We start from the raw sequence: 72,089 nt of genomic DNA on the forward strand, positions 1-72,089 counted from the left end.
TACAAATGAACAATTGTCGGGTTTTGATCCATCACTTTTATTTCCACGGTGATCCAAATTGTTTTAATCTTCAATTCAGTTACCACAATTTGTGATAGTTATTTATAACCTCATATTTTCAAATATACCAGTGAAAGGTAAATTGCCAGAAATCTAGCAGCGGAGCTACAAACATTCATCCTATGATAGACAGTGAATATAAATCTAGATAATATAAAAGACTGATGCCAAATACTGCAAATATATCCATATGTTTTCACAAGTATCTGGGTAACAGTTTTTGCAGATAATCAACAACACGAAAACATTTATATAGGACGAACACTGTCATTTGAAAAGGAGTTCTTTCCAACAGGACGAGTTTCACATATAGCCATAACTGTTTGGTTTATAAGCAAAATATATAAACGAAATGTTGGGAAATAAAAGCGATTTCTTCTTAAAAAAAAATGCCGCAATCGGTAAAAAAACCAGCAGATGATAAGATTTCAAAGCGAGGTTGAAATATCTAATCAAATCAACACTAAAGAGATGCAATGCAGAACCACATTGATAGTTACGCATCAAAAAACGCTCGAAAAAATACTAAAATTAGCTTTTGATAAATAAAGAATTTAAGTAAATTAATTTGATATTTACTAATAAAGACGCCAATACCTCATTAACGACTCGCACGATATCAAAATAAATGGTCCACAAATTTAACAATTACGCACTTGCAACTTTATAATACGTATATTACGTTTATACAGAATTACATTAAAAAACAATTATTGGATCATTTAGGTTAAGTCTTCATCAATATAAAATTTACTGAATACTGAAATATGGTATGATTGCCAATTAGTCAAATAATAGTCCAACTGAATTTGTATGAGTAAGTAAAGGCAACCGTACGGGCTTCCACAAAGAGATAAACGCATATACCGTATACAAGACCCCGACGTGAAAAAATGTGAAACACTTTGAGAAATCTAACTACCTTATTATCAACATGTTTATGAAAAAAACATATAACAGACATGAACCAACAATGTAAATAAAATCATCAAGTATACCAGGATTTAAATTTTGTATAAAAATTTCTTAATCCCAATTTATTTTCTTAATTTGTATGTAAACCAAATTTGCGGACCCAACAGAGGACCCTTTTTGAATTACGCATTAGACAGTAATTTCAATATTGGTGTCTTGAACTTATCTCCATAGATTTTTTAAATTATTTGTCAAAATGAAGTTTTTACATTGCTTTTTTCAAAAATATAATACAAATTATGGGTCACGCAACTTTTTATCAAGCTACAGGTTGTGAAATATTGTCAGAATTTGAATAGATAAAGCATGGAAAAACTTCACCATAGAATTTTAAAATAAATGTGAGATGGATAATAGTTCTTATAGCATGCTTTCAGATAAGAAAAAAAAGGGTCACTTGTTTTCTTGTTACATATCAAACTATTTAAATTCATTACACTTTTTATCTTAAAATAACTATATCTGAGTTCTCTCCCATACGATCTGAGTTATCTTTTCTTATTTCGCAAAGTTAATAAAATGATACAAACACAAATATTATGGTTTTTTTTTAGAAAAAAAAAACAGTCGTAAAAATGTTTAAACACATAATTTCTATTATTAGCTTGAAAAAAGGTTGACAAATTATTTAATTCATTGTTTAAGACTATTCGTGTAAAAATAATAGTCTTAAACAATGAATTACATACTACTATACAAATTTGCTCATTACATTATAGATTGAGACCAATTGTAATCTGGTACCTCAAAATTTAAGATGAAGGAACACTACCATGTGGCGAGAGGATCTGGATGGAATTAACAGAGTGAAGAATAATGGTCAGAACAATCAGGAAAAGAGAAAAATTCCCTCCCCCAAGCCAAAATATAATTAGAGAATAGAAAGAAAAATGAGTGCTAAATCATACGGAATAGAAAGATCATGGTTAAAATAAATTAAGAAAACAAAAAATGGCATTTATAAATTAAAGAATACTGAAAGTATTAAAGGACCCCGTCAAGACCTTGTGTTATTTGCTTTTAATTTATCATATCTTCTCATCTCCAGGCTTGTTCTGATTTAATGGTTCATTTGATTTTTACACTCTCCTGATAATGAAACAAATGAATATTTCTTGACAGATGCATGAACAAAATTCAAACAGACAGTTAAACAATAATCGATCCAATTAATCAATTTTCTCTCATAATTAAAAAAAAAATGATGAAAGAGTTTCTTCCATACCTTGATTTACGAACAGTTATTATCAAATATGTGAAATCAAACAATCTACTTATTGTAATGAACACAAAAGAAACTAATCAAGTTTCAACAGAATTATTTTCTTTTTTTATTGAATTATGAAAACAAACAAACGGTTTAATTAGATTACTGCATCCATAAAGAAGTTCATGTAGGTGCTTCTGTGCAACAATGACGTCATATCACAATGGTACTTAGCTTTATCTTTTGGTAATTTGTTATTTATATGACATGTGTGTTAACGTTTTCTTGCGAGAAAAAAAATCTGATGTTGTTACTTTTCCGGACGTAAACAGAATATGAACGTTCAAACAAAAATGTAAATATAACTTAAGTGCAAAATGTATTACATTCAAACGCCCACAGTCGGTAATGTTTTAGAATCAATCCTCGAATGCGTGACCGCATGTTTTAAAAAAAATCTATTCACAACGTTTGTAGACTCAGAACACCCTAGACTTTCATATTTGTATACATTGTTAAAGCATACGTATTGCATTTTAAATGTCGTATGGTTATTACTGCGGTGTGTACTCCCAATGGTGAATAGCAAATATCTCTTTTTTCCCACAGTACGGTACCATTCAGTCTTGTTTTAGACAACATCGTACACCATATGCTTAAACAAAATATGTATTGAAATTGTGTAAGCATATGTTAACAGCAATACAAAAGTTCAATGTATTAACTCTAAAACAGTCCTAGTATATAATGTTACACAGTCGCAGTGTCTTTAAATATTTTCATTTTTGTCCATAAAAAAATGAGGTGTCTTCGATGTACAGCTTATGTGACATCGACATCGTGGCATGCACTGTGATAACAGTGAGAATAAATTCGTTAATTAGCAACAGGTGAAAATTAAACGTATATTCAGTCTGGAAAGTTTCCTTTTTGCCCGAACCAAACCAAGAAAAACAAATGGTTGTCCCCTTAAAACGTTAGATATTCAGCGCAACCTAGACTTCATGTCGAGTAGTAATGTGACAACTAAGCCGCAAAATATATACTTTATATAATCTTCGCCTTCTCAAATTTCAAATTTAAACTTAAAGGTAATAATCAAGTTTATTCCAGGAAGACGTGTATGTGTCTTCTGCGATCAAATTACATTTTAATTAGAGAGCAAGTGATATATCATTTGAGTTATAACGACCTAATGACTTAATATCAATTTTTTTATGAATAATATTTAATATAGCCTATTTTTATAAAAAGTGGAAAAAAAAGTATGAAAAGAAAGAAATAAGAATAAAAAAGCAAAAACTATCATTGTCATTTGACAAATAACTCGCGTACTTGTATCTCTTTGAGATCAAATTAAACGGAAGGAAGGTAGGCGGGACGAAATGAATGATATGTACCTATAGTGTGTTATACCGCAATTTCACTTATTTGAAACGGTAATGTTGTCTACGTTTATGAGACTGTAACCATCAATATATTTCAGCTCTGAATCATCCATGTTTAAAAGTAATAAAATTAAAAAAGTAATATTCACACAAATAACAGACAAACCGAAGCACATTCTATTTGCCCGAATTGTCCTACAGTAATGTATAAGTAGATAAAAAAAAACAATGATCACGTCCACAGACCTTCGCTCCACGTGTTTGTTATTAACCAATAAATAAACTCAACATACATGTCATAGATACCACGATTGACATTTTATATTTCAGAACAGAAGCGCGTTGCGTCTTCAAAAGACGCATCAGTGACGCTGGAATGAAAAGAGATAAGGGGAAAAAAGGGGAAAAAAGGGAAAAAAACAACAAGCGAGACCGATTATTTGAGGGAAGAAGACACATTCATAAAATATTTTTATTTATGCAGACAACATATATAGTATTAAATGTATTTTCACAATATAATAATAGAAATGAACAACGTTAACATTCAAAATACACAGGGTACGTATTCTATTACCGAAATGTCAAATTTGGGAACGAGGTTCAGACGTACTCCAATTGAGTTGCATGCCTGTAACTGTTTTAACTATCCAGAATATCTTTAAAAGTTTGATTACATGTTTCACAGAACTCGATATTTTCTAATTGTTTTGTTTGGATTAAAAATCAATCAATTGCTCATGGCCATTTGCATTAATGAAAGTACATAAAATTAAAGTTCGGAATCACATGCTTTTTTTGGTAAATCTGCAGATGCGGATACGTAGTCTATATCATACAGTTGATACTTCTTTAAATGACCGACCTCTATTATCAATTATCAAAAGTCAAACACGAATTTAACTCAATTGTAAACGTATTATCGTTTAGTTTTAAAAGTTTGATAATTAGATTATTGCTCGATTGTTGGTTACTTAATGTCAAATGGCAAATATTTCTTGTTAAGAAAGAACAGCTGAATAATTAATACAATAGGTCCTGTAAAAGGGGCCATCCAAGGATAAAGGTAAGATTTTTGGACTGTTACTGGAAAAAACATAATTTTATTTGGTAGGGACCGACATGTTGACTTGCAATAAGTCATCTTCGGATATTCTAGCAAGGGTTCTGAAAGTAAGGCGCTTTCTCTCTCTACACGACGAATCGGATTTAACGTCCACGCTATGACTGTAAGTTGTTGTGTATTGATACATCCGGGAAAGACAAATAGACTCCCCAATTTTGCAAGGGTTTTACTACCGGTCTCAGGAATACAAACAGTGACTATATTTATATTCCTCAGTAGCCGTGATTACATTTTATAATTAAAATCTTCGATTTGTACACAATAACTGAATCAGGTATACACACATATGAAAGTTTATCTAAACATAATTACATATCATGAATTTATACACACGATGTATTCGTACATGTCAATACCCTTATCCAGCTTCATAGATTCCCAGTATCTAAACAAAATACAATTCACTGAATTGGTTGTTTGGTTCGTTTGGTTGATGTTTAATTGACGTTTACAACACATATCATTTTATTGATAAGATTTTCATTGAAGTTACAATATTAATAACATGCATATGAATAAGGTGTTACTCTGACTAAGTATTATTATGAAATTAACTTTCTTATCAAATAATCCATAAGGATGTTAGACATAAGTCGAAATAAAAAGTGTTGTCGTTGGTTCTAAGAGTCTATTGTGCTATGTTATACCAACGTGTTTTGGCATAGATTATTCTTCTTTTGTAACATATCCTGAAGTTTTCTGAATAGGAAACTGTCTGTCGTTAGATTTTTTTTACCTAAGTCTGGCGCGATAAGGATTTTGTTCATGTTTTAAATAATAGGATGTCTGATTTAGTTGTGTTACGTTTAAATATTGTACGAGAGATTAGCAAATTTTTGACAATGCATACGTAACATCTAAGTATTCTTGCATAGCAATTCTTTTTCAGATGTATCAATTCTTTGTTCGAGTTATCACTATTTCAAGTTGATAGCAAAAGTCTTGACAGAAACTAATTTGGCTCGTATAATTGTCATACATTTTGACAAAATATTAACTTTGATCCTTTGAAAAATATTAAAATTTCAAAACAAATTAATCACACACTTTTTTTGAATTTTTGAATATGTATAGCAGTTTGACAAACACTTATTTTGTTCATTGAGAAGCATATATTTCATAAAACCAAAACCAACAGAACGTGGTTTAAACATGTAGCTGATTTTTAAAAAGTTATCATCATGTAGTGTCATGCAAAATCCTAGACAAAATCATTTACACATGCTTGAATATTGTGTCTACGCAAAACACCAAACATTTTACATTTCGAATTCAATAAAATTGAATGACTTTCAAAACGTAAGCATGCATTTTTAAAATACTTGTTCGTATTAATTAATCTAAATCAACTCGTCCAGAAAAAAATACAATGCGTATTTGCCACATACATTTACTTGTGGACTCATTCGTTTAAAGATTGAGACGTGTGGTTTAATAATCCTTATTATTGTATGTTTCAACATTTGTTGTCTCAGTAATGCAAGTCAGACAAAATATCATTGAGTTACCGAAACATAACAACACATATTATCAAGGCATCACATAAGACATCTAGGCGTTTGATATTCACCAATATTCGATTGTCAAACAAACAAATGAACGTTCTTGATTTGTGATTGATTTCTATCATCATTTTTATTGATTTGGATAGGTATTTTAAAAACTGCTTTATCTCTTATAAAATATGCATTGTATTTTTGTTTTTTTCATGCCTATATCGTATTGCGTGTATTTGAAGTTAATACAACAAGGGATTTTAACGTTGATAAAATGTTCCTATTTTCGACATTTTATATTTATTTGCACAGTTAATATGATAAAATTGAGAATGGAAATGGGGAATGTGTCAGAGAGACAACAACCCCAAAATAGAACAGACATCAGCAGAAGGTCACCAATAAATCTTCAATGCAGCGGGAAGCTCCCGCACCCGGAGGCGTCCTTCAACTGGCCCCATATCAAATATATATACTAGTTCAGTGATAATGGACGTCATACTGAACTCCAAATTATACACAAGAAACTAAAATAAAAACCATACAAGACTAACAAAGGCCAGAGGCTCCTGATTTGGGACATGTACAAAAGTGCGGCGGGGTTAAACATGTTTTCTGAGATCGCAAACCCTCCTCCTATACCCCTAGTCTATGTAAAACAATAAACGCATAACAATATAATTTTATGAGACTATCATAAAAGTAAGATGTTTAGATAGCTTTAACACTAGCGGTATTCTCCATTTTCTACCTAAGGAAATGCCTGTATCGAGTCAGAAGTGTGAAAGTTGTTTTGCATTTGCTTGATGTGTTAGTGATTTTGATTTTGTCATTTTGAATTTTCCTTGGAGTAAAGTTTTTTTGTTATTTTATTTTATATATACGAAATACCATTAACGTACTCCAAAAACATCATCTCAGTAACTATTCAAGTGAATGATTCTTCCTTCTTTTTCGTAGGTACCAAACATAATGGTTAAACTTAAGGTGACTTTTTAAATTTTCACAAAATTACCACAATATATGAACTAAGTTGGAGGATATGAGACAGTTGGTGGATAGTTGTCTCATTGACAATCATACCACATCAGTTGTCTTTCTATTAGGCCAATTGCCAAAAGTATAAAAACTATGAAAATCTTGCACCACACACTTTATCGGATAATTTTCATTGGAAACATAGCAGTTTGAGAAACACTATTCTTTTCATCGTCGAAAATCTAAATATTGCGTAACAGAAGAACGTGATATGTATAGAGTTATTTTGGTAGTGTTATGTACAAATTAATCAGACCAGGTGCTATTCATATCAGATTCGTTCATATTAATATATTTGAATTAATCCAATGCAGAAAAAAGTCAAATATACAACCTGCAAAAATTGGTTTTATTCCGTCACGTTAATTTGATATGAAGTTCATCGTTCAATAAATGTTTAAATAATACAAAACTATATATAAACAACGTTTAATGTATCAATATTTATCTTTAAGCTACGTCATTATATGTAGGTTCATACGAGACCAACAGTATCGGGTTTGGTCATAAAGTATTGTGTTTCATTTCATAGTCCGTATCCAGTCGTAAAAACTAAAAATAAAAAAAGACAACAACTAGCAACAAAATTCACAATGGCATTGAAAATTAATTTTGAATAGCGTTACATAATGATCATACAATACGTTCCAAAATATATGTTAATCCACAAAATTCTGTAATATTTCATACACTTTTAAAACCTGTACCAAACGTTTTAATTGTATCCTTCCGTCGTTAAATAATGTGTAGCCATTTATAAAAAGGTTATTTTAACAGATTCAGTTTTTCAAGCACAAAGCAAACTCATTTTATCATGTTTCATCTGTTTAATATGAAGTTTACATTAAAAGAAAGATAACTCATATCGTTCACAATGAAGTGTTACGAGATAAAAGTGTATACAAGTTCCAAATAAAACAAAATAATTCTGAGATAGAATTTCGACTAGTATAAATATTATAGTATATAATCCTTACAGAATGAATGTATAGAATACTTGTTCTTATACGAACAGATATTATGACATAGTTCATATATATTTTCCTAATATTTTCAGGAAGATTTAAAATGAAACACTTATCACTTGTTGGAGGACCTTTTGTGTTACTTCCGATTTTTTCATGTGGTGAGTAAACACAATCCTTATATAACAAATCATTTACCAAACAACTATTCAATGGTTTTATTAAATGGTGTTTTTCATATTAATCCTGAATCATATTACAGTTCAGTTGTATTGGGTCTTGGGTCGAGGTTAGACTATTGACTCGAGGTGTAGACGAAAACTAACAAGGATGATCCAGACCAAGATCATATATTCTTAAAGAATTGTTGTGTAGATATAAGAAGATTTGGAAAAAGTGCAAATGTGACAACTCTACACCCAAGTCACAATTTGTTAAAGTAAACAATTATAGGTCACTGAACTGTCTGCAAAAACGAGCCTTACCTCACACCGAACATCAAGATACAACGGGCCAGAAAAAACCATTGAACATCAATATACACATACAATGGATGTATAAAAAAGTACTATTGCAGGCATTCATGGTATAGTCTTTCAAATGAAAATCATTAAATATATTCTTGTCAGTTTGTTAAAACGATAAATGAAGAACGAGCTTTAAATATATTTTATCATTCATTAAAGTATTGACTTCTGAATGACTAAACACATTAATATAGAAAGTTTAAATGTATATTCGTCTACATTAGATGAAGAGTAAACAGATTAAGATTTTGTCATTATAAATATAAAGAAAACATGCTATAAATAGAATCTATTTTTCTTAAGACAAATGATGCTAATAATATACATTACAGTTCTGGAGGAACATGGAGTGGAAGCACAATCCCCAGTCAGTGTAAACGTACCTCATTGTAACTCATTATGCCGACTACCACTATCAACATCTGTGTGTGACACTTGTTGTAGAGGTACTATTCGAAGATACCACACCGGATAGTGCTATTCTAAAGCCTGTTATTGTTGGCATTTGGTACGTTAGATATGAGTATATATATGATAATGCAGACGTGACATCAATAAAACAAAATTGTTTTTTTTATATAGAATATATTTGTCAATGAATAAGTATCATCATATAACAAGATCAGTACCAGGTCTATACATGATATATAAAACAGTTTTTGTGTCGGGATGTATAAGTACCCGGCCACGTCTACTTGTATTTTTGTCCATCTGATGAGTTAAGCCTTTTTCAACTGATTTTTATAGTTCGTTCTTATATTGTACTGTTATACCACTGTCCCAGGTTAGGGGGAGGGTTGGGATCCCGCTAACATGTTTAACCCTGCCACATTATTTATGTATGTGCCTGTCCCAAGTCAGGAGCCTGTAATTCAGTGGTTGTCGTTTGTTTATGTGTTACATATTTGTTTTTCGTTCATTTTTTTACATAATTAAGGCCGTTAGTTTTCTCGTTTGAATTGTTTTACATTGTCTTATCGGGGCCTATTATAGCTGACTATGCGGTATGGGCTTTGCTCATTGTTGAAGGCCGTACGGTGATCTATAGTTGTTAATGTCTGTGTCATTTTGGTCTTTTGTGGATAGTTGTCTCATTGGCAATCATACCACATCTTCTTTTTTTATAAATCCTACATAACATGTTTAATGCAGGTAAAAAGATGCATTATAAAAACAACAGTAACCTTTTAAATGGCAACATTAAAAATTTCAAGCACAGCAAACGAATGGAAAAACAACTGTCATATGTCTGAATTGGTACCAGCATTTCGTTATATGGAAAACAGTGGATTAAACCTGGTTTTATAGCTAGCTTAACCGCTCACTTGTATGATAGTCGCTTTCAATTATATTGACAACAATGTAACATTAAGTACATTGGTTCCTTGATACACTAAATTTATTACACACATACGGTTTTATAACAAACACAGGACATTACACTATCCTCAAACGAAAAACATCATGTCCATAGAAGATAATGAACACTAGTCAAGAATATGCACATATAATACGAGTGTCTCATTACAGTTACGGCACGTTTAAGTTAAATTTCAATCCAAAAGTCAAAGAGTAAATACTTTTCAAAAACCAATGTGTTGCATAAGATAGATATGCCTACAATGAAATATAAATAGAAAACAACCCTTAATAAATGTCGAGCATCTGAAGTGCTTTCTTTTTTTCATCAGGAAATCTGAATTAAAACGTTTATTGAGTTTTTGATTTTATCAGCGGATTATAGCAGAAGAGTATTTTATAAATGATGACTGTACCGAAACTCCGACTAATTAAGGAATAACAGTACTGTAGTTGAAGAGTTGCCACCGTCAATTGTAGATTTGACGGTCGCAAATGCAGTTTTACTGGCAACGCGTAGTGGAGACAGTAAAACGGAGATTTGCGACCGTCAAATCAAAACTCTAAACGATTCTGATGCATTACAAAAAGAAAAAATACGATAAAACTGGAAATTTTTTCTAAATTTGACAAATACAAAAAAATCCGCGAAACTTCATAAATGATTTTGGCACAAAGACGTCACGGCTAAACTTGACGTCATACAAATGAAAACTTACAATCTGGAGGTTATTATGTTACCTTAACGCTTCAAATTGGATAAAATTACATTAAAACGGCGAGTTTGAGGTAGGTGTTGTTTTGTTTTCAATTATATAGTAGTAATCGAACATTTGTTGATTCAATCAATTCAAATTGGCGGGTCCCTCCTTAGTTACGCCTGGTCAACTGTGGATTTGACGGCAACTTTTCGCCAATGAAAAATAATGTTACATCCAAATTGCATTAGAATGATCTGATGTTACCCTCTGAATTTATAGTCAAGCTGTCGTAAAGACCTATTAATACATAATTCCCCGTTTCAAATCGGACTTTTGTGTTAATTTGCCTTGTTGATACAATTTGTAATGCTAGTTTGTTATGTAATATTTACTTATTTAGTGTTATATCTCGTCTCTTTATTCTTAATATATAACAGCTTTGATGAGTGTTTGGTATTACTATCAATCTTCACCTCTGTTCTCGTACTATGAACTACAAAATTATTTATTTTGTTAAACACATTTCCGTACTATATTACTATATACCTCACAGCAATTCTTTTTTGATTTACCTGTGTACATATTGTTTTTTTTTGGGAGGGGGACATTTTGTCCAAGGTTATGGTTGTCTTTCTGATATCATTTCAACATCTCACCCCTTATTTTAGTGATTTTGTATTTACATTGTGTCATTGATCATATTTATTCGTTCAGTGTATGCTAATGAAATATGTAAGACTCTGTGTTGATTCGACCTATGAATTCATCCCTTCCTCTCTTTCTCTCTCTCTGGATCCCTATAGATATATGTTGTGTTTATTAGCAGAACAAACATTTGAATCGATTTTTTATAGATTTGGGATTGCCAATATAAATAGTCCATTTCGCTTCTTACTGACGCTGTATTAAAAGTAAGGTGACAGGGATAACCAGTGTAGCAGGTACTTATTACTGTTCGGGTGCACCCGATTTGTACCCCTTACTTTTGGTGAGGTTAACTTTGATAAAAAAAATGGAAAATGTGTGTAGACTAGTTATTTGTCTTTTCCTCTTTGTTCTTTTGTCCATACTTTTGTCTGTCTTTCGACCTCAATGCATGTTGCCTTCCATGTTTTTGTACATAGATAAGACTTAGATGAATTTAAAGGACATAAGCCGATAACAGTCTATTCTGTAAAATATTGGAAAGAATTGACTACACATTTAGCTAGCGAAACTTGTGACTTGTAAGAAAGTCGCATGAAATTTCATTATATTGACAACGGACATAACCCGTATCATATATTTCATATAAACTTATGCTTCGAGCAGGTCTGGAGACTCAGGAAATGGTGCTATATGAAGCTTTCCCAATCAATGTATTTCAAAATTTGTCGAATCAGATATTCAGTAAATGTTTTTTTTTCAAAAGAACGTTAAATAGATTGATAATATTTGTTTTAACTTTAGTAGTTATGTCATCAAGGAACATCATAATCAATAAAAGTTTGAATTTGTCACATACTCTTGACACCTGCATGTTCTTTAGCCAGACATTCTGAGAACCACAGTGTGACATCTTTCACCAATTTATGAAGTGTACATTTATGAGTTTATCTATTTGCATGATATAAATCGTTTGGAAAACCTTTGCACTATGTCTTCACTTAGCTAAATATTGTTGTTTCGTTTATGTTTACGTTGTTTTCGCGTTGCTGTCTCTTTGGGGTATCCCTATATGCATGTCCGAAATCGTAACTTAATGTGTAGGAAATATAACCCTGGTTGTGTCATTTACTCTCTCCTACACAATTAAAATCCTTCTTTTATATTTTGATATTTATTTGTTTTATTACATATTTACCATGTGCATAAAATTGAGAATGGAAAAGGGGAATGTGTCAAAGAGACATCAACCCGATCATAGAGCAGACAACTACCGAAGTCCACCAACGGGTCTTCAATGCAGCGAGAAACTCCCGCAACCGGAGTCCTACAGCTGGCCCCTAAACAAATATGTATATTAGTTCAGTGATAATGGGCGTCATACTTAAGACCGAATTATACACAAGAAACTAAAATTAAAAATCATACAAGACTTACAAAGGTAAGATGCTCCTGACTTGGGACAGACGCAAAAGTGTATGTTTCAGAAACACAAATCATTTGTGAAAAAAGATTTGTTTTCGAATATTTTATGTTTTTCAACTTTTTCACTTGACATGTATCAGGATTATACTGGAACAGTTTTCTTGAATAAAAAAATTTGAATAAGATATAGATTAGTATTATGAAAAAAAATGTTTGCAGACAGTAATGATATTTAATATCCAGTGCTCACTTTTCATATAACATTTGAAAGCTACATGTTTTATTTGAAGATTCTGGTACGTGTCATACAAAATGGCAAACACTGGAATATATCCGTGTTCATTTGTGACAAAGTTATTCTTAATCCTTAAGACTTTCGGGATGACAACAACTTAATCATTTTAAACATGTTTTTACTACACAATGTAGCTTCCATGCAAGCAGAAATTATAATATCGTTTCAGTTTGGATAATTGATGGTTGCCATTTTATGGTTAACATCAAGCAAGTGCTAATTCGTGGCGACATTTTTTAAATTGAGGAATCAGGAATGCTGCGCGAGAACCACAGACCTTTAACAGAAAAAATGGCAATTCTAGTCAATGAAGATTTCATTCGAATGGACCGGCAACATGTGGTGTTCTAACTTACAACCCCAGTAGTGATACAACATTTAAACTACTAAGAGCACTACATTAACTGAGAGAAGTATATCAATGACAAAATATTATTCAAATCAAGACATGATACTCGTGTAATTATATGTTGTTAAAATGTAATACCTTCATTTTTTATGTATCATAAAAACCCACATAAATAGCATGTCGGTTAATAATTTATACTGATCTGGCCATGGAAATTTTGTACCCCTACACGGCTGACCAATTGCCTTTAAGTCGTGTGGTCCATCTTCACAATCACTTTGTGTGGATTCTTTACCCCGCACTTCAAGTACTGAAAATATCTTTTTTGAAAGATGTATCAGTTGCGTTAATAAAAAATCTTCAGGCAAATGTTTATTACAGTTAAAGTTCTACATTAATTTGATTCATTGTTCTATGAATGGATATCGGTAGAACCGTTGGAGGTAAAAGGTAAACAATAAACTGTGTTTTGTATAATCAATTTACTGTTAATCTGTGTAGGGATTTGTAAATGAAACAACATTGTCTGCGTATGTTTGTGATTATTTAAATATAGATAGGGGTAGTCATAACCTGTACAGAAGTTAATTTATAACAGTCCTATGACCACTATAAAAGTTAAAGTTAACTTTATAAACTGTTCAGCAGACCTGCAAGTTAATTTTATCCTTATCAGACCAGACTTGGGTTTTCTTTTCTACATTAAAATATACATTTTTTGTTTTTAAATTGATACTTGTTTATTACAAATATTTCCTGTTTACAATTTACTCAGTTGCACAGGATGAAAACTGTGGATTCCCGTTTACATTTAAACCAACTGTCCGGGAAGCAGGAGGCTGAAAAAGTGCACTGTATTACAAGAAATATTCTCTAATTCTATGGAAATGTATTCCCTTTCCGAACCCATTGTATAAAAAAATCTAATCAACGTCTGGTTGCCGGTGATCTCAGAAGATGATTGGCTGAGTTTGAGGGTCATAACCTTTCTCAGCTCACTGAAGGAATCAAAATGTTTTAACAGATGTTAATGAAATTGACAACTTTGTGGAAAGTGGAAGGCAGTCGAAAGGGGATTTTTGTTTAAAAAAAAAATAAAAAAATCTTCTAATCATTAGAGAAACAGATTATTACATAGTTACGCGTGGATTATCGGATTTGTCCAATCTCGATAGTTAAATTATAAAGGAGTAGGTCCGGTAAGGACCGATTTTGGCCTCAAATTTCAGGTTCATCTGACGAAATATTTTAACCACTTTTTAAAAACTTAAATGTCTATTTTATTTGAATTAATTAGTTTATGTGAAAGATTTTAACAGATTTAGTCATTAAAAACGATCCGATTCAAGCTCAAATATGAAAAATCTACCTAATATGCCGAAAAATGTCACTTTTCATATGGTTTTTGGTAAAAATGAAAGTGGCCGCATCCGTGTTCATCCTCAACCTTTATATATGTTATGTATTATATTTTGGGGCCAAAAAGGGGTCTTACTGAACCTACTCCTTTTATCAATGTAATAATCTATATGTACACGTGTAATAATACTTATATTCTTTTATATGACAATGAATGAAAAAAGGACATCTTTCTAGGATGTTATACTAGTAATAAATAATATAACATTATAACATAAACGAGTTCACCTATAACCCAGATTCACATAACCTTATAACATAATCGAGTGCATATCTTAACCATGGATTACTGTAATCAATATAAATTAAAGAGATATAAAAGGCAGACAACATAACATCGTGACTGTTATCTCCTGCAAGGTATGTACTCATAGTATAAAATTAATTAATGTGTTTACATGATATACATTAGATAAAGTAAATTTAAATGAATTAAACATCAAAAATGTTTTTGATCATTTTGACTATCTTTAGTGCTTTTTTAAATAGACTAGGTTTTTCAGAAGAGTCAAACAGAGATGGCATATATTGAGATACACTGCCTTATAAATGAAAGGGGATAAGGAGCGTCAATGAACCTTTAACCTGTCAATATAGTAAAAACAAACAAAATATTTTTGCTCTTTAACAAAATAATAACATAAGCTTGAATAGCATAATTTGTCATTGATATTTCTCTATTTCCAATTTATTTGACTCTCGTTTTTAGTTTTCGATATCCCCAAAAATATGTATTAATATGTACATTGCACGTAATGAAGGTTTAAATTGATGTTAAAGGCAGATCGTAAGTATATATTTTTTTAGATAGATTTTTCTTATATTTTGCAAAAATGAAGATTTAACTATGATGTTTTATAATATGTTTTAAGATAAACAAACAGAAAAAAATACGGTGAACACATGTTTGTATCGATCTTTTATTGATTTGAGAATGATTTGTGTCTACCCAGATAAATAGTCTAATTAGCTTCTTCCTGACGCTTTATTAAGAGTAACGCGACAGTGTTTACCAGTGCAACAGGAATTACTGACATTTCCTGAGCACCAGAGTTCACCCTTTCTCTTTTGTTAAATTTTTTCCTCTACAAAAATCGTAGATTGTATTCTAGTTTATTTGTTTGTTCGGCTTTGTTCTGAAGTCCATACTATATATTGTCAGTCTTTCAATCTAAATGTGTGTTGGCCTTCAATGTTTTGGTTTATAGTTGCTAAACTTTATAAACAAACAACAGTTTCTTATAGCTATACAAAAAAGGAGATGTGGTATGATTGCCAATGTGACAACTATCCACCCAAGTTCGAATGAAGCTAATTCAGTAATGTGTCATATTGTACGTTGATTTATATAATACTATAAACAGTGCATATTCAAGTTTTTATGTAGTAACTTACTAACCACAGGAAAAGAGTAGAAGTAGCATATATAAATGTTGCTCCAACCATACTTAATAGCTTCATTTTGAAATGATATACTGAAAATATTCACAAGATCTGTCATATAATTTGCATTAAATTATGTGTCACAATGTGCCAATGTTAAAATGTTGATTGGTGTATTTTGAAATGATAAACTGAAAACAATACTTGATAGATCTGTCATTTAATTTGCATTACATTATGTGTCACAATGTATCATAGTAGTATAATAGTCAAAAGAATAATGACGGGAAAAGTTAATATATATGATGGCAAACCTTCATGTACAATGTACCAATTATGGCAGCTTTGTGTTAAATTATCCCATATGAGTTGCAACACACAAGATAAACTATTACAATACTAGTACTCCAAAAAGTGTTTAAAATCGTGGGATTAAAATGTTGATATGATATAGCAAACTACACATTGTGGCAACCAGTCTTACATGTAGCATGGGTTATAGTAGTTGGCTGAACATTCTAAGTTAAGATATGTTCACCAAGCCAATAGGGCATAAGATTTCGAGCACGATTTTAGTACCCAGACTAAGAAATTAAACAATCAAAATACTGTATATGGTGTATCGAGCACAAGAAAGTACACCTCTGAGGAGCCAACAATTTCAGAACTATACTTTTTTTCTTTACCTGATTTATTGGTTTATATGACTGTAAAAAGAGTGGTGAAGAAAAATCATATGGTGGTGCATTTCTACTTTTGCTACGTCCCTTTGAAAGTATCTTCTTCTTCTATATGCCTTTATAATCTATTGTTTTTTTTACATATACAAATAGGCAACACAACATATAATTACAAAAGTATATCATGATTTAAAGGAATTTATAATTTCAATTGTAATGTACACCATTTAAGTATATAAAAGCAAACAACAGTTCAAAATAAATCTATTATCTATAATTTTGATACCGAGTTAGTTTTGTAAACGTAACTAATTTTAAAAAGGTAATTTTAAGTTAAATGTCCTTTACTCGTTGTTTCTGGAACGAAAACAACATAATTCTAGATATTTTACCATCTTTTGACACTGTTTCAAATATTGATGATTAAAAAGGCTAACGAAGCAACTTTTTTACAGAAATATTCAATACATTTAGTTGTTTTATTTCAATTACTAGAAACGTGAAAGACAATATTAGATATAATTTTTTTGGTCATACTTTTGATTTATACTTTTACATTATACTTCTGCTTTTATTTTGCTTAATTATAAACAGCTACATGCATATAGAAGGATACATTTTGACACTATTTATCATACTGCATTGTCTCTTATCAGGACGATGTGTCAGAAAACATAAACAATACAGATTTATCTTGAATATGTATTTATAAGACGCAAAATCTTAGTTATATAAGAACACGATCTACTATAAATTATTAATAAATACTTTGTACATTAATGCAGACTTTATTAGAGAAATATAACGAAGGTAAGTACGATTTAATCATTTTGTATTTATATATTTTTTAAACCAAGAATTTGATTCTGGTAGCTTCTATATATATATGGAATAATAAAACAAAATATCAGATAAATGTTAGTCTGTTTTATAGGATTCTTGTATCAACTTAACTTCAAACAGTTACAGACCTATACTAAGCATAGTTTTTTCCAACCAGAAATCAGACAATTTGATATTCACAAGGTCGATTTCTTTCCGAGGAAGCTCATATAATGTTTATAGTTCATTGGAAACAACTTTGATGGCAAAACTTAGAAATTTGATATTTAATAGTGAAACATTAAAATCTTCAACAAAAATACGTTCATCAAGTCACGCTAATATAATGCTTGTACAATCATTATAATATTTTCAGGACGATTAAAAATGAGACACTTATCAATTGTTGGGGGGTCTTTTGTGTTACTTTTGATCTTTGCATGTGGTGAGTAAACACAATCGTTATAAAACAAATTATTTACCAGAAAATTATTCAATAGTGGAATTAAATTTGTTTATTTGCATTTTAATCTTGTATCATATATCAGTACAGTCGTATTGAATATTGGGTCGAGGCTAGAATATTGGCTTGATGCGTAGCCGATAACTTACAAAGCTGATCGAGACCAACTACGGCTGTACAAGAACTTCTTATAGGATTAATATGACGACCATTCTATGACACCTTCTTTAACCAATGACTTAAAATAACTGCTTGTACCAACAGCTGACAGATGATAAACGCGACTGTAAAAAGACGCATACAAATTTGTAATGAACTATTTAGGTTAGTTATCATTTTATTACAAGAAATGTCGAAGTACCGTAAAAGTTAATAATGTGCAATGAATTATCCATTTATTCACCGTTAAATATCATAAACTTTGACAAACGACCTTTAAAGGGCAACCAATACTTACAGAAAGAGTATTCATATGTAGTACACATAAGGCTTTTTAAGTCACTAAAACTATTTTGTACAGTAGACAGTTCTGGATTTGCAAGGTCCTTAATTGTATTAAGTAGTTTTACATTTGAAAAAAGATAGAAAAACACTTTCATGTTGTCATACATTAACGTTCATGAATAACATGTAGTTTTATAAATCATTTTTTTTCAGAAGAATTTTTGTATAGATATAAGAAGATGTGGTATGAGTGTAAATGATAGGGACTCCAGGAGAAATTTATGTATGTGTGCCATACCACATATGATAACTGAATTAGATAGCTCTTGTAATCATGAACAAAACAAAAAAAACAGTTTGAAAATTGATCAAAAAATAAAAAAGTTACGCAAGTTTTAAGTTGCAGATTTTGGCTATTATTTTGGAAAATGTGAAAATTTTACAAAATTTTGCGTCCAATTGGTCAGGAAATGTAATTATGTATGGCTACTTACCACTTTAGTATTCAAATATGACTATATATAGTTGTTTTCTTGCATCAACTCACTGACTTTATGAAGACTTGTGTAAAAATCATACTTTTGCATGTACAACTTAGTTGAACATAAGTGGCAAAGTGGGCGTGACAGAGTGTGGACTTAGTCATTTTTGCAGTGGCACCGAAGAAATTTGTCAAAAATTGAACAAAACCCACTTTTCAAACCTAATTTAAAAACAAACCACAAAACCAATATCCATGAAATTTGTTGAAGTACATATATGTATAGAATTAAACAAAATTAAAAAATCTTGGAATCATTCTCTGGCTAAAAAAATCCAAAATGGCCATCCAAAATGGCCGACGAGGGCAATTTTTATTCCTCAAAATGATCATGTGTACTGAAAAAAAAAAATTCTCCTAAAATTGAAGATTTATTTACCAGAAAACATCAGGAACAGCACAAATGTGTGATTATAAGGAAATTTTAGGACAGCATTGATATAAATCATGATACAAGATCCAATATGGCCGTTCAAGATGGCTGCTGGTGGCAGTTTTCACTCAAAATGAATTTTTTTGCCTACAAAATGGTTTTTCACCAAAATAATTGATACATTTTCCACAACTCTTTATGAAAAGTTTATATCCATGTAATTATTGGGAAAGTTCAGAACAGTATTGATGTATACACTGATACAAAATGCAATATGGTCATCCAAGATGGATGCTGGTGGCAGTTTTCAATAGTCCAAATGAAAAAAAAATATTGAACTTATTCTTTAAAATTATGACGTCCAAATTTCTTTCTTGCATTGTGATAAGCATATGCATAGAGTAAATCAAAATCCATGGAAATCCAACATATTTTTTAAACAAAATGAACACAAAAAACAAAGTCTATAAACAATTTAATAAATAAATAAATATTTGATTGCAATTATATGTCATTATATTTAAAATCTTAAAAGATAACAACACATGTACATTCAATTTCAGGGATCATTAAAGATAATAAACAAAATACAGGTTTTATTCATTAAACATTTTATCAACCAGTTGTTGTTCTGGTACTACCCATAGCCTTCCATTTGATATAGGTTCAATGTTTATTTCACAAAGAACACCTGCTACATGTACTCTCTCATTATCTACCTTTGCAGGCCACTTGTAATTTTTGCCTGATGGGTGTAAAAATTCAAAAAAAGCAGTATCTTTATCTACCAATTCAGAACACCTGCCTGGGTACCAACGATCAGTGAAGGCCACAGCATAATATTTATTTACTTGAAATGCCAGTTCATTGTTTATTACAGAACTTTGTTTGTCAGCATTTGTGCGCTTTGATTTTTTGTTCTTTTTTGCTATATTTGCCTTCTTAACATGTACTGTATTTTCTGTAGCATTATTCAAAGTGACTACTTGTGGTGGTATATTTTCAGTGAAATTGCTTTGAATAATTTTTTTCAAGTTGTCAAATAGTTGGTCTGTGCACAACTGTTTTTTTTTGTCTTGAAACTTAATCAATCCTTTAGATGTAATTTTAGAGTTAATAACTTTGGAGTGAAACAAGATTTGATTTCTGATCAGTTGTCTTTTCTTGGTATTAGTTAAACCTGAGGTTTTTGCAGCTGCTTCTTCAACGCTTACCCATATTCCTTCTTTTTTTGCTTGTGTCTCAAGTTTGGTGCTATACAATTGTTTGCGTTCTTTTTTTCTTTGTTTTTGTTCTATCCTTTTGTGTTGTAAAGCCAATCTTTTTTGTCTAAGTTCTGTTTTTTTTCTTTTTTCGTTTTTACTTCTTCTGACTGCAACTTTTCTTGAAATTTCAAAATATTTCTCTCTTTTTTCTTTTGACAACTGTTTTAAAAAGTTGCTTGTTTTGTTATTAGAGTAATTAATTATACCAGATTTTGCTACTGTGCTTTTTTGAGGTGCCTGCTTGTCTAATCTGTCCAATGCTGAGAAGTCAGCTTCAGATATTCTGTTTGTTTTTGGAACAGATTGACATTTATCAATTAGATGTTGTTCAGGAATGTAATATACACCACCAGGTAACTGGTCTTTCAACTGACGTTTCAGCATTGGACAGATTTCTCTGCAAATTGCCTGTAAGGCCTGAAGTGTGAGGGCATCAAATTTGTCATAAGTTTCAAATAGACAATCATATATTACATCCTTTTTAAGGATGTCAGCACCAGCTACATGAAAAATTTGGTCACCTTTTAGAAGTTCACTAGCATCATTGGAAAGCTCGTCTATTTTTTCAATTAAAATTTGCCAATAAGCATTCATCTCAAAAAAACTAATTTTGTCATCTTCTAAAATTCTCCATAAAGGACCACAAATGAGCTTTCCAATGATGCCAAGAGCTCTGCACTCTGACAGTAGTGTTTCAGTTTCAATTCTAGTTGAAATTGAACTGATCAGTTTGTTTGTCTTGATACATCTCCCAGAGGTGAGATAATTATTGATGTGCCCTCTATGGTAAAAAACTGTGCCACCATCAACAAATAAAATATTGAATCGGTTATGTAAAAAGGTCACCAGGTAATTCTTTTCATTGATAGATGCAAGGTAATCATTAAAATCTAGAGCATCACCTGACTTTTGGCATCCAGACATTGATATAAAGGCCTTACAGATTTCATAAATCATGTTGTTTGCAATTGAATTGTTTTCAAATATACTGTTAGATGTTATGTTGTTCTCTGTTTCAAATTTCTGTAACCCTTTCAATGCTGCAGAGGCCATATTAGGCAGGACATGCAAGCCACAAAAGAGACCATTGACTGAAGCAGCAGATTCCCTTTCTTGTTCTGTAATATTTTCATCAATAACAGCACGTTTTTCAGCCTCAAGTAACTTTTTATAACTTTTATTCACAATATGACGGTCTGTCATAATGTTTTTAACACTTAGCAAAAGCTTTGCTTCATTTTTTTGCTTTTCTTCAATATTTTCAGAAAAGGATTCTGCTAGTTCTGAAAAAGTTTCTTTTGTGGCCTGTATATAGCTATCTGCATCACCTGATGGCATAACCTGGTGACTTAAAGAGTATGAGCCTTCCTCTGTAGAAATTTGAAAGCCAGCATACTCAGTGAATCTTTTTTTTTGTACCGTCAAGGTGTAAGCAGTTGTTTGTATGATTAAGCATAGCTTCAGCTGCTTGTGCCTGGGATAGAACATGTGCTTCAATAGCCATAATTGAGGCTAAACTTTTTTTTGGTAGTCTGTCAACTTCTATATTTAACAGATTATTAAGGACAGATCGCACAATACCTTCACACCTTTCAATGGCTACACCATTGCCCACTAGATCCATATAAACTTGCCTAATTTCATTTTTGTACCTCCCCCCGCTAAACATTTCTAATTTTTCTGTTTTATTATCATCTGCCATTGCTTGTAAACTTTCAACCTGTTTCTGTAAAATATTAATTTCTTTTTCATGTTTTTTACTGTCAGTTTTTGACTCCTCTGCTTTTTTATTCACTGACTTATACTTACCTTTAAAATAGCTTTTCATTTTCAATGCTTGTGTGTATTTTGTTTTTGAATGACAAATTTTACCCCTTAAATCTCCCAACTCCTTTTCCAACTCATTATTTTCATTTAACATAATTGTAATTCTGTCATTCAAAATTTCACCTTGAGTTTTAACCTGATTTTGTAAATTTTGAATTTGCTTTTTACACCTTTTAAACCTTTTGTTGACATTTCTTGGGTTTAAAGAGGCAATTTCTCTCTTTAAATCATTAATAGCATTACACTTACATTTATATCTAATTTCATTTTTCAGTTTCTGATAGTCTCCCATCTGGCCCTCTAAGGTTGCATTGGTCAATGTCAGCTGCTCCACTTCATCAGTAGCGTTTATTAGGGAGGCATAAGTTTGAACAAGCTCTACTCTCATTTTTCTCATTTTCTGCTGTTGAGAAATTACCACTGTTTTCAAATTTGGTTTTGTTGATTTACCATGAGTAGTTGGGTGATGGTACTGGTCACTCATAAAAGTGGACAGATCATCACCAGCACCTGGAGAACCACTTGTTCTATAATGATGGAACTTCTGGTGAATGTTGTTCCATTGGAGACGAACAGATTTGACGGAAACAGATGTGTGTAAAAGGGTATTCACCCAGTATTCTGCATGTGTCCATGGCAGGTTCTTGTAATGCAATAATCTCCTCAAGAAGAGGACATCTTGCACAGACAATGAAAGTGGATGATCAATCGGCAATATATTTTTATCCACAAGACATTCAGTAGTAATGCCATATTTTGGGAATATCAAGGGCAATTCCAGACCAGGATCCTTCTGCAAATCTTTGAGGGTTGCTAATTTATCACCACCACTTTCTAAATATTTTTTCACTTTCCTAGTTAGGTTGCTAATTTTTTTTGGGATAATTAAAGTATCATCAATTTTGTTTAGTATAAACGGCAAATTTTGTTGGACATTTTCCCCCTTAGCTACAAGTCCATCAACGAGTAAACTGTATGTATGGTATGTTACATCAAGAGCTGGTAAAGGCGAATCACAGTGTAAGTTGTCAAGTATATGGAGAACTGCTGACTCCCTATCGTCCACTAAAAAAAAAAACACACAAAGTACTACATTGTCAAACTTTAATTTGGGATAGTTGTGTTGATATGAATTTCGGTCAACTCATTTAAAGGATAAATTGGCTTGGAAGTCGGAATATAAAAAAAAAATAATACCCCAAATTGTTTATCTTTTTTTTCCTCACACATACATGTACATTAAACTAAATTAACTAGAAATTAAAATTTGTTGGAGCAAATTAAGTTATAACATTTAGAATGGAAATTGAGCATGTGCCAAAATGGACAACTCAGCTAAATAACAGACAATAAAAGAAGGCCGCCAATAAATCTTCAACGCAGTGAGAAAATCCTGAATCCAGAGGGGGCTGTATCTGGCCCCTAAATAAAATTGTGTACTGTAGTAGTTCAGAGTATGCTTTTACATTTTTACATATATTAATGAAACTGAAAACCTTTACTTTATTCACATACATGTAGTATTGTTATTCTCATGTTAAAACTTTATTATTAGTGTAATTTATATCTTCTACATATCTCTGTAATCACATAAAAAATTTAAAAAAATCATATAAAAAATTAGATATAAAAATATACTTCCCTGATATAACAACTGAACAAACTTCAAATAACCAGCCACTGAAATATTAAATTAGATAAAATACATATATGTCAACTTATAAATGCATAAATAAAGATCAATAAATATTAGGCTTAATAAAATAAATATATGTGTCAAGTGTTTCAATGTTGAAGCAAGTAATATTAGGTACCCTATGCTACCCCCTCCCATTATAGTAGCCACTTCAATTAATATTTAGGGTGGTCATATAAAATAGAAAAGAAAAAAAAAATAAACAAGTAAACCCCAAAGGACACATATATATTTTTTTATTTTGACCTACATAAAAAATGGACAATCAATATTGAATAACGAAGTAAAGAAGATGAAATCATTCTGGCACTCAACTGTTACAACTAAAGGTGATGCTCTTTATTTTTATCTCATGAATCCTTTAAATTATTTGGTAATATGAGAAAATGTAATCCCGAATTGATTTCACAATCACTTTACTTTACTTTACATTGCATTGCGTTTCTATAAATATCTCAGATTTTCCGTAATTACCTGTGAAGTTGAGATAAACAAAGTCAAAGGTCACGTTACTTCCAAAAGAATATGTTATACTTACATATTACTAAAAATTAAATTACCTATGAACAAGTTTTGAATAAGAATCAGAAGTCTGGAAAATCAGTGTACTGGAAATATAACGTAATACCGAGATGTATCAACGTAAAGAATCGCTATCACATTCACTGAATGACGTTGTTGATTTGGGCCGCCATTACGCTGTTTGATAAAAATAGACAACGAGGTCAATCAACTTGTTGGACAAAAAAACAGTGAGCCAGGCGGTATTTCTTCTTTAAACTTTACCGGAACAACAAAAAACATTGAAAGTTTATGCAGATTGGATTTTCAAATTTTTAACTTACTGTTTACATATTTTTTTCAAAGTTGTTATCAGGAAAATTATTTTTCCGGTTCCTTCTTGAACCCTGGTTGGAAAGAAAATTATATTTTTAGAACCAGGGGAAGATCCGCCGTTCATTGGTTGTTATTTTAAAGTCGTAATTTGATTGGCTCACCGTTTCTTTTCATTGCGATCACGCGTGTACTAAATTATTTCGGTACCGTTGCACTTCCACGGGAAGTGCAGCATCACGAACGCTAGAGTTTAGCGACGACGTTCACAATAATTAAACAGAATAAATCAGCAAATGGACACAAAATAGAACAGTAGGGAATAACAAATTTAAGGCTGTAATTTTTATTTTATTTAAGCACACAATCAGATAGAAATTAAGACATGAAAGTCAAGTGTCAGCTCGTAAAAACGGCTGTTCCAATGCATAACGTCGTGACGTTGGAGTCCCTATAAATGAGTCAAAATTTGTTAAAGTAAACCATTATAGGTCAAAGAACTGTCTGCAAACCGGAGCCTTACCTCACACCGAACAGTAAGCTATAAAGGGCCAGAAAAATGACTAGTTTTCAAACAAGAAAACCAACGTATAATATATGTAAAAAACAGACCAACACTTATGAACCACATCAACAAACGACAACCATTGAACATCAATATACACATACAATGAATGTATCAAAAACTAATATTGTTGCCATTCATGGTATTGTCTTTTAAATGATAATAATCAAATATATTCTTGTCAGCATGTTAAAATGATAAAAAAGAACGAGCTTTAAATATATTCCACCGTTCATTATATTATTGACTTCTGAATGACTAAACAAACCAAATAAAATGTTAAAATGTTTTTTTCGTCCATATTAGATGAACAGTGAACAGATTAAGGTTTTGCCACCATAAAGATAGAGAAAAAATACACAAATAAAAAAAAATCAGAAGCAAATGATGTTTAAAATATACATTACAGTTCTGGAAGAACATGGAGTGCAAGCACAACCCCGACACAGTGTAAAGGTACCCCATTGTCAATTATTCTGCCGACTACCACTATCAATGTGGCACTTGCTGTAGAAGTACTGTTCCAGGATACGACATCGGCGAGTGTCATTCTAATGCCTGTCATTGTTGGGTTTGGCTACCCTAGATATCAGTATATATAATATCATGACATCAATAAAAAATCAATGTTTTTCATAAGAATGTATTTGTCAATGAATTGGTAACATCATATAACAAAAGGCCAGTACCAGGTCTATTTTATTCATCAGATCCTACATAACATTTTAATTCAGATACAAAGCAACATTTTAAAACAACAGTAACAGTTACAAATGTAAGTCAAGGAAACAAAAATACTAAACTCCAAAGAAAGTTCAAGTCGAATAGTCCCTCTTAAATGACAACATTGAAATTTCGAACACATTAAACGAATGGAAAAACAACTGTCATATTCCTGACTTAGTAGAAACATTTTCTTATGTAGAGAACGGTGGATTAAACCTCTCACTTGTATGACAGTCGCATAACATTATATTATAGTGACAACAATACAATTCAAAGTGCAGCGATTTCTTGAATCATTATATATCTATTACACACATACGATTTTATATCAAACAATGAACATCACACAATCCTCACATGAAAAACGTATTGTCCATAAAAGTAAACTAAACATAGTCAAGAATTTGAACATACATACAATCTGTTTAGACATATTTCGTATCGGTTCACGAAATGCTGATGACACCTTTAGGTAAAATAATACGAGTGTCTCATTACTGTTATCTCATATTTCAGTTGAATTTTGATACAAAGGTCAAAATGTATATAATTTTCAAAAAATGATGTGTTGCATAAGAAACCTATGCCTACAAGAAAAATACAAATAGAAAATTAACCCTTTATAAATATTGAGCATCTAAAGTGCTTTTTACTCTCATCAGGAAATTAGGTAGATTAAAATGTAAGTGCTCTTAAAAACATTTTCTAACAAGAACCATTTAAAAAAATGGTTACAAAGACGAAAACAATATAAAGGAAATGAAGAAAGAAAAGGCACGAAAAATGATGACAAAACAATACCACAAAATGAAAACTAATTTTAAAATAATACACACCACAAGACTCTAAAATAGTTATCATAACGCCCTCCCCAGAATCAGATGCGTTTGGTTTATATCATTATAATTGGTAATATTTCAATTTTAATATTTGTGGCCGCTATTAAAATTTCTTCGCCGCTGAAACATTCAATATCACATTAAGTTGAAGGTCAATGTGTTCTACAGCCTAATAGGAAACAACTAGATTTAAAGGAATTCATTGTTCAATCGCGTTTTGAGAGTGAAACTCTCATGTATTCATTCGTTGGTGAAATAATATAAGCACAAACTTGATCTAATTGTTTATGGCTTATTTTTACAAATGGTGGCTTGGATGTAGGGTTGTCTTATTAACACGCATACCACATCTGTGAAACATTTGATAAAAGCTTTGACAATAGTTGGTGTCTTGATATTCCTTTACGGAATAGCCTTAGGAAAGCGTGGATGTACACAAGGTTCTAAATAGATTCACATTTTCTGTCTTGGTCTTTTGTTAAGGTTCAACGCGGTCAATTAGTACTCTGATGAAAGGTTCTTCAAAAGCTGGAATTTGCAGTATTTTGTGACATTATTTCTAAGTCTGGGCCAGTAGAAATGTTGCAAGATATTAAGGCAAGTCTTCATTATACCTAAATATCCGACCAAGGGTGTGTCGTGGGCAAAACCAATAATGTCTTGCCTATAGACGTTAGGCACTACCACTTAGTATATCACTCTCTATTCCTCCTCTGCGATATATATCATCGGGGGGCCTCCACTTCCACATTAAAATGCCGTCTTGATTGTGATAGCATTCGGTCACTTTGTCTGCTTCCTCCTGTGGTTGTGCACTCTAGCGCAGTTTAAGAACCCCAATGTCTGTCTTTTGTTCTTCAACAAATGTCTTTTGGTCTAATGAATGGCTTTTCACCTCTGGCCATAGCATAATTATATTCGTGTTAATATATGGTGGTCTTACTATGTCTTTTCTGAGCTACCGGGACGTTCAATGTCAGTCAGAAAGGTCCATGTAATAAAACTGGTCTTCTTGTAAATCCTCATTTTGTTGTTTGCTGGCAATCGCCCTAGTCATAACACAAGTTCGATACAGTTCAGCATTATCTTCAGGTGATTTCACATCCACCACCGGTTCAGTGATAACAATTGGTTTAGCAACCACTTTGTTCCTAGCTAGATTATCTCCTATCAATAATGAAACACCCGCAACAGGGAGATTAGGACGAGCCCCCAATTTCTGTTACGGCTAGAAATCATTTTTAAAGTGTAGCCAACAACATTTAAAACAAAATTAAAATTTAACAATATTTACAAGTATACAAGAAGCATTACACAAATAGAAATAAATGTCTTCTTAACTGCCAAAATTATGTCCGATCTTTTTGTCTTTTCGTCTGTCTATCTTCTTCTTCATTGTCCAATTGTTTAAATTTAAATTAATTTTCCTTTCTAACTGTTTTGATTCAAGTTCGTTTTCTTATTCAAGCTGTTTTAATTTGAAAGCATTTCTACCTTGAGTTCAAGAGACTCTTCACCAAAAATTTCTAAGTCAACTAAATTGTCTATTACCAATTCTTTTTTAAATTTGTTTCTCATAGATCCTATTAAATCTTTCTTTAGTTTATCAAACCCTTTTAGGTCTGGAGTTTTAAAAGAAATAACCAGCACCAAACGCAATTTTGTAGAATTTTGTTGGCTAATTCTAATTCCATAAAATATAAAATTTCATATGTTTCGAGATCACTTAACTTTAAAATCCGATTACCATAATGGCCAGTTGTTGACAATAAAAAAATAGTTTTTGCATGTCATTTCTTTATTTCTATGACGATCTATGGCATGCTTCAGTGCCAATAACCTTTCATCTCAGTACCACATAATAACAACAACTGATAAGTCCTTCACATTAACTCGACAAGACAAACAATAAAATATATAAATACACTTGAAAGGTACATATGTACAATGATTGCTACAAGTCATAAAATTATTCGCAAAACTAGAAAAGTCAAATGAGAGCAACCCCTATTATATATCAAAGTCCTAGATGTGCTTACAGTGGCACAATTATAAAGGATTTCATTTACAGCATATTTGTTGTACAAAATGTCAAAGTACACTGGTTTGAAATGAACGCGTTGTAAATGCAATGTAAAAGAACATGCGTGGTTGGTTTCAACGACAAATGCATTTGACGAGGGATTACATTCATGTTTTGACTTTGTAACGATATTTTTCTAACTAAAATGACAAATATCTTGGAACGCCATCGAACAATTGTACAATCCAAATCAACATTTTAATAGGTATTATCATTTTATGTAAAAATGCAATTAATGTTGGCAAAATTATTCTGTAATGTATTGTGCTATAAAAAGGCGAAGAATCAATATGGAAAACAAAACAAACCTACTAAACGGAATGCATTGATGTTATTTGATATTTGCGGAAACTAGGTCTATACCTTGGATAAGACATTAAACTTACGATTACAGGTGACAAAAACAAGGGGTCATCTCAAAATACAAAATAAGATTTCTGGTTAAAATTGCAGGTTTCCGAAGCGCTTTTACGAATTGACGAATTGACCATCAGGACCGCTCTAAGCCAAATATTTGAAGACACGGATTTATAATGACCGAAAACGTTGAAGGTGTAGATAGTTGTATGCTCAAATATATTATCAGCAGGAGCTGTATACTTTTCGCGCGAAACAGGATTCTTATTATGTAATGGTAAGTATACGAAAACCACCATAGATATTGTTCAAATGATACTCTACAAACTGTGACTTTGAAAATTAAAATTTTAGGAAATTCGATGAGCAAGGGACATAAACTAACTATTACACTCGTAGCAGTGCAGTACATTTGAAATAGCAATGTTGGTGTCGTTTTTTGTTATGCCCGATTGCAACTTTGTATCCCCAACTGTCGCCTCGATGACTTAAATAGATTGTGATCTTTTTGATAAATTCTTCTCGCCTGCTACACTTTTGCATTTTTTATCCATATCAATTAATTAAACATATTTGCGTATAAACTATGTGTTGAAATGAACAACGCCGCAGTGAGAGATCCCGGGCTGTTCTGATGGTTGGAACAACCCTTTTTTGGCGATCAATGCTTTTGAATTGGGACAAATGGTCGGACCTCACCATTTTATCCTGAGTTGGAATACCCTTTTGAAATGTCTGGATCTACAGCTAGGTCTTCAGTGCACTTTATATTACAATTTCATGAAAATAGTTCACGTCTCGGAACAGGTGCTAATACTCTTATCTTTCAACTGAGTAAGGCGAATAGTCTAAATTATATTTCCGACATAAAGACGTTCGTTAAAACAAACCAATTTTAAAGTGTTTTGTTTTTGTTGTTGTTTTTTTTCGTCGAAAAGTTGTGATTTGTTTTTCTATTGAAACCAAAAACGTAGACAAAAGTGCTTTTCCACTTCATGAAAAATGAAAGATTAAAAAAATATACCGAACGGCAAGTGAAAGTTCTTGAAGAATAAATTACTCAAAAAACACCCGTCCGCTGTATTTTGTCATTCTCTTTAAAACAAAATAAAAGAGAAAATGCATGCCTTAATCTAACACACCAACATGCTACATGGTTGATTGCACCTTTCCTAACACAAAGTCTTGTTGACCTTTTTTTAGCAACTGTCTTAATCTAAATACTGCAACGTCAATTGCGATATTATTGTATGTCTCCTGTTAAATTTATTTTAAATTTGTTTTTTTATAAAAAAAGAAGATGTGGTATTTTTGCCAATTAGACAACTCTCCAATATATAGGTCACAGAACGGCCTTCAATAATGAGCAAAGCCCATACCGTATAGTCAGCTATAAAAGACCCGGAAATGACAAATGTAAAACAATTCATACAAGAAAAGGAACGACCTTAGAACCACTAAATTACAGGCTCAAACATACAGTAAATGACAGGGTTAAGCATGTCAGCAGGATCCCAACACTCCTCCAACCTGGGGCAGTGGTGTAACAGTACAACATACTAAAAACCATAAAAACTAGTTGAAAAAGGCTCAACTCATTAGAGGGATACATTTAGAAATACATCCAATAAAAATACAGTATACGAGGTCTGATACTAATAAATCCAAACAATAGTTCATTCTATCACACCAGCTTTGGCTTCGTCTCAGTGGTTGGAAATAAACTCATCATATACCAGGATGCAGTTTTGTATTTACGTCAGACGCAAGTTTCGTGTATAAAAGACTCATTAGTGATGCTTGAATCCCAAAAAGTTCAAAAGGCCAAATAAAGTATTTTCAAACGACAACCACTGAATTACAGGCTCCTGACTTAGAACAGGCACATACATACAGAATGTGGCGGGGTTAAACATGTTTGCTAGATTCTTACCCCACTCCTAACCTGGGACAGTGGTGTAACAGTACAACAGAAAAACAAACTATAAAAATTAGTCGAAACAGGCTTAACTCATTAGAGGTATACATTTGGAAATACATCTTACAAAAACACAGAGTGTACTAGGCCTGGTTCTTGTAAATCCTAACAATAGTTTATTCTATCATACGTAAAGTTACAGCATTTTCAATCTGTATAACACCGTATGCAATTATCAATGTTTACACATTGATGCAAATATATTAGCAAACAAACCGTTGTTCAACTACAGAAAAACATCACTATCGTTACATTGTTTTGAATTGACTGTTTATATTTACACGTTGAGAAAGCCCAAGATTTAAATGCTACCTGTAAGTGAAATTGTATGTGTATGACAGTTTTCACAAATGACTATTGGTGTTGCAAAATTGAAATCACAGTACACCGACAATGCGAAGGCAGATATATTTCATACAGTCGGAAACTATATTCGGTTTTATAAGTTGGAATGCAAAATACGCAACGTCCTAAATAAATCGCTAAATAAAAACTAGTAAATTTTATTTTTATTTTCAATTAATGTAAAAAAAATTTAGTATGTTGATTTGAACCTGAATATCAAAATTGTCCAATACATATTGCGCTCAAAGAAGCATCGAAGACTCATTTTTCTTAAGGAAGCGACAGTTGAAATAAATATTACGACAGATGTTAATCTTACAGAGCTGCTACTTACGGGTTTGCCGCAGATATAACATTTTTGATATTTCAATTCAAAGAAGCGTAAGATGTTATTCAAGCTTTTTTGAAATCAGAACTAAAACCTTTCAAAACGTTGATAAACCATTGTTCACAAAAAATAAATAAAAAAAAAGTATACATACTGCCTTTCGTTACGTTTACCTCGACAAGTCAATCAAATATTACCAAGATCTGCGCCTGAATTAATACGATTATTCTCTTTAATGATCAGGATTTAACTTTCTGAGAAATTTGTCTCCGGGACAATTTCTTTTTCTTTTTTTCAACACGATATTATCATGTTATGATGCAGAACAGGATGTTCAATCTTGTGACAGTCACTTCAAACCATTATAGTATGAAATGGCCTATATCTTTACTCGTCTGTACTGATTTTTACTCGACCAGTCTGAATTTGTCTGACTTTTACTTGACATTACTCGACCCCAGTCTGAACAATACTTGACTGTACTGAATCGTACTTGACCCTTATCTTTGCCGTTGAAAATAGTCTGAACTATTACTCGACCAGTCTGAAACAGTCTTAACCCATTCTCGACATGTACTCGACCTATTTTTCTAGTCTTAACCATACTTAACCAAAGGTCTGAACAATACTCGACCAGTCTGAACCATACTAGACCAAAAAACCTCTACTTTTTTAACTGTTAAAATAAATTTCTTTTTAACTGACATATACAACAACAGCCAACAAAATTTATAAAAAATATATATTATATTTAGGATAAAAAAAAATATTATATATATAAAAGGGATACATTTAAATAAATAAATAAAATTGTTTTTCTGATTAGTGGTGAAATATAAAGTATAACCTCTGCATGGGACCAAACTCATAAATAAGATCACACCTGGTAAGAGGTAATAAATTCTAAATAACATTGATTCAAAATTGCAACATCCTGTTTAAATTAAATAACAAGGCCTTTCGAATATACATGTATGTACTAGATACGTTATACACGAATTTAAGAAAATAGGGCTTTCTTTTTACCTGTAAAACACACATGTACTGAGGTAATTAGAACATATTAAAGTGCATGTTTATTTGACAAAAAAATACTTAAATTAATTGGGTTTTTTTTAACTGTTACTTTGGAATACATTTCCTTTTTTAAAAAGGTTATCAAGGATTGCTATGGAAATTCTATTATCTTGATTATATTAAATTCTTGGTTTAATAAAACAAAACAATTTAAAAGCTCTCATTTTTAAGTTGTTTTATATACGACTTTATATATATCTTAATAAAAAAAACATTCACTGTATTATTACCTGAACTCAACTGACACCATAAATCGATACCAGGCTTAAGTGAATGGTAAAAATAGTCCAGTTACCATAAAATACTTCCAAAATATTCATAACATTTTGAATAATATTGAAAATGTTAGTCACAATTCATTTTTTTAGATTATTTGATCAGCTTGTTTTATTTACATTTTAAAAGCTGATACATGTTATTATGTAAGTGTTGATTAATATTGAGTTGAAGTTATATCATGATTGATTATTGTGAAATTTTAATTTCAATACTGTATTGAATACATTTTTAATTTCAAGTTGTTGTTCAAATTTCATTTTTATTAAAAAAAAATCCTAAATTGATAAAATCCAGTTGATAGATACAAATAATAGGTCTAGTTTGGTTAAGACTTGGTCGAGTATGGTTCAGACTAGGTCGAGTATGGTTCAAACTATGTCGAGTACGGTTCAGACTAGGTCGAGTACGGTTCAGACTAGGTCGAGTACGTTTCAGACTCGTATAAAATGGTTAAGTACTGGTCAAGTACACATTCAGACTGTTAAGTATGGTTCAGACTACAGTCGAGTATTATCAAGTAAATCTCAGACGAATTCAGACTGGTCGAGTAAAAATCAGTACAGTAGAGTACAGATATAGGCCATTTCAGACTTTTAATGATTTGTAGTGAGTGTTTTCTTCAATTTGTAAGTTTTTGTTTATACACAGAAAAGACCACACTGATATGAAGGTATCTTATGACAAGATTGTAATGACAACTTCATTTTTTTCATTTTCCATTGTCTACCAATCAATTGCAAGTGGATGAACACAATTTGAACTAAGTCTAGGATCTATAATTTGGTTTTAGAAAACAATCTACTAAGTTAGTTTTGTTTAAGTTAACAACATTTCGGAAAAGTAATGACCGTCCAGTTTCAATATAGAACCAGCAAGGGTACCTACATTGTATATCTGTAATATTAGTATCTTTATGTATTAAATGTAATCCAAGTTTCATTTCTCGTGGGCTGTTAATCGATTGTAGATATAAGCTTGCTTGCTCCTATTTTTTTTCTTTTTCTGTGTGTGTGATGGTTGATTGCATACGCCTGTTTTCGACAGCACGTATTATTTTGTTTTGTATATGTCTTTTTGATTTATCAAAATCTTAATATATAGGATTCCCTTTTTCAATGTAAGTTCGATTTAGTTTAGTATCCTCTACTCAATGTTTTTGAAAGTAAAATATAATCACTCTACATACCTGACTCCATTCTGACACTGTTTCGAGATTAAAAGCTTGTGTGTGTTTTTTTCTGAAATTTCAAATGCAGCAGAATTTATACTGAACTAGTTCATTTAGTTGTTTAATTTTAATTTATAGTAGATTATGTCTGTAGCTAATCACCGACCGTGCAAGGGCTGTATAGCCAGTCAAGGTCGTTAAAAACGTCCATTGGTTGTAGCTAATCAGGATTTTCCTTCTGAGAAATTGATGTTCAGGATGAATTTTTTTTGCACGTCATTATTGCACGAGATTATATGATTCAGACTAGGATGTTAAATGTTTTGACAATGTTTCTTTCTATATGCCTTTATCTATTGATACATATACAAATAGGCAACGCTACATATAATGACAAAAGCATATCATGATTAAAAAGAAATTACAGTTTCAATTGTGAAGTACACCATTTAAGTATATAAAGCAAATCACATTTCAAAATAAATCTATTATCTATAATTTTGCTACCAAGTTAGTTTTGTAAACTTAGATAATTTAGAAAGATAATTGTAAGTTCTGACAGGAAAAACAACTATCATTCTAGGTACTTTAATGTCTTTTGTAACTTTTTTCAAAAATTGAAGATATGTTAATTTTCTCCTTTAAAAATGATAACGAAGCAGAATTATAACTAAAATATTCATTTAGTTGTTAAATTTCAATTACTGGAAAAGTGAAAGATAATATTAGATATAATATTTTTTGTTAAACTTTTGATTTATACTTTTACATCATACTTCTGCTTTTTTGCTTAATTATAAACAGCTTCATGCATATAGAAGGATACATTTTGACACTATTTATCAAAATGCATTGTGTCTTATCACAACATAGTGTCATGAAACATCCTGAACATGTATTTATAAGACGCAAATTCTAGTCATATAAAAACACGATCTACTATAAATTATGAATAAATACTTTGTACATTAATGCTAACTTCATTAGAGAAATATAACGAAGGTAAGTACGGTTTAATCATTTTGTATTTTATAGACTGTATTTTATATAGTTTTAACCAAGAGTTTAATTATGGTAGCTTATATATACATATACGGAATGATAAAACGAAATGCAAGAAAAATGTTGGTTTGTTTCTAAGGGTTCTTCTATCAAATTAAATTTCAAACAGTTACAGATTAATGTTTATCCATCTGATGAGTTAAGCCTTTTTCGTTCTTATGTTGTACTGTTATATACCACTGTCCCAGGTTAGGGGAAGGGTTGGCATCCCGCTAACATGTTAAAGCCCGTCACATTCTTTATTTTTGTGCCAATTTAGGTGCCTGTATTTCAGTGGTTGTCTTTTTTTAAGTGTTACATATTTGTTTTTTCGTTCATTTTTTATACAGAAATTAGGCCTTTAGTTTTCTAGTTTGAATTGTTTCACCTTGTCATTTTGGGCCTTTTATAGCTGACTATACATTTTGGTGTCTTATGGAGAGTTGTCCAAATGGCAATCATACCACATCTTTTTTTTTTATATGAGCATAGATTTGTTTCAACCTGCAAGAGATTAATTGAGATTTATTCAAACAAGGTCGACTTCCACCCACGCAGCTCAAATAATAAAACCATAGTTTATGGAAAACAGTATTGATGGCAAAACTTTAGGAACTTAATAAATGAAAATAAACAACATGTATTTACACAGATATAAGAAAATGTGGTATGAGTGTCAATAAGACAACTCTCAATCCAAGTCATAATGATAAAAGTAAACCATTATAGTTCAAAATACGGTCTTCAACATGGAGCCTACACTCACAATGAACAACAAGATTTAAAGGGCCCTACACATTACAGGTGTAAAACCAGTCAAACGGTAAAATTAACTGTCTTATCTATATAAACAAGACGAGAAACGAGAAACACTTCTTAACCACATCACCAAACGACAGCTACTAAACATCGGATTCTTGACTTAGGACAGATGCAAACAAATGCAGCGGAGTTAAACGTTTTAATGGTACAAAACCTGAACCTTTATCTACAACAATAGTGTATCATCAAAACATGGAAAGAGACACTATAAAATATCACTTGAAATAGCTTAACTCAATCAAAAGTGATATTACCACAGGTGAACATACACATAACGAATAAATTTGATATACGATACAATGTACATGTAAATACAAAATCAATATAATGCATATAAAATGCATGTACAATCATTTGAATATTTTCAGAACGATTTAAAATGAGGAACATATCACTTGTTGGAGGATCTTTTGCGTTACTTCTAATCTTTTCATGTGGTGAGTAAAAAAAATTCGTTATAAAACAAATTATTTATCAGAAAATTATTTTATAGTGTTATTAAAGGTTTTTCATATAAATCGTGTATCATTTTCCTGTACAGTTGTATTTGGTAACGAGTACAGGTTAGTTTGTTGTCTCGAGGAGTAGCCATTTATACAGCGCTAAATATCATAAATTTTGACAAACGGCCCTTATATGCGCAACCGATACTTTACTGAAATAGTCTTCATATGTTGCACACATGAGGCATTTTTAAAGCACAAAAACTCTTTTTTACGGTTGACAATTCTAATTATTCACTTTTGCAAGGTTTATATTATTGGATATATTCAACGAAGAAATAGTTTTACATTTGAAAACAATAGAGCATGCATTTTTATATTGTTATTAATAAAATCATTTAATCTAAACATGTTTAAATCTACTTCCATGAATAAGATGTATTTTTATTAATCATGCATTTCAAATTCTAAACAAGTTTTATATAGAACGTAGATATCAGAAGATGTGGTAAGAGTGCCAACGAAACAACTCTCAATCCAGATCAATTTTTTTTTCAATCTTCAACATGGAGACTTGGCTCACACCCAACAGCAAGCTACATATATAAAGGCTCCCCTAAATCACTAGACAGTGTGAAACCATTTAAACATGAACACCAACGGTGTAATCTTTATAAAAACACGACTAGCACGTATGAACCACATCAACAAGCGACAACCAATGAACTTCAATATACATATACGTTTGGTGTATCAACAAGTACTTTAGCAGGTATTCACTGTATAGACTTTCAAATAAAAATAATCAAATATCTTCTTGTAAGCATGTTAATGTTAAAGAAAAACGAGCTTGCAACATCCAAAGTATTGACTTATGAATGACTAAAAAAATTAATAAAAAAAAGTTAAAATGTTTTTTAATCCACATAAGATGAACAACGAACTGATTAAGGTTTTGCCACTATAAAGATTAAGAAAAAAGAAAATGCTATAAATAAAATCGACTTTTTCCTATGACAAATGACGTTACAAATATACCTTTCAGTTCTGGAAGAAAGTGGAGTGAAAGCACAACCTTCACACAGTGTGAAGGTACCCCATTGCCAATCATTCTGCGGACTACCACTATCAACATCTGGATGTAACACTTGTTGTAGAGCTACTATTCAAAGATACGACGTAGGAGAGTGCCATTCTAAAGCCTGTTATTGTTATTATTGGGTACGCTAGATATCAGTATATATGATAATCCAGACGCTACATCAATAAAAACAAAATTGTATTTATAAAGAATGTATTTGTCAATGAATAAGTATCATCATATAACAAGACAAAAACCAGGTCTGTTCATGCAATGTAAAAAAAATCAGAACCTACATAACAATTTTTTTTAATGCAGGTTAAAAGCGACATTACAAAAAAAAAAACAGCAACTAAAACATGAACAAATAAAGGAAACAAAAATTCTGAACTCAAAGGAAAATGCAAATCGAAAAGTCCCTTATTAAATGGCAATATTAAAATTTCGATCACATCAAACGAATAAATAACAACTGTTATATTCCTGACTAAGTACAGACATTTCCATATGTAGAGAACAGTGGATTAAACCTTGTTTTATAACAAGCGAACCTCTCACTTGCATGACATTCGACAAAAATGTATTATATTGACAACAATGTAACATTATGTACAGGGGTTCCTTGAAAAATTAAACTTAATTACACAAATAAGATATATAACAAACAATCCTCAAATGGGGTTTGTAGTGTCTCCCCATTAACAATTCAACATCATTTTTAATACATGTATATGATTATGTTTTATCAACATATTTATCATATGAATATATGTTTTGGCAACGCAAATCATTTGTAACAAAAAATGTCAAGAATTTTATTTTTTTTATCTTTTTCAACTTTTTCCACTGACATGTACATGTATCTGGAATCTGTAAGATAAGTATTCTGGAATAAGAAAAAAAATAAAATTGATATTGATAAGTATTGCAGACAATAACGGAGTAAATACGACGAAAGATATCGGATCAACATAGTAACTTAAAAAAATCCATGTTTAGTCTGAGATGCATGATTTTTTTATTAGTTGTTAGTGGCTTTGAACTAGCTTTCAGATAACTGCGAATACTCTCAGATCTGTTCCTAGTGTCTTTTTGTTGTCGGGATGTACAAGTTCCCGGTCACGTCCACTTGTATATTTGTCCATCTGATGAGTTAAGCCTTTTTCAACAGATTTTTACATTTCGTACTTATGTTGTACTGTTATAACACTGTCCCAGGTTAAGTAGAGGGTTGGGATCCATCTAATATGTTTAACCCGCCACATTATTTATGTATGTGCCTGTCCCAAGTTAGGAGCCTGTAATTCAGTGGTTGTCATTTGAATGAGTTATAATCATTAGAGGTTGTTTTGTACTTTTTTGGAATAAAATAACTTACATATACGTCCATAGATATAAGAAGATATGGTATGATTGTCAATGAGATAATTTTCATTTCAAGTCCAAATTTGTACACAGTTTCAAAACCGCCGATGATCTACAATATAATTTCTCTATTTGTTATCCAAAAGATTACTGTTTTATCTGTACTAGTGACATCAGTTGTGTAACTTCAGTTTTAGTCAGTTAATGCATCGTATCCGATCATAAACATCATAACATGGCGGAATGGTGTATGCGTTTAGCTGTTTTTTTAAATAATAGACAATAAAACCAATCAGTACAAGTTATTGAAGATGACGATTTGCAAAGGCAAAACTGTTTTGAAGACGAGAGTTGGAAAGTTTTTATGTTCTAATTCATAACTTCAAGCGAACATAAATTATTTACAAAATAAACTCAACACCTTTGTATGGGATCAGCTCGCCTGACAGTGTGCAGCAAAGCTTTAATTTTATTAAAGACAAATGCAACGTAAAAAATGTTCATCAGTGTTACTGTCTGCCTAGGCCGCTGCAGGTAACAAACACAAAAACCAATCTACAAAAATAAAAACAATTTTCATTATGTACGAAAATACATTTTATGAATCAAATAAAGATTCTGTTCTTACACACATTATTATTCCCATTAATAAAAAATAACACAAATAAAATACATTAAGTCGGGTGGGAGGATGGGAAACTTTACTGCACCAAAAGCGAACCTCGAATGACAATATCTTTAATATACAAAACCGCCAAAAGTATAGCACGAAATATTTGAAATGACCTTATTCAAATATTATGGTCAGTTCTAACTCGACCAATGAAAAACATTTAACCTATTATATACTTTCAAACACGTGTAATTTTATAAACAAATACACGTGGTAATGTTTACATACCGGTGTACATAACTTTAATAAATATATCTAACTAAGATACTAAGGATAATTGGTTACTTTAACAAACGAGTAATAACTTATTAAGCTTAAATACAACACATTAAACTAAAACAACATAATAACAAACTCTACGAGACGTGAGCTGTGATGTTCTAGACAGTCAAACAATTTCTAATGATAAATTACACTAGTACCAGTCGTGTTGTTAATAGAAATATGAATACATTTGTCACATTCAGTGACATTAAAAAAAAACACACTTAATATTTAATTTCAAGCCGAGTGCTGTATCGACGAAGAAAGGGCACGGAATCATGAGATTCCTAGTCATTGTCGTTTGTGACATAGATGTTATAATGATTAACCAAACCTCAGTTGCATTTAACATTTGGTCAAAGAAATCTTGGTTTGATACCTATTATCAGCAACATCATCTAGTAATGACAAAGATGCAAATCGTGTGACATTTTTTTAATTTAGAGAAATATAAATTTTTCGCTACATTGAAGACCTGTTGGTGACCCTCTGCTGTTGTTTTTTATTTGGTCGGGTTGTTGTCTCTTTGACACATTCCCCATTTCCATTCTCAATTTTATTCACGGAGGTGCTGCTGAAATTTCTAACTGTACATACAATTTTGACACTGTAAAATTGAAAATTAATTCCTTGTCGTGCAGTTCAATCACAATCACTATATTACTTTCGTTGTTAATGTCCTGAAGCAACTACAGATGGCATGCAGTTTAAACTGTTTAGTTTCATGTATACTTGTCGTTCACTTGTTGTTGTTTTTTCATTCGAGCGTTCATGACACGTTAAATATGGAATAATGTTTCTAACACTCCAAGTGTCATCTTCATAAATACATGTAGTAAGGCAGACATTCTTTTTTATTAAGAAAAAGCATTCGTGATGGTAGTTATAATTACCTATAACAAACATTATTATTACTTATAAGACATAAATAAATTTTATCATAATAAAAATTGTCATTTTTCAATTTAAACGATGAGCAATATCATGTACCGAAAGGAATGATTAGAATAAAGTTATAACTGTTCTGGGTATATGCAATCAAGCAGGTATATGGAGGTCCATAGTGTTACAAAATCTTCTGTTTTCGTTGTAGGATTTCTTTTGGCACTATTTTTTGTAGCTATTTCATTGGATATCGTACAGACTGTTTTTCGTACAAATTGTTTCAAATAAATTTTCGCGAACCTGGTATTAGTCAAATGCATCTCCATACATTTAAATACTATTTGAACACAATTTTGATTTTTTGTTGCAGTAAAAAAAGTAACGCCAAAATATTTAATCTGAATCTATTTATAGAAACTTAATTATATATTTGTTAAGTTGTAATAAAAAAGTACAAACCGCATTTAATATTATGTGATTTACGTCATACTTGTGTGCGTTTTTAAAATATTTGTAAACAACAACATACATATAAATGGAAACATATTGCCACTATTAATCATAATACATTGTATTGTATCACCATATGATGTTACGCGAAGTGATTTTTCATCCTGGAATTTATTTATCAGACGGAAAATCCTGTTTATATGAGAACACGATTTACTATAAATTAGTTAGACAAACAATATACATTGACCCATACTTCATAAGGGAAGTATAATGAAGGTAAGTGCGACGTGATCATTTTTTATTATAAAAAAAATGCATTTTATCTTTTTTTTTAATTTCTGATACAAAACCAATACAAATAGGACAAGCATTTGTTGCATATCTGAAATGTTTGGCATTTTGGTTTGTGATGATAACTCTTGTTTTTATCAGCCAATATTTGACAAAACAGGTTTTAATAATATTGTAAGTTGTTATCAGGGAAATATATGACAGAAAATGTGTAGTAGTATTTTGATTTGCTATTAAGAATGTTAAAGGTAAAAACAATATTTTCGGTTAATTAGTGGACTCTTTATACATGTATGGACAAATGTCTTCATTGGCACGGTTAAATATTTGAAATATTTGTGATTTAGTTTTAATTGTGTTTTATACATTTCGTTTTTGTAACTTAACCTCGACAGAATGTTTATTTTATTACCTGTAATCATGAAAAACATGTATTGTATAAGATTTTCCCTTATATTAAATTGTTTAAAATTTCAAATCGATGGATGCAAAATGGGTGCTTCATTTATATATTCAGATACATGTATACATTTTTTTTTATATTTGCCAAAACATCCTTTTAACAAAAGTTAAACAAGGAGTTTGCAAACCATCACTGGACAGTGATATAATATTACGGTTTCCCCATTTGTAAAAATAATTCATTACTATGACAAACTAACTTTTTTAGATAATTAAAAATAGTTATATTCAAGGATACAATTATATATAACGAATTCATTATTTTACGTTAAAACGTGGAAGAGGTTCAACGAAAGAAAACAACACCAAAATTAATCAACTATCGTGTAATCTTAAAATACAAAGAAAAAGTGGTTTATTGAATAAGTGCCAAATAAATCTAAATGAAAAAGTTCGTATCGTACTTTACCTTTTTGAAATGTAAGTTTATTGACAACACTTAAAAAAGGGAAAACAATAATTGTCAAAATACCAAGATATACAACTGACATTGTTTAAAGCCTCGGTCACACCTTACCGGAAATCTCGAACGGACGCCTAACGGATAACTTTTTTTCAATCCGTTCATGTCCGTAAGACGTCCGTTCTTATCTGTAAAACGTCCATCCATATCTGTTGCATGTCCGTTAAGCGTACGTTTTATCCGTCGATGTCCGTTCAGTCCGGTGGAAAATTTTGAGCATGTTCAAAAGTTTGAACGGACGTCCAACGGATAAAATGTCCGTTGAACGTCCGTTAGGCGTCCGTTTTTTACGGTACTCGTCCGTTTCGTTTCCGTTTTGTATCCGTTACGTGTCCGTTATACATCCGTTGAAGGTCTGGAAGATAAATTCACCAACGGACTTCTACCGGACGCTTAACGGATAAAACGGATGTTGTACGAATGAGAAACTGACTTCTACCGGACGTATAACGAATGAAACGGACGATGAACGAAACGGATAAATGCCAATTTAAAATTTCGCGTCAGAAATGCCAGTTATTGGTATGTCAGATTTCTTAAACTTCATGAATTCATATTATTCATAATCGATCTTAGAGGAACTTAGGCACGTCTTCACAATCAAGCAGCTCTGTTTCAGGCCAGACACTGCCCTTTGGCGGCATTTTGTAGAACAAACCAAAACCAGTTACACAGAAACAAATTGAATATTTATACGATTTACATGTATTAATATTGTCGCCTTTAATTTTTCCGTATATCTTTTCATCCGTTTTATCCGTTACGCTTCCGTTATGTGTCCGTTCTATGTGGTACTCGTCCGTTGGATGTACGTTCGACATCCGTTCTGTCCGGTACGTTTCCGTTTCTCGTACAAATGTACGTTTCATATCCGGTGTGTGTCCGTTATGCATTCGTTACACGTCCGTTTTATTCGGTCAATGCATCAACGGACTCCCTACGGATATCAATTTTGTCAACGGACAACTTTTATTTTCATCCGTTAGGCGTCCGTTCGTGCTATCCGGTTAGGTGTGACCGAGGCTTACTTTACGATAAAGCATTTGCTTAAATGTTTGATATATTTGTTTCAAATATAAGAGGAAATAGATATACTACAATTGATTATAAAGAAGGAGATAAATGCCCGGTTTTGGATCACGAAAATAAAATGTCTGAAAAGTGTTTCAAAGTGGCACATAATGTTTGGAAATGAAAAGGGTCAAGAAATATAAATGAAAAACATACAGATTTTTATCTGATGACGTCACAATTAAGTCATAATAAGTACCATTTTACATAGACGCTACAAAATACAGAATTTATGCAGTTTTTCATCAATATTATATTGTGGAAACATCCTCCGAAGCCATGAAACAACAAAATAATTTCAAAAAAGCTTTATTATAATTTTTGACATAATCTCACCAAATATAAAGTTGTTTTGGCGTGTGCACATACTTTTCCAAACTAAAATATACTTAAAATTTGATGAAAAACATAGAAAATCAGGATTTTTTTCAAAATATGCAAATTTAGTCATAGTCTGTTGCCATGGTAACGCGTTCAATATGGAATCTGTTTTTATTTTCTGGATACCTTGCACAAATGTGCCTAAGTCTAGTTTGGACAAATCTATCAATATGCGTGATAACTTTTAATTTGCGGCAATATATTGGCCAAATAAGGGCCTTATTGCCCCTACTCCTTTGATAATGTTAAATACATCTAAAAATAGAATGCTCTCCATAAATTTTATCATGTTCATTACATCTAAAAAGAGAATGCTCTTCATAAATTTGATCATGTTTAAAACATCTAAAAATGGAATGCTCTCCATATACTTTTTGCAAATGTTCAAACATCTATTATTTTCTTTGATTATATAACAAATGTCTTTAAATTTAATTATTCAGTTGATTTTTTTATCCAACTTTACCTACAAAACACAGATCAAAATGAATCTTTTAGGGTACAAAACAAAAATTCAAACTGTGATTTTGAAAAAGGATTCTTGTACGATCACCAGTTTCTCGTTCGAGTATGTACTGTAGCATTTACAACAAAATTAAACAAAAATTTTTAACAGAAACGATATAGGCAATAAAACATCATTGAACTTACATTTAGAATGATAATAAAATCATACAATTAGTAATGCTTATCTTATGCATGAATATCCTTGTAATATTTTCAGATCGTCGATTTAAAAATTAAATACTTTTTTGGAGCAACTATTGTACAACTCCTGATCCTTTCGTGTGGTAAGTACACACAATCTTTTATGAAACATTCAATTGCAATTTTTGAAAGTTTTGGTCTACTAAAAAAAGAACTAATCGAAAGTGCAGTCTGAAAGTTTGCCAAAGTAAAGGACAAAAGACAACAAAGATGATAAGCAACAGTTCCAATTCATAAACAAATAAGATTACCCTCACCAGCAATCAGAAGATGACATCCGAACTTCTAACACCAGTTGCATCAATTAAAACATGCTGTTTTACTCAAGTTCAATTCGTTCCTACTCATTTACGTTTTAGTACGTAAAAATATAAACAATTCCAAACAATTGTTGTTATAATAATCTTTGTTTTAATTAAAAACTATTTTTCTTGTTTGTTTGCTTAATTCAAACATAAGATCTGTATTTTCAAAATAAAAGTAAAACGATTTTTAACATGTTCAGATACTCACAATTTAAAACGTTTTTAAACATATCTGACTTTTAAAGTTCGTTTATATATATATGAATGTTGCATTGTTGTTTGTTTTTTGTTGCACTTCTGTGTTCTGTTATTTCGTTGTTTTCCTCTTATAGTTGATGTGTTTCCCTATGTTTTAGTTTTTAGCCTGAATCGTTTTCTTTCAATCGATTTATGACTTTTGAACAGCAGTATACTACTGTTGCATTTATTTGAATTACCTTCACATTTCACGCAGCATGTGTGATCTACATGATTCTATACTTAAATCTAACAGACTATATTCAACCGGTATGAAATTGAAAAAAAAACATTAATAATTGCAGTAATTCATTATTTTGCAAGGCAAACTAAGTTTGTTAAACGTTCACTTTTTATATCTAGAAGAGAGGGGCGTGGAGGCACAACCACGACACAGCGACAAGGTATTCAGATGTCAAGGATATTGCAAACAACAAACTTCAGATTCAAATACTTTGTGTGACAATTGTTGCAGAAGACACTTTAAACAATACGACCTCGGAAGCTGTTATTTTAACGCATGCCATTGTTGGCATTGGTTAACTTGATGCACAATGAATACCAGTATAATTTATAATCACACCTGACATCAATTAAAAAAATCTTATTAAATGTATTTGTCGTTGACTCTTTAATAACCTATAACAATACCAGTACCAATCTGATCTTGTAATGTTATACATTATAGAAATACATAAAATTGAGAAAGGAAATGGTGAATATGTCAAAGCGACAACCACCCGACCATAGAGCAAACAACAGCCGAAGGCAACCAATGGGTCTTCAATGTAGCGAGAATTCCCGCACCCGTAGGTGTCCTTCAGCTGGCCCCTAAAATATGCATAATAGTACAGTGATAATGGACGTCATACTAAACTCCGAATTATACACAAGAAACTAAAATTTAAAATCATACAAGACTAACAAAGGCCAGAGGCTCCTGACTTGGGACAGGCGCAAAATTGCGGCGGGGTTAAACATGTTTATGAGATCTCAACCCTCCCCCTATACCTCTAGCCAATGTAGAAAAGTAAAAGAATAACAATACGCACATTAAAATTCAGTTCAAGAGAAGTCCGAGTCTGATGTCAAAAGATGTAACAAAAGAAAATAAATAAAATGACAATAATACATAAATAACAACAGACTACTAGCAGTTAACTGACATGCCAGCTCCAGACCTCAATTAAACTGATTGAAAAATTATGTCTTCATCATATGAATATCAGGTACAATCCCTCCCGTTAGGGGTTTAGTATCATACTATCATCAAATATATGAGAAGAACATAACCCGTGTCATGCCAACAACTGTTTTTTTTAGAAATAAATGTGTTTAGTTCCGATGCAAAGACCCTATCAGTGAATCAATGTTAAAGCCAAAATATGCAATCTTTAATGACCTGACAACAGTATCGTAACTATATCCCCTTTTAATAAGTCTATTTAAAGGTTTTGTTAGTTTCTGAGGAGAATACTGACATTTTTGTGCTTTATAAAGAATATTTCCATAAAATTTTAGATGTGAAATACCTGAACGTATAAGATGTCTGCATGTTGAGTTATATTTACGAATTATTTCCTTATACCGGTGATAAAATTTAGTAAATGTTTTGACCACTTTGTGATATCGAAAACCCTGGTGTAATAATTTTTCAGTAATACATAAATTTCTCTCGCTAAAATCTAATACATTGTTACATACACGAGCGAATCGTACAAGTTGAGATATATAAACACCATGTTGAGATATATAAACACCATGAGATATATAAACAGCTGAAGGACACCTACAGGAGCACGGGATCATGACTTTATAAATGCATCGAGAACAATAATATAACAATAACGGTGGAAATAAATTAAATAACATGTACAGCGGTTCAATGAGACATAAGAAGGGGGGGGGGGTGGGGGGGGGGTGATGACAAATTTGGCTGTACAAAATCCTCAAATGAAAAACGTCATGGCAAATACGAAATGTATGAAAACACAAACGCTTATTTCCGTCCACCAAATCAGAAAAGCTTCGTATACCTTACAATAAGATTATATTAGATTATCAAGTAAAACGGATATACATGTAGCTGTTTGAATGCATGTATATCTGCTCAAGATGATTAATTTTAATAAAAATGATGACAAATCATCTGTTGTCACGTGCGACACAAAAAGGTTTATACTTGCTGTACGTTCTATGTTACTTGTAGACTGCTTACTTGACGTTAAAAGTCCGAGAATTAAACAGTACTACATGTATCATGTGAATGGTAATACATGTTCAAAATAAAAAAAAAATGAATGAGTAATTATCATTTGAGTTTATTGTGTCTTTTTAAAAAAATAGAATAACAATTGAAAACTTACATCCACATTAATAGATATAAAAAGATGTGGTATGCTTTCCGATGAAACAGCTTTCAATTTAAGTGCCAATTTGTACATGTAAAACCGGCAATGATCTATAATATGTTTTCTCTATTTGTTCTCCAGAAGATTATTTTTCTATCTGTACTAGTGACAACTTCAGTTTTAGTCAGTTAATGATACATATCCGATCATACACATCATAAAATGACGGAATAGTGTATGCGTTCATCTATTTCTTAAATAATAGACAATAAAAACCAATCAGTACAAGTTATTGAAGATGGAGGTTTACAAAGGCAACACTGTTTTGTAGACAAGAGTTGAAAAGTTTCTAACTAAGGTACTAAGGCTAAGGGTTTAGTTTACCACACGAGCAATAACTTATACAGCATTAACACAACACAGTAAGCTGAAACAATATCATAACAAACAATACGGAACGTTCACTGATCTGTGGTATTCCAGAATGGCTTGACAAATTATGCTCACGAATTGCAACAGTATCCGTTGTTTTGTTAATGTAAAATACAAAATAAATTGATATGTCGCTATCGCTGGGATCTGAAAAAATATTTACCACACTTAATATTCAGTATACCAGACGAGCGCTTTGTCGGAGACGAAAGGAGCACGGGGTCATGTGACACCTATCCATTGTCATTTGTGACAAAGATATTATAAGAATTAACCAATAATAGTGTTGCACTTGAAACTTTCATGAAAGTAACTTCAATCAAGAAATATTGGTTTGATATCTATTATAAGCAGCATTATTTATTCAAAGCTATCATGGGGGAAATGCAAAGTGTTTGACATCTTTTAAACTCAGAGAAATATACAACACTTGCAGGTACTGCTTGAAATATATAACTTAACAAGAGATATTTACAATGTAAAATTGAAATAAACTCCTTGTACAGTTTTAGTCAAAATCACCATACGTCTCTCGTTGTCAACTTTCTGAGGGAAACACAGATGTCATGCAGTTCAGGATGTATAGTTGTATACATGTGGTTCACTTATATTTTTGTATGCGAGCGTTCATTACAACTTCATTATGAAATAATGTTTCTTACGCCTCACATTGTTAATTTCATAATATCAAATTATCAAGCCAGACAACCTTTATATAACAACCACTCATTCTCGTAGTTTTCTATAAGACATATTATAATTTTTTTAAAGAATATCTGAAGTCGACATAAATAAATGTTATATTATATTGTCATATTCAAGTTTAAACTATGAACAATATCATGTAACAAAAGGAATTATTGCATGAAGTGCTGTCCGTACTGGAAACATGAAATCACGCAGGTATATTGAGGTCCTTAGTTTAACAGTCTTTTGTTTTCGGTGCAAGATTTTGGTGGATTGTTAATTGTCTATTTCAGTGGATATCGTGCAGGGTGTTTTTCGTCAGCTTATTATGACTCCATATCAACATGCTTAGATTTTGATTATCTTAGCTAGTTTTCGTTCATTTTTTTACATAAATAAGACCGTTAGTTTTCTCGTTTGAATTGATTTACATTGTCTTATCGGGGCCTGTTATAGCTGACTATGCAGTATGGACTTTGCTCATTGTTGAAGGCCGTACGGTGACCTATAGTTGTTAATGTCTGTGTCATTTTGGTCTTTTGTGGATAGTTGTCTCATTGGCAATCATACCACATCTTCTTTTTTATAGTATACTCTACAAAGAAGTCATAATTTCAATTGCAGCTACAATGATTGTAAATGAAAGTGATACAAATTTTTAAATTTGAATTTCATCACAATCGAAAAGAAAATTATTTCCTAAATTACTTCTTAATACTTTTGTGATCAGATAGTTTTATTACTGTTTGAATTTTAACTTTAGCTAAGAATTTATGTAGTTTGCAGTTAAAGTAGTTACATGTACGGGGTAATAAATAAAAACAAACAGTATTAAAAAATATCTTTGTTGGATTGATCTTCTTTCTTTTATTTGAAAATACGTGTTCTATTGCCGATTCAAAAGGCAACACCGTTAATTATAATACAGATTTATTACTGCCTTATAAATTACGTACAATTTACGTTTTAACATACATATTACATAGTACTAAAAGTTTGCAGTATAATTGTTAATGTAAGTATACACTGTCTTCGAATGCTGCTGTATTCTTTAAAGAACATTTCTACCTTTTACAGAATAGATTCAAGAAAGAAAGATAACATAATTAAGCAAATTTTCAATGTTTACGCTTTTGCTGTTGAGTGAATACTAGGTAATTAATGCAAGTAAAATGGAAGCGGATATATGTTTTTGCATATTCAAAACAGTAAATAAATACAATTGATTCATTACGCGATTACGTAGATTTTATAAAGTATGATACAACAGGAAGCGTTTTATGGATAATCGGATAACGTTTGACCTCCAATTGATCATGTAGTTGTATTTCAAAGGGGTATTCACATGAATGCCGCAGTACCTTTTCAAAAGACACAAACAATACCGTTTATCTGAGCAAACATCATAGTAAACAAATCGTGTACCTTATATTGTAATAGCTTGATCGTTACCTTACCAATCATTTTGAAGGTCAATGTATAGTGAAAATAAATTTTGGTTGTTTGTCGGTAAGACAGACACCAACAGAAAAGCAAATAACACAAATTTGATGTATTGTCTCCTAAACGACCGCATTGAGAACACATATTAAAGGTGACAGTATATTTTCAAAAAGCATGTGCTAGGCAAGAGGACAATCTTAGATCGTACATTTTCATGAACTTGAATTCTTTATCTTTATTTTATATGAAATATTCTAAAATTTCTTCCTGCAAAGGAACAACAGAGCGCACACATTTGTTAACCATAACCTATTTTTATAATCGAACAACAAATATAAATATAGGTTTAAATACGATAAATTGATATCATTTTTATTTTCGAAAGAAAGTATAAATCAATAGTAAAATAATTTTTATCAGAGACATTTATGAGTTTTAATGTACAGGTAACAGAATCTGTTATATCTTGGTGGTTGACATTTTCCATTATGATATAAGTGTCGACAATTTATAACGCGTTGTAATATCATGTTTACTTGAGGACATCTTGTTGAATAATCAATATGTCTGCCATGAAATGGAAATTTCGCCAACACTTTGTCATTCAAGTATAACAAACTGTGTTCTATTCACTTTTATATCTTATCAAATTCGTTTCAATGAGGATCTAGTAACGCTTCTCGTTCATTTATAACATATTTGTCTAAATACACAGCTAAAATACTTTTTTACCTCGCCAATTTTGTACATAAATCAGGCCTTTAATGTTCTCGTTTGAAATGTTTTAAAGTTGTTACTTAGGGGCCTTGTAAAGCTTAGTATGTATTATGGGGTTTGCACATTGTTGCATGACGTATAGTGACCAATAGTTGTTAACGACTATATCATGATAACTATGGTGTGGAGATTTGCAATTGGTAATCAAACCACATTTGTTTTTTATGTGTTGATATCAATTTCCTAATTTTTTCACAATCAAATTCTTCGACAAGTATCGCAGGACAGACAAATGTCATTTATTTCGACCTTGCATGTTTTATTCATAAGAATATTATGCAGCGAAACTGGTTGAAGAATGTTATTAACAATGATATGCTTTTTTTTCGGACTGAATCGTGTCAATATAACATTTAAAACTCAAAGGCGACATGTTTTTATTTCTAAAAATGCATAAAGTCATAATACTTGTGAGTCGGGACAACGAGACATCGTATCGATTAAACACATTTATGGCGGTGATTGTAAAATCAATCCGGTATCGATTTCCGTCGTTCTTCCTCATAGCTCTATCAAGGTGAAGCCATGTTCGTTACCTTTCGGAGTTCCTCCAATATATAAACAAAAATATTCGACATTCTAGAATAACCACATATAATGATTATGTGAATACCTCCGTTTTCAGACATGAACACTATGAATCATCTCACTATATTATTAGTAGTTGAGGTATTACTACTTGTACAGTCTAACACACTTACATGTGAGCCGTTTGGATTTTGTGCAATTTCAATAAATGAAACCGAATTCAGTTGCGGAGAAAATTATGAAAATGTAACCAGAGCAGACAACCTTCTTGATCTCAAAGTATTTTGGTGAGTAGTCATAACTATTTTACAATGGAAAAACAATTATTGCTTTAAACTAAATTATTGAAGAATTTTAACTTTAACATATCTAATAAAGAAAAATATAAATGAATTGATTTACATTGATATAAATTGAATGTTAAGTCAGTTGTTCTATATGTGATGGTTTATGTCTACCTATAACTGCTGGGTCCCAATTATTGTCTAGTTACTTTTAACTGTACACATATGTTTATTTTATATCTTATACTCATTATTAAATAAATGTTCGACCACTTTCAAACAAATTAATTCTACATGGTATAACCAACTTTTGGCCGATGTATTAAATATATGTTAATGAATACATGTAGCATTACCCTTCATTCACATTCAATTAACTTAACTACAAATGTACAATTTTTGCGCCTGTCCCAAGTCAGGAGCCTGTGGTCTTTGTTAGTCTTGTATTATTCTTAATTTTAGTTTCTTGTGTACAATTTGGAGTTTAGTATGGCGTTCATTATCAATGAACTAGTATATATTTGTTTAGGGGCCAGCCAAAGGACGCCACCGGGTGCGGGAATTTCTCGCTACATTGAAAACCTGTTGGTGACCTTCTGCTGTTGTCTTTTCTATGGTCGGGTTGTTGTCTCTTTGATACATTCCTCATTTCCATTTTCCATTTTATATTTTACAAAATTGCAATAAGATCAAAACGTAGAAATCTTATTTATGCTTGTGGATTTGTGAATTTTAATTTAGTATATACATGGAGTAACTTAAAGAATATCAATTTGATCTATCACATACATGTATTTTAAATTGGCAGGTCATGTGTATGTGGATTTCGAAATCTTGAATATGATTTGCCTGAGTCTGAAAGAGATGTGTTGGTATTCTTACTGTAAGTACTTGATATAATCATTTTGAAATATGACCATTATTACATTGTATATTATTCAAACATATACATGAGTATGCAAAGCACCATAACACAATTTTTCATTAGACGACTTTGAACAGGATAAGTCTCCCTTGTATGGCGAAATTAAACACATATTATTTTGAACATCACAATAGGTTAAGATATTTTCTAAATAGCAATTGATCAACAAGACCGGGTCCACAAATAATTCACACGTTCAAAGTCGACTGACTCTTATTCATGCACATGTTAAATGAATTATCTTAAAATTGTTTGTTTTGCCTATTATCATGATTGTCTTGAATATTTACTGAGAGATTGACACTTCTATAGCAAACAAATGATTAAAAAAAAACAGATCAAGAAATCAGTTATTTTCCCCACTATTACAAGTTATAGGCGCGAATACACTCATAAGATAATTGTGTTAACTTTTTTGAGTTTTGATAGAAACTGTAAACACAAAAAACGGAAAAATTTATCAGGTATGCCCGAAGGTAATACCTGTAATGACAGGTACATTTATTTTTATACCTTTTATTTTCAAAATTTATTGAATTTTAGATACGGTTATAAAAGTACAAATGTAGAACACACATTGCTCTTCAAATTAAATTCCAATGTACTGTCGTTAAAGCATTTTTGTATGCCCAATTCAAAACAAAACTGTACTCCTTACAATGTATTACTATTTTAAATGGAGATTTAGTAAAATAAATTATGTTTCAAATTAAACAAAAATGAATTATCGATTTTTGTTTGTTCTGGATCAAAGAAAATAAATACCATTTAAAATATAAGTTACAAGAGTGAAAAAATATGCCCGAAAATTTATTGTAGTGCCCTTTACTTGTGTACCGCCGTACACCATTCTCTAACATGCCGGGAGATAAATACATACATGAAAAAGTTACATTGGGTTATGACTTAGGTTTCCGCTTTGGCTGCAAACTTCGTAAGCAGCGCATTTCTTACTTGTTTCCATTCTCTAGTATGGCTTTTCATATTATCATAATATAGGAAAATAGCTTATACAATTGTTCATCATAGGGCCTTGTATACCTTATACAAGAACCTAAAAATTAGTAAACAGAAAATTTAAAGATCTGCTCCCAATTACGTCAATCAGAACTGGTATACCCCATCATTACTGTTTCAGAATGACTTAAGATCATTTCATTGTAAATACCACACAAAGAAGTCATAACACAAGTTAATTGGTTTAATTGTAATTGTTTCAAAAGTTTTTACAAAATCAGAATCATTGTGCATAGATATAAAAATATGTGGTATAAGTGCCAATGAGACAACGCTCTATCCAAGTCACAATTTATAAATGTATAGTTCAAAGTACGGTCTTCAACAAAGAGTCTTGGCTCATACCAAACATCTTTAAAAGGCCCACGTCAATAAACAATAGGTACTGAACATACACTTTGGAAAATATACGGAATGCATTCGTCTCTGAAATGACGTATTGTGATATGATTTTTACTAGTCTGGAGTAAAAATCTTATACGGAATACATTTGATTCTAAAACGAAATTTTTCAATCCAACAATTTTTACATTTGAAAATGTCTGTACCAAGTCCGGAATATGACAGTTGTTGTCCATTCGTTTGATGTGTTTTATCCTTTAAGTTTGCCATTTGATAAGGAATCCTCCGTTTTGAATTTTACTCGGAGTTCAGTATTTTTGTGATTTTACCTTTTTTGTGATATGATAAGCATTATACCGTAAACAAAATGTGTTAAGCGATACACTTTTATTTGTAAAACAACATAAATTAAAATACAAAAAAAAAACCAGCTCCTACTGTAACACGTTTTCAACAGAAGGATACATTGTCAGCATAATATTGTCATATTATATTATTAAATAAATTATTTGACCGTGAAACTATTTCTTTCGTCCAGTAATAAAATAATGACACCACACTGATATATAGCGATCTGTCTTAAGAAAGTGAAAGTTATGTGTAGTCTCCCTCTGTATGATATCAGAAGTTTACCAAAATATATTTCAACGAAACCAAATAAGATTTAAAAACAAACAATACAACGGTATAATACAGATGTATTTACAAATCTTTCGATCTTAACTTAGAAATAATATATTTAATCTACATTTTCAATTTCAGGTGTAAAATTGGAATAATAGTGAAAAAAGTATTTATTTGTTACCAATCTAATGAACAACTTCAATTGCTATACCGAACGTAAGCATAAATTATTAAATACATGTAGATTTAATCTGTAATGATTAATCAAGAGTTTGATGTCTTGTTCATTGCACTTTTTTATAAGAGGAATATGATTGAATTAAATGTATCTTTGAAGTGATATAATTGAGAATGCAAAACAAATTCAACGATGCAGATGATAATTAGGATGTTCATTAGTATCAATTGAAATAGATGAATAAACTGTAAATAGTACAGAACAATATTTGATAATAATAAAAAAAAATCACTCTGGTCTGGAAACATTTTTCATCAAAATAACAAAAAACAGATTATACAAATTTGTTATTAAATTTGAGGTTATAAGGTCAAACATGCTGATCAAGGCTAAACAAGTTTCTTATTCACAGTTTCAGAGCAAAATTATGCTATCTTGAACGTTTAAACGTATGCTTTCATTTCTTTTACATTGCTTTAAGTGCGGATTATATTTTCAAGCACAATACTATTTAATTCATAATTTAAGTCATAACATTTAAGAAATGTTTTAGTACAACGCATTCACCGATTTTCGTGTTAGCAGAGTGTATGACAGGAAGACACGGTGCGTTGTCGACGTTTTCTTACATGTAAGTTTTGATACTGTTATAATGGTATTTATGTTTAATTGAGAAGATCCGAATTTAGGGAATTTACAATAAAATTAACGGTACCAATTTTCTTGCACCAGATGCGCATTTCAAGTTTTGCGTTAGTTATGTTATAATCGGGACTTTCTTTGCATAGGTGTGATACATTATTTGAAAAATCTCCAACAAAACAAATTACAATTTAGAATATGATTATGTAGTTACTTTTTTAAACAAATGTACAGCCGATTTAACGATAAACGTTCCTTTCTATAAACTATTTCTGTGTTGTAATCTGTTATTCATCCTATTTGCGTAAGTTATAAAAAAAAAACTGCTAACGTTCTATTTGAGCAGCTCAAATGCAAAGGCCGTACATTGCAATGTGTAATGGGGACGAAGTCCCCAATAACCGAACAAATTCAATAATAAAAAAAAATAATAAATCGGGAATTTTATCCCGATATTTCCATTGTACTAATAAACTCAAAATCGTTAAAAAAAAATTTGTCGCGTTTTTGAATTTCCGGATCTGCGCAGAAATCTACTTCCGTTTCCGGTCTTGTTTGCATGAGACTTTGAATAAAATGTATATTTATCAGTCTAAGAAAGGAACTCAATACTAATTCATTGTTAAAAATTGTTTGTTATTAAAAAAATAACCCGTTACCTGATGACAGCGTTTCTTTGTTTACATTGAATATGACATCATAAAGTCACAACTAAATCCATTACAACAGAACCAAAATCGGAAACGTTACGGTATTTTCGTTTCTCTTTATAAAAAAAATAACGATATCACTTTTCGCATGACAATTTAAAATGTAGTTCTTGGAAATATATCTTTTTATTCTTGACGACCTCTTCAACCTGTCTTTGTTTACAATGTAAACAACGAAACGCGGAACGACTCAAACTTAATTATTTTACAAATAAATAATTCACTTTTAAAATATTTTTGTTAAAAACCTAGAATCATTAGGTTTTATGTTTTGTTTTATAATTTACACCATACTGAATCGAGGTTAAACATCGGATTTGCTTCAACAGATCACATTGTACTGTGTTATACTATTACCCCGCCAGAAATTATGCCTTTTTAAAGGTCATTTAAATCCGAAAAATACTAATAACATAATAAACGACAAGTAAGATTTTCTTTTATTCTTAGACTGCAGTATAAGGAAAATGATAGTGTAATGACTTGACATAACAATGATATAAGGATTCGAACCAAAACGGGAATTGCATGCTCCCGTTTCTTAGCCTGATCCTTTTATCGTTAATATGTCAAGTCAATACACTATAATGTCAATGAAAAGTAAGCAATGAAACTTTGGGGGAAAAAAACAATATTATTACTTTGCACTTACAGGTAACTGGTATATAACATAGTATTTGTATAAAGTCATTCAAAGAAGTGGATATGAACTCATATTTTCGGGGCCTTTTATAACCGACTATACGGTTTAGGTTTTTGTCACTATTGAATGCCATATTGTTACTCATCATTGCCTACTTCCACTTCAGTTGAACGATTATGAAAAGTGGTATATTGGCAATCATATCACATCAATTGTTGGCAGCTGCATTGTAATTCATGATGCATGTCATATATGAATAAAGGATGTTCTACGATTGTTTGTGATTACAAGCTGTTTAAAAGACTTTTAGTACTTATCATGCTGATAGTATTCAAGTAATGGAACAAAAAAGCAAAACAAAATCCCTTGTTTTGTAGAACTAACCCATTGGAAATTTGTTTTGAAATATTCCTTTTGCATTTTTTTTTACATTTCACATTGGAAACTTGTTTTCTCTCCCACACTTTGAAACTATAACAAATTATGATAATATAAGATTTTACATAAGTCTTTATGTAACAGGCAAAATTTATTTAGGCACTACATTGATAAAAATATATGATTCCGAATTTCTAATAAACAAATCAAATACAAGAAAAGCGAACATCCTTAAAGAATTTAATATTATTCTAGACGTTTGTATGGCAACTTGATATCATCTGACATATCCATCGCTGGAACAAGACTCTTGGATGATGTATTGCATGAGCTGTATGTATATCTACTACGGAATTTTGAAGTTCCGATATGTTCCTTACTTCGTATCTACAATCCCCTTCCCTTTCATAAATATGACCTACTGAATTGGACTATTTACCGGATTTGTGATCTCATAAACAACACGACGGGTGCCACATGTGGAGCAGGATCTGCTTACCCTTCCGGAGCACCTGAGATCACTCGTAGTTTTTACTGGGGTTCTTGTTGTTTAATGTTTAGTTTTCTATGTTGTGTCATGTGTACTATTGTTTGTCTGTTTGTCCTTTTCATTTTAAGCCATGGCGTTGTCAGTTTATTTTCGATTTATGAGTTGGACTGTCCCTCTGGCATCTTTCGTCCCTCTTATTCACATTTCGAAAAGCCATGTCTCTTCAGTGATGATTCAGTTCAATAATTATTGAATTTGACTCTTTGGTTTTCAATAGGCTGGGAAGACAACTAACAGATATAAAAAGATGTGATATGAGAACCAATGAGACAACTCTCCATCTAAGTCACAATTTGTAAAAGCATACCATTATAGGTTAAAGTGCGGTCTTTAACACGGAACCTTGACTAACACCATACAGCAAGCTATAAAAGGCCAAGAAATGACTAGACTAAGTGTAACACCATTCAAACGGGAAAACCAACTGCCTAATATATTTTGGAAACGAGAAACGAGAACCACTAATGAACCACATCAACAAATAACTACTACTGAACATCAGATTCCTGACTTAGGACAGGTGCAAACAAATGCAGCGGGTTTAAACGTTCTAATAGGTACCAACCTTCACCCTTATGTTTCAAACATGCAGGGAAATTCAAGTATTAAATTCAATTTTATAATAAGTTTATAGCATTTATTTCTTAAGTTACATTGCTTACTGATTGATTAAAGTATGCAAAACAAAGAATTACTACTAGCTCGATTCATAATCTCAAATTATGTAATTATATTATTTCTTGACCATGATGACGGCGGACTCCTGGAGATAGGTATTTGTAAATATTCATAGATTGTTTGAGGTAACTGGTAACACTAAAACTAGTCAGACATAAACAGAATTTGACACGATATTTTCAAATAACACCAGGTAACCTTAAAAAAATGCAAGAAAAACTAATTGATTTCGCTTAGTATTCGATTAAAGCTAGTTTATCAATTTGAACTAAATTATATAAATTATGAGTTGTCTTAAAATAAAGGTTTAAGTAGTGCAATTTTTTCCACCTGTTTTCGTTTCGTTTTTTTGTGGGTAACTATTGTAACATATGACAATTAAAACATGCGCTGTCTGCATAAAAAATATTCTTATGTTGTCGTAAATCATATCTTTATATTGCAGAGCTTTTGACAACAACCAGATAACTTTTGTGAAAAAGAGTTACTTTAGTAATTATACAGTTTTGCGAGTCTTGTAAGTATTTATATTTACAAACAGTTTTCCATAAACTGTTGGATTTAATATTTCTTGCGCATAAACTTCCTTAAATTGTCATTATCAAAATAACTCAAAGACATCAAAATGGACCTACATGCAATGTATTGTCAAACCAAGTCAGGGAAATAGAGCTTAAAAAAGAGGGACGGAAGATACCAAAGGGACAGTCAAACTCATAAATCTAAAACAAACTGACAACGATTAACATGTGGGAGATATATTCCCTAATTAAAATGACCAAAATCTTAAAACATGCGATGTTCATGTTGCTAATAACTCATTTCACAGATGCATGACATTTATATACTTTCAACGACTCTCCGTAGACCAAAAGGGGACTAATGGATTATACAATTGTGAACTGCGACACCTTATGGTTGCAATGACAAAATTGATGGTATAGGTATTCTATCTAGTCCTTCCTGTAACTCGATGAATGTGATGAATATTTTTAACTCGACTCCTTGACGTAGATGCAGTCATGGTCATCGTCATTATACATCACCTTCTCTGCATGATGTATCTATTAATGACTTTCTGCCATTTATACAAAAGCCGTTAGGTATTCACCACATTCGCACGAAACTTTATTCATTACCCCTTTCAAAACTTCATTCTCTGTTCAATTTATGTTTGGAAACCACTGTTACAAACCCTCATTCAAACCAATACAAAATTACAGCTATAACTTCGGATATTGCAAGTCACAGACTTTTTTGAGCCAGTCCTCATTGGCAAAGATGAAAAAGAGAAAAGATCTTTCCTTCATCTTTCCTTTGCAAACAAAGGTATCGATGGCGTCAACTTAAGCAATATCCTTCATTATAAATTAGTTCAACCGAAAATACCTTCTTATTTCAAAGACCAGTCTGTACCAATCATTTCTTATACCTATACCAAACCTATTGCAACTAAACTTTTCAATTACAAACACGTTTTGCAGGATCTCGATATTGACGACTTCAAGTCTAAACCTCCTAATTGCACTTGTGGTAGTTCCCAATTCACATATAATCCTGCTGGCCACGTTATTACCGGTGACCTCAACATTGTTAATAACACTTCTCTACGAAATGTGTTATAGAAAGAACCGAAATATCGTGAGCCTAAATCCATCAATTGGAAATACAACTTTAAAATTTTGATGGATTCCGTTGAGGATTATGCCAGGCAATGGGCTAAGTGCGAGAAGGAAGACGTAGACACTCTTTCCGAATGGATTAAGGCAGTGAGGTCGTTGATACAAATCAGAATTAGGAAACTGCATGGGTCTAGCAATGCCCATGCTAAGTCAATCTGTAAAGACCCAAATGTTGCAAAACACCTATCCTACCTCCATGACAAATATGTTGTTATCCCCGCAGATAAAGCCTCAAACAACATCGTTTATGTGTGTAAAACTCATTACATTAACTGCTTGATAAACGAATTAGGTATTGATAATTCACTATGAAACTCAACATATACCCTCACGACACTTACCAAAGAGGAAATCCTGGATAATCATAGGTCTGTTCTGTGTTCCTTTTTTTTTTGGAATTTAAACCAAATATGAAGAACTGGATCTTCCATCACTGTATTGGATACCTAAACTACATAAGTGTCCTTACAAACAACGGCATATTGCTTGGTCTTCCAAGTGCTCCACGAAACCTCTTTCTAAATTATTAAGGTGGTACCTAACACTTTCACTAAAATAATTTGGCTCGTTTAATTTTAATTAAATTTTGACAAAGTATTTACTTTGACCCTATGAAAAAATATAAAAATTTCAAAAATTTTGAACCAACCGTTTTGTCAGAAAAAATACACTGGTTATATAGCAGTTTGACAAACATCAATTTTGATCCTTAAGAAACTTAATATTCCCTATACAAAACAACGTAATTAAAACGTTAAGCTGACTTTACAGAGTTATCTCCCTGTAGTTTTAGGTACCATCTTAACATCTATTTTATCAGCAATCAAAGACGGGCTTCAAATTTATTGTGAAACTGCCTTTTCTAGAGGGGGCGTGAATCAGATGTGGATTCTTAAAAATTCGAAAGATCTTTTAGAGTACATACAATCTAACTCTCTTTCATCTTGTAACAGTATTAAAACATTTGACTTTTCTACTCTTTACACAAGTATACCAAATTCCAAAATAAGAGACAAATTAAAAGAGTTGGTATTGCTTTGCTTCATAAAAAAGAATGGCCAACGTAGATACAAGTATCTAGTCTTAGGGAGGGATAAATCCTACTTTGTACAGGACCACCCTGATTCAAACAAAAAATTCTCTGAAACTGATATTATCAAGATGCTTGATTTCTTGATTGACAACATATTTGTTACGTTCGGAGGACGAGTTTTTTAACAGACTGTCGGCATTCCAAAGGGAACAAACTGTGCCCTTCTACTTGCCGACTTGTTTATTTATTATTATGAGGCTGACTTAATGCAGGAACTTCTTAGGAAGAAAGATAAGAAGTTAGCAATAGCCTACTCTACTTTCCGATATATAGATGATGATCTTTCACTAAATAAATCAACATTTGGTGACTATGTGGAACAAATCTATCCCATCGAGCTAGAGATAAAGGATACCACAGATACAGTTAAGTCGGCCTCATATCTTGACTTACATCTTCAAATTGGCAGTGAGGGTCGGTTGAAAACAAAACTCTACGACAAAAGAGATGATTTCAGCTTTCCAATTGTGAACTTTCCATTTCTAAGTAGCAACATTCCAGCAGCACCTGCATACGGGGTATATATCTCCCAATTGATACGATATTCCCTTGCTTGCATTTCCTATCATGATTTTCTTGATAGGGTTGCTGCTCACAAGGAAGCTATTAAACCAAGAGTTCCAAATGGTGAAGTTGAAATCATCCCTTCGTAAATTTTACGGACGCCATCACGAGTTGGTTGACCGTTATGGAATAACCGTTTCACTAATGATATCGGATATGTTCCTTACGTCGTTACTACAATCCCCTTCCCTATTGTGAATGTGACCTACCGAATTAGACTATTTACCGGATTTGTTATCACACAAGCAACACGACGGAGCACCTGAGATCACCCCTAGTTTTTTTCGTGGGGTTCGTGTTGTTTATTCTTCAGTTTTCCATGTTGTGTCATGTGTGGTGTTTTTTGTTTGTCTTTTTCATTTTTAGCCATGGCGTTGTCAGTTTGTTTTAGATTTATGAGTTTGACTGTCCCTTTGTTATCTTTCGTCCCACTTTTATATAAAGATTGTTTTGTTTGTCTCAAGATACAGATAAGTTCATTCTGATCTTGCAACGTTATTCCAAAAGACTCAGACTGACAAATTAACGTAATATATAATTATTGACACGTATCATATTATAGGTATTACCTTATCTTCTTAACATAAATACATAAATACACAAGACAAAACAATATATATCCGAAAATCCAGACAGTTTGGAGGATACCGAATTTTAATAATTAGACGAATACAATTCATCAGTATAAACACACAAATACATCATTACATATAATGATGTCTGAATGCTGATATGCTGTATCTTAAGTTAAATACCAAATAATGACAAAGTTAATTCTAAATATGAAGTGGAAACAAGTTGGAAACCTGTGTTCTAACCCAATGATCGGGAGATCAACCGAAGAGGTATACTTGGACAGTATAAAAACGGAAATAAAAAGATTTATACAATTATTAAAACAAAAAAAAACACAACTAATCATGAGCAAAAACAAGAATTTAAAAAATTAAATAAAATTACATATCTGAAATATGTTAAAAAATAAAATTGAGACAACAATGACTAAATTAGAAAGTTCATACGTATCGTTAATACAAATTTTTCCCGCTATTCTTTGAAACTCGGGAAAATGTAATTATCTGCGATTAACCCCTGGTGCATTACAACGACATCCTCTGCTACTGAAATATTTTTCTTTCAACCAATCATCAACCGAGAAGCAACAACTTCGGTACAGACAAATATATACACATATTTTTTTTGTATTGTTCTATCTAAATATACCCGTATACACTGCTCATTATAAATTAAGGAATATATATATTTATCTTATAAATAGCTATGTTTTTCTGTTTTGTTAAGGTTTTGGTTAATACTTTATTTATTCTTATTTTATACGATTTTCAACGTTTACGTCAGGTTTAAGACTTTCAAATATTTGTGATTTGTGATTGCGACTCACAGAAGAGACACAATTTTGATATCAATGGCCGATAAACGCATGTGCAATACATTGATACAGTTAATATCTTGAGACTGTCAAATCAAGATTATGCACATAATGACACAAGTTAAAGCTAGTTTTTATGTTGAAGTGGAAAAGTTTGTACAATTAAAGTTCAGTTTGAATTTGTTATAATATAAAACATGTAGAAAGCAAGACATTATTCAACATTCCACGTTAATTTAGAAAATCCTATCGATTTTAAGCCACTGATTACAAACTCAGCATCATACCTAAATCAATATATTTGTAAGATTCAGTAATTTCAGAGAGGTTAAGCACTATCAACTCAGGTCCAATCCACCATTTTCTACATTTGGAAAAGCCTGTACCAAGTCAGGAATATGACAGTTGTTGTCCATTCGTTTAATGTGTTTTATTATTAGATTTTGACATTTGATAAGGGATTTTCCGTTTTGAATTTTCCTCGGAGTTCTGAATTTTTATGATTTAACTTTTTTTCATATGCTCATATTAAAGGTCACTCAGCAAGAACCAAATAACAACAATTGAAATTGACGCTTTGCCTTCTACTGGAAGTCTTGAAGTTTTGTAAGTCAAAATACTTAACTTGTATTTGATCATTTTAATGATTGAGTTGTACCTGTTGAACGCAACTTGTGTTATTTATTGCTGTTTCCTGGTATTCATATTGTATAATTGAAGAACGCCGTATTGCCCAGAGTGAATCATCAATCTTCGTCTCGTCAGTAAAACTGATTTTCTTAGTCAATTATGTTTCGAAACTATCACACCTGCTACGTGAAGATGTATACCCATATCCTCAGTTTAACAGGAGAGTATGACAGTATACGAACAACTTAGAAATTCCGGCTACCGAAGTCCCTCGATCAATAGAAAAAAGCCTAATTTATTTTTGACCTTTTTCACTTTTATATGTTAAGAACTGGTATTTTTTATTACTCATCAATTTTAATTTAAATTAAAATACTAGTAACAATTCTCAGCATTCGGCTATTAAAGCAAGACAAATTGCCAATTATTTTGATTACTCAAGTTTTCCCATAGTCAGATATTTATATATTTGTTATACAGAATTAAAGGGTATGATACATCCCATTGTTTTGCAGAGATATTCGGAACAATTATCTAGATTGCAATACTAGTTGCTACTTGTTGGGTTGGAACATTGTGTGGGAAAATGTGTCCATTTTGGCTGAGTATAATGCTGACAGAAACATTCCATCGATTGACAATTACCAACAGTGTTTGGAAGACATATGTAATGCATATATAGTAATATATAACAAGTCAAAAGAGTACAACCTCACCAAAAAAAAAACAAAAAAATGAACAAATGTTATATATTTCTGATAACAGAGATCCTTCATCAGTATGAATACGATGTAAATAAAAGTCTATTTTGATTATAAACCTATAAAAATGTTGTAATTTATACTATAAAACAGTTAAACCTTAACATCATACAGACGGTTGTACACATATATTTGTTTATAACATGGCGCAGGTTACATATATATATATATATATATAAGTATAAATGAAAAATCAGATCGGTCATATTTTTTTCAACATCAACAGTAACTGTTGTAGTCCGTATTATTGGCTACGACTAATGAATTAATAAGACAAAATATTATATTTATTTATTTTATCCGAGACACTCTTTTCACTTATAAGAAACGCGGAAACGTACGATGTTTTTATAAACACACGATTCGCTAAATATACCCAAAATAATAGAACAGAATCACCCATTAGGGTAATTAACAACTATAACTACAAACAAATGCATTCAATCATTCAATTCCTCATCTTGTACACGCATGTCACTTGTCTACAAATGTACAAGGGCAGCGTTGAAACATATACAAAATATCACCAATCAGATGTTTACCTACATTTACATAATGAACCGTTTTAATTAAAGTAATAGTTCATCCAATTTGCGATTGATTAAAAGGAAGTATTTGTATTAAACTTGTCACGTTGAGAATGCTCAGTTCCGTATATAAATATTGGATGTCTTTTAGGCAGAGCTGACAATGACAAATTATCTACAGCAATGACAAGTGTTACAATGACAGGTAATCTACATAAGTGTATAACTCCAAACAATTCCATCGAAGTATTTAGTGTCTTATTTGATTGTCTCCGAGACGCTTTCTTTTTTTTAACAAGAAACGCGCAAAGATATGATGTTCTCAAAGCACAGGAGTGGCTAAAATACTCCAATTGATAACAAAAACTAACGTTTTGGGTGTCTATAACATTTATGACTATATGTCTATAACAAACACATGTCATTTCCTTGTTAAGTTTCTCATCAAATATATGTACATGTATATTTGTCGATCAGAAGTGTGTAATTGTATAGCTGCATTGTGTTATGCAATGTTGAAATGAAAAAGTAATTTCTAATGTTTATAAATGAGAGGCGAGAAATACCAGAGGGATATGAAACTCATTGATAAAAAAAACTTATTACACAATGGTTAAAAATGAAAAAAGACAAATAGACAAATATTAGTACACGAGACAAAACATAAATAGCAGCTAAAGACTAAGCAGTACGAAGTCCTTTGTAAACTTGGGGTATACATAGTTACATAGTCTTACGAGTATACTATACTGGAAGAAAAGAACAATGCGATTATTGTTAGAATAAAAGGTCTTGTATAATATGAAAAGTCTAAAATATTCTGTCTTAAGCAGACCTGTCCTCATGTCTGGTCAGTAACATAATTGTCCACATGTCTGGGCTGATTTGGTCAGACCTGTCCTCAGGTTTCATCTAGGGCAAACTTGTCCTCAGGACAGGTTCATATTCGACGTGTCCTCAATGGTCTGGAGCAGACTTGTTAATAGGTCTGTAGTAGTCTTTAAAAAACAGACATATGTCTGGTCTACCAACGACGAAGTTAACTGGCTTGACTGCTTAAAGTTTCTCAAGTTTACTTAAAAGCAGTCAAAAAGTCTGCTCCAAGTAAACTTTGTTCAGGTTATGACTGCTTCCCTCTGTATCTTACGTTTCTACATCTAGCGTACAAACATACAAAATGACAAAACGTTTAATCCCGCTGCAAATGTTTGCACCTGTTCTAAGTCAGGAATCTGATGTACAGTAGTTGTCGTTTGTTTATGTAATTTATACGTGTTTCTCGCTTCTCTTTTTTTTTAATTTTATATAGATTAGACCGTTCTTTTTCTCGTTTGAATGGTTTTACACTAGTAATTTTGGGGCCCTTCATAGCTTGTTGTTAGTTGTGAGCCAAGGCTCCGTGTTGAAGGTCGTACATTGACCTATAATGGTTTACTTTTTTTAAATTGTTATTTGGATGAAGATTTAGCACTCACACCACATCTTCTTATATCTATATACATGTCATTGCATCATTTATTTCCTATTCTAATTCCAGAATAATACTTTTATACCTGTGCAAGGGTTCAGTAGACTTAAAGAAAATATCTGCAATTATATGTTTGTCCACCATTCTGTTCCGCTGCAGTTGAACTGTCAGTACGTCCAATTTGCGTATGACAAAAACGAAATATATATCGGAAGAACAATGTCACTTTCTGAACTGTTCCGTATGGTGTAACAAAACACATCGACCTAAATGAATTCAGATCGTTTAACTTTCAGCAAAAATTGACAAAATATTTATTTAAACCCTTTGAGAGAAATATGAAATTAAAAAAAAAATTAAACCACACATGTACACTTTATCTGAACAGTTCATAGGATATGTAGCAGATATAAACATTTTAACATTTCCCTACCACAAGAACGTGATAAGAATGTTCAGCTGATTTTGCAGAGTTATCCCTACGTAGTGTTATGTTCCACTTTATATTAACATTGTTTTGTCTTTAAGGAACAGCGGTCAATAACAACATTTACGAAATAATGCCAACAGCTACAATTACAGGTAATTTCTATATGCATATATGTATACCTCCATAAAATGTTCATGTAGTATTTTGTTCCTTATTTGCGAATTTGCTATTCTACGAGGATATACAATAAAATATAGAAGCAGTAATGAATAATAGAATAATGTAAACAATTACTTGTATTGTATGAACTAGTCTGTACTTTATGTGGAGCCTCTGTTCTATGTAGTATCATCTGCTAAATTTCCAAAAGGGTGGTTTTAAATTGAGTTTTGAAAGCATATTTATATGGTAAATTTTTGTATGAACCAGTCTGTACTTTGTGGTGAGCCTCTACTCTGTGTAGTATCATCTGCTATATTTCCAAAAGGGTGGTTCTAAATTGAGTTTTGATAGCATATTTATTTGCTCAATTTGAAATTACAACACAGTTTAATTGTTAGAAGAGACTGCAACTTCGACCTTTCTTTAGGATTTATTAACTATGCATGCAGTAATTCCTTAGTTTTACGGTATGACTTTCGACTACTTTTACAGTACAGAGTTTTTACAAATATTCTAAAAACAAAATTTGAGACAATTCATGAGTTCATGAGATTATCTCAGTTTTGTGTATTTCGTTTATGTTTTATTTTCCTAGCGGATTAACGTTATTTGATAGTAAGTTAATTGATCTTGCTTAAATTGTTAAAATAACCATTGTCAAACGATAAGGAATACATTTCTTTAACAAATCTAACCCTATTTGTATCATTTTGGCAGCAAAATTGTCTCTGCTTAATACATGTTATTATATTCGATTTGAACAACATTTTTTTTTCAGATATTCAAATAACAATGGTTATAATTGGCTTACTATTAGGAACATCTGCTATTATTGGAATTACATCTTTAATTAGGAAAATGTTTGGTAATGGAAGCATGAACACCCAGGAAAATGACAACACTGAGGTAAAAATCTGTTATAAAAATTATACAAAATTTGTATAATTTGTTACGTCAACATGCATTACTTGGTTAAAGTGAAAATATTTAGATAAGATTGTCCTCCAATAAACTTGTTTACTCAAAAATGCGTTTCTTGAAATATGAGTTGCCTTGACAGCTAAAACTGTGCCACTTTTTCTTACGAAAATAGAACTAAAATGTATTTTGAATGGAAAGCTATATGCAACACCTTTTTTTCAAAAGTCTAAACATAGAATTGTGTGGCATATTTTTAACATGTATATGTCTTGAACTTCTAAGTGCTGAAATGTAGACTTCAGTTGTATATTTCATCTCTCATTTTCTTGGGTCTTTATCAGAATTTAATTTGACCGCTATCCATGTGTATTTAAAGAGGTAGACCTAGGTTAAGGGAAATAACTCTTAAAATCATCAGTATGTTTGTGTCAACCATTTTCAAAAATATATTCTAAGCTTCTAGGTTACATAGATTATTTTTAATCTGTTTCAGGTAAATGCTTAAAATACATTGATGAACTTGACTTTTACAAACGCTTAACTGATTTAAAGAGTTATCTCCCTGAACCAAGGTCTACCCCCTTAAAGCGGTTATATTCTCAAGTTGTGTCTTTACAATGAAACATTAAAGTATATCTTTAAACCATTAGGTAAACAATACAAATTAAGTATGAATTTCAAATTTTACTCCAAAAGAGGCTTGGTCTGAAAACAACTTTTTTTTACAATGTGCAACCTAAAATATGCATGACAATAATACTACTTTTATACCAAAATTTACCAACTTATCAAACAATTCAGTTTGTTATTGGTATATGTACACGTCAAAAATAACTTTTAGACAATTTGTAAAATTACTCAACCGGTTTTAATTTAGTGCAAGCGAATTGTTGTATAAGTACTGAATTTATGCAGTGTATAATTTGTTGTTCGTACTCTTCGTGACTGCTAATTCAAAATCACTATTTGAGACAAGAATGCATTTATTAGTATTAATATTGTTAACCATCTTCCGCAAAAACGACAATATTATGAACATAGTAAGCTACTACATATATAAAAAATGCAGTTTATAGTTAAACACAGTGTTGTATAGATGTTGCTTCTAAGATAATAGATAAAACACCCTACAATTGTGTGTGATATACAAAACCAAACAACGAAACACAAGACAAATAACCCCAGAGCATTACCATATTTTGTACCAAATTGTGTACATAATAGCGTATTCTCATTCTTCGAAATATAAATTAACCATTATATTCATTTCTACTTAAGGTTGTGATAGAAAATGGAAGAGATTATGTAGGAGAAAAACCTGTCGAGTTCATAAGGTCAAAAAGTGGAATTCTTTTCAAGAACATCCCCCCTTTGGAACACCATGATATTTAGCATTGTTGACACAGAGACTGGCTACTAATTTCTAGCTCTACGTACATTGTTGTTTACAATTTAGACATTTGTACACTACGGTCGACTGTATTTAATTTATTTTGTATTTAAAATTGACACAAAACTTGGTTTCATACTTTATGTATATTTTGTTTTACTTGAACAGGATTTTGATGATACTATTTATAGCATATTAAAAGCTGTAGCATGTATGCTTTGGTTGTCCTTTCCATATGTGATCAAAATATTTACAGCTGCTTCATCTAAAGTATGATTTCATAATAAAGTTAACGTTGTACCTGCATAAAATGGATTCGCAGCAGTGACTCGTTTATTAAGATTCGTTAAACCTTTTAAAGTGATATCCTATAATCCCAAGGGACTTTGAACTACAATAAATCATTCAAGACTACTAGTCAATAAAAGGAGAAAACACATAAACAAAAGTGTTTCGACGTGCAAATGTATTCTAACTGGAATTAAAGCTAGACACGAGGAATGGTTTTAACGGCAAAACAGAGTATTTTTATATGTCAGGATTTTCGAAAGACATGTTTATGTTTACGATACGTGTGTTATCTTCTCCCATGTGCTGTACTAGTTTCCTTAAGATATACTGTTACAAAAGTCGTAAGCCAATATAAACTCATGATAATGTCTTTTACATCCTTTCTCTAGATATGAAAGTCAGCATCATGAAGGACAAAGTTACGATTTTCAATGAGTCTTTACATTAAATATTTTAAAATAAAAGAAACTTATCCGTTTCCTATTACACCGTACACTGCTAACTTTATCATAATGATCAATATAATGTGCGAAACCCTCACGAATTATAGTGTAGAAACTCTTGCCCAAACATCTTTCAAAGTAAAGATGAAGGTAACACACCATAACAGACCATTGTTAATTCTTTCCATTAGTAAAATGTATTTCTTTGGTTTGTAAAAATAATAATGGAAATTGAAAATAGTAATATACAAGTATATTCTATTATCTATAATTTATTCATTTTTCACCGTTAAAATGTTTTTGTAGTGGCGTGACCATAATCTATAATTGTCGATTTGGACCAAGCTAAAAGATTATGAGGTGATGATACACGAATTAAGAAGCAATCAAACAAATGGGGAAAAAGTAAAATTCAAAATAAAAGACAAATTAACAATGACCTCAATAATGTTTTCATGAACGAAATGTCAAATACAATTAAAGGCGAAATAAATTAGCAATTTTAATTGTCATAAATGTAATAATTCCGGTATATCATTGGTAAATAGTTATCAAAAGTACCAGGATTATAAAAAATTAAAATATGTAATGAATAGTTTGAAGGTATCAAATGTAAAGTTATTAATGAAACTCACTATGTGATAAAACACACATTGTGTAATGGTGACATTTGTCCTTAAATATATCCCTATTCTGTGATGAGCTTGCAATTTATTTCGAGGTACGTGAAACAAATGATATAGGTTGGCTTTAGATGAATTTGGCTGCATGATTTAACAAACTTTCCTAAAATTGTTCGTTTATAAATTTATAAATTTTCAAGAAACTAAGGTTTCAACTCCCTCAGGCAAATTAAAGTTGGCTTTAGATGAATTTGGCTATTTATTTTAAGTATTTTTGACATATAGCTCTTAAATGGTTTCGGTGCTTATACATCTTCGGATTTCATATGTTTGGCTTTGAGCGTTCCTGATGAAGGTAAATCCAGAAAAGCGCTTCGGACGCGAGGAATTATTAAACGTGTTGTTTTTAATTTTTAACGATAATTTAATGTTTCGAAGTTCTTTACGATTTTAAGATGATTCTCCTTGGTCAAATAAACAGATTAAGAATATAAACAAACGAACTATATGAATTGAGAAACGTGGTGACAGA

General features: G+C 31.5%; 4 long non-coding RNA genes across 5 annotated transcripts; all 4 read left to right on the forward strand.

Moving 5' to 3' along the window:
- The first annotated feature begins 17,751 nt into the window (after positions 1-17,751).
- Positions 17,752-38,647, forward strand: LOC139491199 (uncharacterized). 2 transcript variants are annotated; one of them, XR_011656482.1, is made up of 3 exons: positions 17,752-17,848; positions 37,280-37,348; positions 38,400-38,647. It is a non-coding gene; the product is annotated as an uncharacterized lncRNA (long non-coding RNA). The 2 variants fall into 2 exon arrangements; XR_011656481.1 differs by lacking the exon at positions 17,752-17,848 and adding an exon at positions 35,902-36,050.
- LOC139491200 (uncharacterized) lies at positions 17,855-26,510 on the forward strand. Its single transcript, XR_011656483.1, has 2 exons — positions 17,855-18,647; positions 26,278-26,510. It is a non-coding gene; the product is annotated as an uncharacterized lncRNA (long non-coding RNA).
- A 3,500-nt stretch (positions 38,648-42,147) lies between the features above and the next one.
- LOC139491201 (uncharacterized) lies at positions 42,148-46,609 on the forward strand. The gene is made up of 3 exons (XR_011656484.1): positions 42,148-42,351; positions 45,468-45,534; positions 46,357-46,609. It is a non-coding gene; the product is annotated as an uncharacterized lncRNA (long non-coding RNA).
- An 11,439-nt stretch (positions 46,610-58,048) lies between these two features.
- On the forward strand, positions 58,049-65,360 carry LOC139491202 (uncharacterized). The gene is made up of 4 exons (XR_011656485.1): positions 58,049-58,287; positions 59,628-59,699; positions 64,446-64,517; positions 65,057-65,360. It is a non-coding gene; the product is annotated as an uncharacterized lncRNA (long non-coding RNA).
- The last annotated feature ends 6,729 nt before the right edge of the window (positions 65,361-72,089 follow it).

Source organism: Mytilus edulis, chromosome 10 (assembly GCF_963676685.1).
Source record: "Mytilus edulis chromosome 10, xbMytEdul2.2, whole genome shotgun sequence".
Taxonomy (NCBI): domain Eukaryota; kingdom Metazoa; phylum Mollusca; class Bivalvia; order Mytilida; family Mytilidae; genus Mytilus; species Mytilus edulis.